At 35.8% G+C, this 68,016-nt stretch overlaps 2 protein-coding genes across 2 annotated transcripts; one reads left to right on the top strand and one right to left on the bottom strand.

Annotated features, from left to right (window-relative positions):
• The first annotated feature begins 21,832 nt into the window (after window positions 1–21,832).
• On the top strand, window positions 21,833–46,593 carry LOC135073488 (paired box protein Pax-6-like). The gene is made up of 6 exons (XM_063967672.1): window positions 21,833–21,842; window positions 22,539–22,736; window positions 30,312–30,452; window positions 42,931–43,212; window positions 44,829–45,013; window positions 45,206–46,593. The coding sequence occupies exons 1-6, from the start codon at window positions 21,833–21,835 to the stop codon at window positions 45,767–45,769; spliced, it is 1,380 nt and encodes a 459-aa protein (XP_063823742.1). The 3' UTR covers window positions 45,770–46,593.
• Window positions 46,594–53,281: 6,688 nt separating this feature from the next.
• Window positions 53,282–55,286, bottom strand: LOC135073615 (cilia- and flagella-associated protein 99-like). Its single transcript, XM_063967772.1, has one exon. It carries the CDS (start codon window positions 55,206–55,208, stop codon window positions 53,430–53,432), a length of 1,779 nt encoding a protein of 592 aa, XP_063823842.1. The 5' UTR covers window positions 55,209–55,286; the 3' UTR covers window positions 53,282–53,429.
• Window positions 55,287–68,016: the final 12,730 nt, after the last annotated feature.

Here is a 68,016-nt window from a genome sequence, read left to right as displayed (position 1 = left end):
AAAAAATTCATAGATTTTTTACACGTAGGTACTCGCTAGCGAGCTTTTTTTCAGACTTTCGATGTGATGTGATGTGATATAGAGAAATTATTTAAACTATATTATGTATAGGCACTGTTTACTCGTATTTCAACTAAAATATCTTTATTAGGTACCTACCTACTGAAATATATTTGTAAGGCCCCTCAAAGTTATTCAAAAGTGACAACCCTCGAAACATTTGTTACCGTTACTCCAAGCTTATCGATTTCAGTCTTCACTGTAGACTGCCAAGTTATCAGCAAATGAATGGCCTGGCTGCGATAGTCCGGGGCAGGCAGTCTAGCCAAGACTGCCTCGCGTCCTTCCTGACTGACTCGACATATGCCAGGGGCGGGCGGAACAAGGCTTGACTTTTTATGGAACAGGGCAAGTTCAAGATTACAAAGTAAGCTGTTCTTGCTGGTTCAAATCCTGCTGCAGGGGTTAATATTTGTGTGGTAAGCAAGAGCTTTCTGTATCGTAAGCGTTTTTAAGATTAGTAATACGAGTGTTCGAATTGGAAAAAGTATATGGTAAAAGAAGTCGTATACAATTTGGGTAAATAAAAAAGCTCCTCAAGGACAAGGACGATCAAAGCGCGATCGCCTTTTCATCGCTTTTTCGTTGCAACTCTTTTAACTTTGTAATACTAATGATAACTTAGATCACAAACAACTAACTACATATTTGTAAAGTTATGTATGCCTGCGTGTTCCACGTAAGACGTTCCTCCTCCGTCAATTAAGTTCCACGTAATTTAATTGACGGAGAATGTTTATTCGTACTTACGAGAGGTTTTGTGATGTCCAATGCAGAAAGGCATTTTTTTGATTTTATAAAGAGTAATTATTATTATTTTTTGTTTAGTGGCAACCAAACCTCTGGGAGGTTAATTTTTGCCAATATTGAGTGAAAAATTGACATAATATTATCACTAGGACGTGGGTGTTTCAGATGTATTGATTTTTCATGGATTCCGTTGAGTTAGGTATGCCCGGAAGCAGGTTTATAGACGCCATCGGGTCCAAAGCGGGTTGTTCATACAGGGTATTATTTAGTAAGGCTTTTTTGGCGAACCTTACCTCTATGTCAAAATTAACTAATATTCCGATCCCAATAGAGTTAAGATATCAGAGAAAATATAGGAAGGTACTACTTATCATGTCGTAGTTAAGGTTACTTTGCATGTCGTTGTTATTCGTCTAGTGCCTACATAAAACATTGCCATTTCATTTTAATTCGTGCCATAGTTTTGCATGATGCACGCAGGCTGTGGCCTTGTCACAAATTAAAAGGTTTTTGGGGACAAATTATTTTTATTGCTTCTTGGCATGATGTAGGTACACATTTAGGTGTAGAAATTAAGTGACCAATGTGGCTACAGAAAAGTTACGTCTTCGTACTCTTGTTACTTGGTTAGGGATCTAATTAAAATCGATTGGTAGTGTTTTATTAAATTAATTACCTACGATTGGAACAAAGTAAGCTGGGCATTATTGCGAAGAATAACCCCTTTGTTATTAAAACTAAAATGTACCTATTTATTAGTATTAGAGTATCTACCAATGAAATATTTAGGCGTGGGTATATTTTTGGAACAGGAGGCAAACGAGCAAATGGATCACTTGATAGTAAGTGGTTGATATTTATGTCTTTATTTATTATGAAAAAATAAATTACTAAATAAAATTGTTATTTTATCGATGCGAAATTAATAATTACGTACAGCTACAGTGAATAACAGCAAATCATATTGCTTTTAGGAAAAGAAAAGAAAAGTCCTTAAAATTATTTTTATTTCTTTTTAAATAGGGTAATTAAATTTCAGTTTTAACATTAGCTATTTAATCAGTATCTAAACCGCAATAACTAGCAATAGAACCCAGAACCAATCTAATCTGCGCATTTCATCTGCTGAACCTTCAGCGCGGCAGGGGGTGTGGCCTGAGAGGCGCCGCCCCCCGTGCAAGCGCGCCCATTGGCGCCGCGTCGCCGCGTGCGCGTGCAAACGATGGCCCGATCAATTAATCGTCTAATAATCGAATGAACTAATCGATTCGATCGCATTAAGGTGAATTGGTATGAGATGGTGCTTAAGTTTGTGAGTAAATCAGGTATTTCTTGAATGGATCAATATTGGATTTTATTAGATAGACACACTAATCCTTTACTTAATAAAAAAAAGAAATAGATAATGATAATTTTATGTAATCGCAAACTACTAATATTACGATTAAATGTTGTGAAATTTCAGATTGCTGAAAAAATTCAGTCGAATCAAACAGCGCTGACTCTCTCTGTAGAAACCCAATTTAACCTTGTCCTTACCTAATACTGATATAATATCATTTTTAATTAATTTTACGTCTAGAAAGACACGAGTGAAATACAGACGTTGGTCTGACTCTAGCTTAATAGTCCTCAATTGATTTAAAAACAATATTTACAGAAAAAACCGGATGCTAAATTAATAGGATTTTCTTTTTTAAGTTGTTATAAAAAACAGACGCTAAATAAGGTTTCTATTTGTTATTATTATACAGGAAAAACCTAAACACAATTTGGTAAACGAAAAACAAATTGAGACATGTTGAGGTTAACACCTTAACATCAAGTTAAGTGACGAATAAAATATAAAATTTACAGCATTTTACATATGGATTAGATGTTAAATTAAATCAAAAGTAAGAAAAAACCATTTAAGAAGTTAATATTATTGATTTGTTATTTTATTACTGTGTAAAATGTCACATTGAACATTTTGTAATAAATTATTATGTTAGGGAATTACCAAATTTAAATTGTTTTTAACTATCCTCCAATTTATTAACCAGTCAACAGTTTAACCCACAGCTTTGAAAAACCCAGAATCAAAAATGTTATTTTATTGATATTTTAAATTAGAACTGAAATGTTTTCTTGATTATTTATGTTTCATCATTGTGGATGGAGACTTTTTTTATAGAATTATTAAGAAAACGTAACAATATCCACATAATGAAAATAATATTATGTATATTTTTTAAATTAAAACTAGCAACAAAGTCTCCAAACAAAATTAAGGTCCCGTGAATCAATCGGGTCGAAATGGCCTCAATCTAAATAACAATGGATTGCGTCTTTGTTTATCAGGTAGCTGTCAGATCGTGTGTCGCCGCCTGGGTGGTCTTAGCACAAATATTTTGAGTACATTATCATGGAAATGGGCCCTGGCTGTGAAGCCGGCAGCCATTGTCGCTGTGACCACGACGAATGACGTGTGGCAGTTCATAATCCACCTGAAAAACAAAACAAAAGGTCCAATTTGAACTTTATGTCAAAGCAACAAGATTCCCAGAAAGATCAGGTTAGGTTGGCCGATGGTGGTGGTGAGCGATGTGTCGCATGGTGATTGCATAGCCACCAGTGGGCGAGTCTTGGCCCATTGTAGTGATGGGTGACACCTCACTCTATTGTCGTATTTTGTCTGCATAGGGGCTTGTGAAGTGGGTGTAAATGATTGGTGAATATACTATGTTATTGTTACCTACATCTTAAAAATCAATAAAATATGGTTAACTAATTATTTCTTTAAATACTACCTTCCAAGTATTACTCATATACGTAATGTTTTCATTGCTTGCTAGAGCTTTTTTTCAGTTTACCTTTTAACCTCGTAATTGCCATTGTAACTAAAGGGCACCGGCTTAGAGCAGGTTCTGAATACAGGTTTTGTCTCAATAAAGTGCTTAGTAATCTTAATGCGCCTTCAAATCGAGACCAAGTGATCACATAGTGGTAAAACCCATCGAGTCAAACAGACTAAAAAACAAAAACAATATCTAAGCGTAGAAAAGATTACATTGGAATTCAGGCATTACGTGCCTACATTCCTTTGCAATACCAAATATTTATTTGTACTGCAGCCTGTCAGGACAGGCGGAGCCAGGGGGCATCGTTCACGAGTATGACGCGTAGATTAGCTATTATTTCGCTCACTGGCATTGCCGGGGTGTAATTATTGTAATAAACGCGGTCCGGCTCCGGCTAATACAAATAGTTGCATGCGAGCATGACAAACTGTCTATATACAGGGTGAGCCAAAAGGGCTGAACGGAGAGTAGAGTTTAATTAGAGCGTATTGAACTCTTTCACTACAAAATGATCCTTATTAGTAGTTATTTAGTGACTTCTTAAAAAAGGCTTTGCAAAATTGTTAGAAGTTAACATATAAAATGTATAGAGTTGATCAATCATTGGTAAATCTTCAAAGGTAAAGTTAAAAATGACATGATGCAGACTCTATAAACTTGAGCCGGAGAGAGAGAATGCGTTGCTTTTCGTCGATTGAACTTCTAATAATGTTTATTTAACACAAACAAAAATAAGTTTTTATGATATAGAAACGTTGTTTGTTACTATTACTAAACTGATTAAAATAGAGAAATCTCATAATCTCGCTCAGTATAATGCAACGAGCGTATCTGCCGTAGAGTACTCAAAATCCAACCGTAAAGTTAAAAGTTTCATTACTAATCGTGAGTAAAAAGAAATGTAACGCCTCATTATGGATAAACGCTTAAAGATGTCTTCTCCAAACCAGCAAGGCCGAACATTATACCCAATTAATTTCTTATTCAGCAAGTATATAGCGCAGCGATAGGAACATGGCCGAGTCGGCGCGATAAAAGCGCCGGGCGTCGACACCGCACATAAATAAATATATTCATTAGGTGACACCCACGCCGTATCTCGACACTAAATCCTGCGTGTCTCAGCCCCTGTCTTCGGAGGCTGTACGACACAACGCCTTGCCGGACAAAAATGATTAAAAAACTTGCCAAGTACGAGTCGATTTTAAGCATCCAGGGTTTCTTTACCTATTAAATTGGTTTGTACGAGAACCCTCAGTATTTGGAAACTTTATGGAAATCCATACTCAACTATATTAAAATCGTAAATCTACTTATCATCATCAGTATCATTAATTAGACACTAAGGCTGAGTTGCACCACCTAACTTTAACGGGAACTATGACGATAACCAGTGCTTTTTGTATGGAGTTTGACACATTTTTGACGTTTGTCAAAGTTAAAATAATATGGTGCAACTCAGCCTAAGCGTTTTTGTTTGGTGACAGTTTATCCTACCGATTTTAAAAATTTAAAATTACTGAAGTTTACCTTACAAATTACGATGGCTACCTACTTTTCCTTATCAGTAAATCAGTGATCAGTAAATCAGGTAAATCAGTGATCATAACATATTAATCAAACGAACTCTACATTGAGTAAGCATTAAGTTACCATCCTGTATTTATTCCGTTTTTGATTGAATAATAGGAAAACTATTTAGTATCGTATCACCGTTTTTCCTTTTGTCGCACTGAACCCCGGGAAGTAACAGAGTGGGCAAAGCCGACAAAGATTAGCCTACAGTTTTATATCCGAGTGTGATAGCTATATCGATTTAAAATGTATCGATTGTTTGTTTGGCCTTTGATAACATTCTAATTAATATTTCTACTTCCTTGACTAATAACACAAGGCATTTAGACAAGATTATCACATATTTAGCTAATCAACTAATCATGTAATGTATTTTAATAGTCTCGTGCATTTTTTTTTGTCTTCGGCACTTTTTGAGTTTTTGGTTAAAGTACCTACTTACTAATGTGCTCACAGTTGATTGAACTTCGGAAGTTCTGAGCGCAGAGGGCGTTTGATTGCAGTCTGCTAATGGATACAGTCTGCTATCAAACGTGAAATGCGAGAGATCAAACAATACATTTGCATGCTATGTTTTGTTGATCCCCTTGAGTTGATGGATTATTGAGCTAATAAAGGCTATGAATGTGACTATTGGTTGGGATTTGGTTATGATTTCTTGTGGTTTATAAGGGTCAATCCGTAAATTGTTACATGTCATCTCGTGCTCATGCCGGAGTCTGCTAAATATTGGGCAGTCTCGCATGAGATGGTCAATATCATGTACACTGGAGTCATCGCAGGGGCATCTGGGCAGTAAGGATCGTCTATGATCTTGAAGCGGTGTAGGTAGAAAAACCATGGCCAGTAAAAATCTAACGAATATTACCAGTACAAATTTTTTACTATTAAATTAATAGGAGTAGCGGTTCAGTAATTTGGGTTAATTTTCAATGATAAACATTTCCACGAAAAAGGGAAATATGATATGGTAAGGTAGGTACTATGCTGAAAATATTCAAGAAATCCTTTATTTGAATTTTTATGTGTTTGTTTGTATTATGCAAGTTACTATTTTAGATAGCAAGATATTTAAATTGATAAAGGTTTACCAAAGATTTTTCAAGATTCAATTTAATAATTGAATAAAATTTTAAATCAATATTAGAAGTTAGAAGGTTAAAACCACACACGAAATACGATTGTTTGGGGAGATAACAATAATATAGGTATCCTAAAAAAATGTTAAAACTGTGATTCTGTTTATTATTTGACCTCGGCTGAAAAATTCGGTAGTCTTGATTACAAAAATCAAAACAATTTATATTGATAGCTCTTATTGTTATGTTATGATAGAAAGTAAAATAATATTTTATGTTTGTCTTTTTACTTTCGTATATAAAATCAATTTATTAATTTTCACCATACTATAGGCATAAATTGTACCTATTTTTTTATTATGAACGTAATAATTTTATACAATGAATATGAATGTCGAAGAGAAATAAAATTTTAATTTATATCAAATATTTCATTTGAAAATTAAAACGAATCATAAATGTTATGGCAATTTAATGTGTTACATAGTGTTTTTTTTTCAGTTTAGAGCACTCTACAATATTTAAAAACTATCACAACTACCTAAATAACTTTTGTGTTATAATTAGGAAGCTAGCGGCAAAAAAATAATAGTCTACAATTATTTAATCACATTAAGATATATTTCTCAGTGAAATAAAAAAAAGACTAAGTAACATTCTGTTGCCTGTAAGTTACAAAGAACACTTAAAAAATAAATAAGACTATCAAATTGCATGTCTGGCACAATAAAAAATCTTATTGTAAAAACGGGAAACCACAACATCAATCCCGATTACACGAGTAGTATAAAGAAAGTGAATTTTACCATCAAAAGAGTTTAAAGATAGTTGTTATACGACAGTTGCGTGCCGGCTGGCCTCCTAGTAATGCCTCCGCCGTAATTACAAAGCTTTGCAGTGATATTGACTCTACCTACTGTGGTGCCGATCAAAAGATTCGTACGCCGTAATTTACCGACCTCAGTCCCGATGGCAATTAATGCTAATTCAGATTTAATGTCTTCAGCAAAGGAATTGCGGTAATAGATGCCGGGTAATTTTATAATTAAACATATGGCGATGTTTCACATGCATTCTCCTTTCAATATGGCATTACATAAATCTTTAATATTGCCTATACAAATGGACAGCAATCAATTATTTACTAAATTTTATTCGTTTAAAAATACCTTTTCTTTAACACGGTCTATGTCACGTTACGTCCGTCAAGGGCCATCGGCTAATTCCCACAGTGAACCATCAATTTCAAATGAGCAACGCTCAAATAAAGTCTTCGAAGCGAGCAATAAAGTTTGTAATAATGATTCTAGTCTTCGAGTTAATTAGAATGGAACGCACCCGATCCTACTAACTATTAAAGCGGATGCTAAGCATGGTCAACTAGAACCATGTTTAATTAGAACGGTAGTCCACACCATGGCGTTGTCTCTGAGCATACACACAAACGCGCGCTGGCCAGAAAGAGAGGGGTATACATTAACACCTCCACTCTGAAGAAATGGTAAAAGATCACCTGTGCTCACTACCGTAATTCTACCGACCGGTAGAGCACCTGTCCCTTTCGTGCAGTTCAAGCTTAGGCCGAAGCGAACGAGTGCGAGTAGGAGTAGCTTCATCCGCTCTTGCGGCGGAAAAGTCGTAACCGCAACAACCGTGCCATTGCAATATAGCCTTTAAGTGTTGAACCACTGAGTTTTCCTTTTCGATCCGCGGTAGAGTTTTAAATCTAAGAATGGGACGGAAGTCTGCAATCGAATCGAGCGTTGCCGTAATTTTGACGCGTTCGGAAATCGAATTAAGAACGTTAGAGTGAGAGGTGCACGGAGGCTCTATTCAGAGGTAGTTTTTTGTTATTGTTTGGTGGCGGAGATTTTTTCCGAGGCGTGCGAATGGGAGTAGGCGCGCGAGTGGGCGCGCCGGTACACCAAGCGCGCTCTTCAGTGTTCTGGCTGAGCTTCGAGCGAGCGCGTGCGACGCTGCCGTCCGTCGGCTCTGATATCTGATAAGAGCGATAGTTGGACCCGTGGACTGTTGTGAACTTTTGGTGCCGCATGCTCTGGTTGCAAGCAGCTCGTGGTGTGACGGTGGCGCGACCATGTTGATATCGGCGGGCAGCGGCCCCACGCCCGACTTCTCCCCCGCGTCGTGCTGCGCATCCTGGAAGATGGAGCCGGCGCCGCCAGGGCCAGCTTCCATCACGCAACCGCTCAACATATCGCCCAATGGTGAGTTCGATTTGATATTTATCAAAACCCATCGCCAGCGTTAATTTTTAGCTAGAATAAAAATTCCAAAAGTTGCAACTGTTCCACTTTTTTGAAAAAAATATCTAAGTGTAAAAACAACAATTGGATATTTTTTTTTATAAAAACATTAAAAAAATATATAGTAAGATTGAATTTTTAACAGAGAGTATATTTTAAACAAAAAACAAAAACATTTAATTTTGCTAGTTTTAGCTATGATAAATTCCATAAAATTGGAACAATATAAATACATTTTGTTACTTGAAGGAATAAACGTTGCTTGTGTAAACACTATATTGTTGCTTATAGGAATAATATATTTCTCTGCTTAATTTTTTAATTGAAGTAGGTAATAAATAATAAACTGGCAGCAGTTAAACAATCTTATTGGAGACCTTGTGAAATTTTGTAAATGAGACTCATACAACATTTATTTAAAACCATATTATGGGCTTTTAGGCAGTTCCGATACGAATAAAAAATCTCTTTTAATAACAATGTGTCGAACAGTACGTACCTACATCTAAACCACACATTAATAATGTTTAAGCATTGTTTTATAAATAAACAATAATCGTAGAACAAATATTTCGTCTGACTAGACTCTCCACACTCTACTCCACATGTCACAAGAATTTTCCAGTACAATTTTCTTTTTTTGTATCCATGTTTATAAAACGTCCTATCGGATAAAACACAAGTAAATGTTAAAAACATTTATTTAGTTTTTAATAACAATAGTAAATAAAAAAGAAACCAAAACATAATTTTATAACGCATGTAGATATGTAACCAAATACAGTTATAATGTATTTTGGAAATTAACAATAGAAGTACACGACATAACACACCTTAAAACAAAGTAATCATGCCTTGCCGAACAGAATTGCAGTTTATTAATCATATAAAGAGGGATAGTATAATTGCATGTTATTAGAGGATGATCAGGAATTCAGCCCTCAACTACCGATTCAATCCTTTAATTAATACAATAGGCAAAAGGATTATGAGGAATTTGCGTTACTTTACAACTGCTATTATAGCTGGTGAATGGAATGATTAAAGAGTAGTTAGTCCATGTTTCTTTTTATTTTACTGATGACGGCATTTTATAAATAGTGTGGCATGAAATATTGACGCTACGCAAAAAAATAATTAATAATTAACTTTTAAAAAAAATAAAACCGACTTCAAATGCGTGAACACAAAAAAAAACTAAAAATTAAAAATATTGCGTATAAAAAAGTTCATCCCCAATTTTCCACCCTTGGGGGTGAAATATTTTCTTCAAATTCGCATGAAACCCCCCTTTTGATAATACCTATTCAACAAAAAAATAATCGTTCAAATTGATTTATAATCGGCGGAGATATTGCGTATAAAAAATTCATCCCCAATTTTCCACCCTTGGGGGTTGTTTTTTCTATTATTAAATTTAAATGGGACCACCCTTGAGGTATTACCTATACGCCGAAAAAAGATTTGTTCAAATCGGTTCATAATTGGCGGAGTTATCGCGTAACAAACATAGAAAAAAAAAAAAAAACATACGGGTCGAATTGAGAACCTCCTCCTTTTTTGAAGTCGGTTGAAAATGTAACCAAATCATGATTATCCTAGAGCTATTTTATTTTTCTTAATTTAATTTATTTAATTTTCTCTTTAGAACCCACTTAAAAAGTCTCTACATACAAACTATGAACAAACTCTACCTGAGTGGCTAATGGAAAGCTTTCAGAGTTATAAATTAAAGGAAATGAACATCATTGAAAAAAAAAAACTCTATTTAAAAAATAACTTTTTTTACACTCTTTATAACAAACAAAAAATTAGTGGTTGTGTTATTACATTAATAAAATGTTCCTATCACAAAACTTTGAAGCAGAAATTAAGATTTTTAGATATTCAAGAATGTATTGTTATAAATTATAACTTAATTACTATATTGTTGGATCAACCTCTCTGCTATAAAGTTCGATAGTTTTAGTTACATAAGTTTAGCCTAATTAATCGCCTTGACTCAATGCACTTAACATAGTTAGTACTAAAATCGGCTTTTAATGCCATAACCTATTTTTAGTCTAAAAATCCTTTATTCTTTGCATTTAGGCTTTTAAAAAGCGCTTTTGCGCGCGCGTAAATGCATTAGGTTGATATTAATGATGTACCTATTTATGCAAAACATAATTTAATGACAGACTTATCAGTATCATCATCAGGAGATCCAATGATATTGATCACTGCAATTAATTGATGAACTATTCCCACTTTCGAACATCATTATGTTCACATCGGACATCAAAGGCGGTTATTAGCATTAGCCAATATAAGAAAGTGACTAACTATCAGCTATTTAGTCGCCTAAGAAACCTCATAATTGTCAAACCAATCGTCAACTTTTGATAATTTTTTCGCTGGACTTTACTAGCGATCCACACTGTAAAGTAAGCCTAGGCGCAGACCACTGATTTTTAGTTGGCTGATAGTTGGGTCGGGCTGTTAATCAGTATAGAGATGTGTGAAAGTGCGCAAACTTCACTGATTTGTTATCGGCCGATTTTTCACAAATTGGTGGTTTGCGCCTAGACTTAGTCTCCCCACAGACTGACTTTTTGTCGGTCGGTAGTTTAGTCGGGCAGTTGATCAGTATGAACAAGTATGAAAGTGCCCATTCCTCATCCAAACTATCGGCGGATAAAAATTGTTCAGACCCCGAACAGACACTTGGTTGTGACTAGTTAGTGGACAGCGAAACAACAGTCTTCTATTTGATGTCATTCTACGTTTTTTGAGTGAAAATAGTAATAGACATTAATCGCTTTCTCGTCAATGCAAACGGTGAGGCAAATGCCTTAAGACACAGATTACTAATAAGTTACTCTTATCCTAGGCGTAGACCACCGATTTTTAGCTGACCGATAGTTGGATCGGGCTGTTGATCAGTATGGAGATGTATGAAAGTGCGCACATTACACCATGTGGTATCGGCCAATTCTTCATACAAATTAGAATCGGGCCCAACTATCGGCCCACTAAAAGTCGGTGGTCTGCGCCTAGGCTTAAGGTATACAGTCTTCATGTGAATACATACACCCATCCGTGGCTCAACTACATGTCTGGAAGAAAAGGAATCCTTTTGAGTCTTGTAAGATGTAGAATTCTAGACACTCGGTAAATCCAAGTTCGCAAAGCATTAGGATGACAATGCGACCCCTACATAATCTATGTTGGTACTGAATATTTATTGGTGCCTTTGATTGGTGGTAGTAGACAGAAGAATTTTACAATGACTTAATTTCAAAATTCTTCTTGTCTTAAATTCATATAAATATACTATGAAATTAAACGTTTATCTATTTATTTCACAATAAAATATATTTTTAGATTCACGTTTCAATGGTAATTACTTAAAAGTTACCCTGGTTACCCTAGTGCACGTATATGTGTACCGCGTGTATAATATTCCATGCATTATTAGTTCACTACACGGTTATACAGCACATAGAGTAGTATCTAGTTTATTGTAACATAAACATCTATGTTATATTTCTCTATTTTAATATTTGAGTGTAATAATTTGGCATCTTCTTGATGTGAATATTGTGTAAATTTATTGCAAGATTTTCTACAAACAGCGGTATACAGGGTGGATTTTTTTAATGCTAACTGAAATGAAATTACTCTTAACACTGTAAATAAAAATGTTTAAACATTCCTTTATTCTTGAAAAGAAAGTGCATTAGAAAATTTCCGAATTTCCGAACAAGCGAACTAAGTACTTTGCTTGTCACACCCGGGAACAGAACCGAATAAAATCTGTTAAAATTACACCTTGTACTTTTATTGCATCGATCGTTAGGGTCTTTTCATTCGGTGCAACAAAATATGGCAGTCACCTAAATATTCATTACATCAAATATTTATGATTCTGAAACTTTTTCGATTAAGTATTGTGAAAATAAATAAAAAATCTTCTATGCGTGCAATTAAGGCCAACTATTCTTACCTACACGGTACGGTTATAACATAATAATATAAATGTAGTTATAGTCATTTAATGTTTTGTTGCATCATATTGTGCATTTTTATCTGGTCACTGAATTTAAGGAAGTATTAGGTGTACTCGTAGAAAATGATATAATTACGAATGACAGCAATAAACAACATTGAAATTGGAGCTAAAATTGAATGAGCCTTCCAAACATTTCAATAGGTAGTAAAGTAGAAATCTTGTGGATCACAAAATAATATTTGAGTTATGATGTGTGCTGACTGCTGAGACTTGATACAAAACGATTACCTAATATACTTTATATAATATCGCCTAAAATATTTTTTCATAGTTATATTAGGCAGGGTAAATTGTACACTTTTGTTTGATTGCATAAGAATTTTATACATTAGCTTTATGGAATATGTACCTTTTATTAATTTATTCAAGTTCTTTTAAAAAAAATAAACTGAATTAATTGCATTGCAGAGTTCAGACCTGTACAATAATGACTGCATTGAATGCCAAACAATAGAAAAACTACAAGTTTAACCTGTGTCGGATGTATACATATTTAAGTTTGCAATCATTGCGAAAATGTTTGTTATAAAATTAAATAATTCAAAACGATTATTTTATGAGTAAAGCCAAAAAGTAAGACTCTCGGCGGCTTTTAGGTACCCGTTAGGTAGTACGACTAGAAGTTTGAATTTAAAAGTAGGTAGTTTCTGTTATTTGATAATAATAATTATCCAGAAGGCAGATGATGACTGATACATTTTATGTAGCCTAGGCATCTGGTCTCTACATCATTATCTAAGAAGCGGTTAAAATAACATTTGTTTATTCATTTTAATTGAGCCTTTCTAAGATTCACTGACGAATATCATAGCTACGTACATACTTACTACGTAGAGCTTATGCAGTTGTAATAAAAGCGAATTTGTAACAAAAATGGGTAGGTAGTCAGATTGCTGTCGTACGTACGTTGTTTCGGCGACTGTCATTTGTCATTGCCAGCTGTCCCGCGATGAGTGAGCGAAAAGTGCACCGCACATACCCCACATTGAACTATCGATCGGTCTAATTAATCGATCGATCGGTCGCTAGATTGCCCGGTAGCGTTTCCGGCGGTTGCTCAATTCGCCGATCGAAATTTGAAAAGTTTTGATCGGCGATAGCAAACAATTGGTCAATATGTTGGCTGCCGTTTCCTCCGGTTCTTGCAGGAAGACGCGTTATTAAATGCTAGATTTTCTCCGCGGCTTCACCCGCGTGAAATAGTTTGTCACAGATCGTCATATAGGTTATATGTTATTCTGGATTATAAACAATAATAGGTACTGTTAAGTTTCATCAAAATCAATTCAGTAGTTTTAGGGTGAAAGAGTAACAAATATGTTCACATCCACACATCCAGACATCCATACAAACTTTCGTATTTATAATATTAGTAGGACAATACTACTTCAGGCGTTATTGTGCTTTCAGTTGTTTCAGTCATATTATTATTTATTTATGAATTTCCAAGATCTCGAACTACTAGAGTTAATTTAACAAATAACAAGAACGTAAAATATGACTCTGATTGCATTGCACAGTAATTTGCACAGTAATCTTTTGAAATTGTAAATATGAAAGTAACTTTTTGTTGCGCTTTCACGAGGCTTTAATCGTAGAACCAATTCAAAATAATTTTGGTAAAGACATAAATTGAATTTTAGACAAGAGCAAGCTAACTTTTGTCACAAAAACTCTATGCAGGCAGAAGCAAACATTGCATATAAACAAACCATTATTCATGTTGGGTACTCGCTGACTATTGTCAGCAATATGGGCAATAGCCCAAAATCTGACTTACCTAGATCTTTTTATTTGTAGTTAATTTGTATGGTAGAGTGCTTATCTATTCGTTAATAACTTTAAAAATGCATCTAAGTCTGCATTTAGCAGAGACGATTTTAAAATTAGGCCCAAATACATAAATTGCGGTTACATTAGGTACAAACAATACAAATGGTACTTTTGCTCAAGTCAAAAAAGTTATTGATTGATGTTCGTGGTTCACTGAATGACTTGTGACAACTGACCTACCTGTAATAAACTTTATAAGCCTCTATAACATGTTTCAATTGATCCAACAACAATAAAGCATGGAAATATATTTTTCTTAGAACAATAATGTTAATTAAAACATATTAAATTCTCAGTTACAGTGATGACTGAACTGAGACATGAATCCAATCCTCCAATTTGAGAGTGCCCAAGTCACGTAGCAGGAAAATTGCCTCTGTATAATGGCTTTGGAGCACATACTTGAAGGATGGTCATTGTATCAGGAGAAAGGTCAAAAAGACACCTCAATGTAACTATTAATTGCCTTTGTTTTATACAAATACATCGCACCGTAATCAGACTCCTAAATTATGTATGTATGTATGAACCTAACATAAATCTAGTTTTATGTTTATGTATGTATCTTAACGACTTAATAAGACGTGATGAATCTCCTAATTATTAGGTATAGCACGCAAGTATTTAATGAAAAACACTTAATCATAATAAAATAATAATTTGTTTGTGCTGATAATAACGGCGCCATGTTTAGGTTGACTCACCATTCCTTTATAAATTCTCATTGAGTATAAATTCATATTACTGTTTCACGTCAACTTTTATACCGAACAGTTTGATCAGGTGCATTAATAAATCTAATTAACATTTAAATGGTGATCACGCATAATAATCAGGTGGCTTTGTATACTGAGACGATGCCCCTTAATTAGTAGACAACAGCGATAATGTATTAATGAGCCATAAAGTCGGCTAAAACATCCATAGGTATTAAGTACAGAGAACGGCACATGAATTTAACACTTGAGTATCTTATTGTGGTTGTAACAGGTGCTGTTTTGCGGCAAAAATGTGCCTGAAGTGCCGTGACTGTACAGTGAGACACACTTGTTCACACTCAGTGGGTGCGAGTGACGCAGGCGCAGAATACAGATGCGCAGGGATCCACAGGGCATACCTTTGAGCCATTATTCAAAGTTTTTGTGAATACTCTAATAGGGCAACAATTACGGTCATGAATATATTGAAGGTATTGCCAGTATTGCGCCTGGAATGCTGTAAAGTGCGGTTCTATTTCGGGAAGTTTTTTTGCAAATTGAATGCTTGTTTAAGCTTCGTATAGTTTCAATAATAAAATTGAGTTATTAAGCAGACAAAAAACAGACGGAGAATGTATTGAGTTTAATGGTTTTAGCTTTATTAATATGTAATTTATTTTATTAAAAATGTGTTAATAAATTTCATTATTGATAATGAAGCAATTATAGTTAACACTCAAAGAGCAGTTATTCTATAGTACGTTCTTTTAAATTATTTTTCATTGAACACACGTCTGTGATATCTCCTAGTGCTTATTTTCTGCAGATCTGTTTGCCAATCGGCAAATGCCTCCTCCAACCTTTTCCATTTACTATACTATTAGGCTTTAATAAATCTATGGTAATGAGCAATTTTTGGGTATCTGATATTTAGAACTTCAGTTTTAAAATTGGCATACTAAACTATACAGGATAGTAATTTTAATTGCAAGTTTCAGTTCTACTTCTCTGAACGAACTATTGTTATTAGGTATGGGATTAACGTTGACAAAGGTTAATAACATTAATTAGTGAAATTAACTAACATTAATTAAGTTAAAAACCTTATAATACCAAACAGCTCTCCTGCCTCAACGATTTTTAACAATTAATAATTTTCTGCATTATTTTCACGATTAATGTTTTTCCCATGATACTTTGGACTAATGGATGATTTTTTAAATCTAAATAAAATTGTGGTTCAAAAAATATTTAGTCTAAAAAGCAGATTATTTATGTTTACGCCATCTGATAGTACCCGTAGAATCCATAACTACTTAGTTACGTGTAGAATTAGCCTAGTGCGAGCGTAACGACTTTTTAGAATGGACAAAAAATGACAAAGAGCTCTCTTTATGTGAACAAAAAGTTCTTTTTACAGAAAATTGAAATGAAATTGATGATCGAAGCGATGCTAATGCACAAATTAGTGTCTTTGAACTGTACAATTGGTACAGCTAAAATCATATTAACGAATGTTATAAATACTAGCTTTTGCCCGCGGCTTCACCCGCATGAAATTCTATAAGTTTTTCTCATGTTGAAACAAAATAATGTAAAGTTTCATCAAAATCCGTACAGAAAGAGTATTTTTGCATGAAAGAGTAACAAACATACATCCATATAAACTTTCGTATTTAGGATTAGTAGGATTAGTTGGATGAATTATTTATTTATAAGATACTTATTAAATTAATATTATTACACCCCACTGCCGTCCACTGCTGGACAAACCCCCCAAGGATTACCTTAATGACATATTATAATTAAATGCGAATTAACCATTATCCAAGAAACGAGCAGATCTATGATATTTGGCATGTGCGATTGCAAAATTACTTATTGAGTGATGTTGCAAAATGACATTCAAAATCCTCTGAGCATGCGCCATCTGTAGCCAGCCAAGTGTTATTTAGCGATTTTAAAATTCTACTCTCGATATTGACACCACTTACAAACTACATATAAAGGGTTATTCCGTATTCGACCCATGACAACTCAACCCATTTCTTCACTCATCCCAAATTAGTATTCCTAGCTCAACCCATTACATAATTTCGTTTTTCTACCCAAATGCATTCCTTACTCAACCCAAAGTAAATATACCAAAAATAAGTACATATGGATAGCAAAACAAAGTTTACTGTTTTTTTTCAGAAATTTAATAATGATAAATACATATACTAGTATGTACATTGATTTATAATTAAATAAAAAAAAAAAACATCACCTACATGAAAATATGATAGATATGAATATGTTGATTAACTAAAATATATCAAAGATTTTATTTTATTTTAAGGTAAATACATAAACAAATTAAGAGGCTGAAAACTTTTACCGCGGGATTAGCTGTCCACATGAATACTTTTACTATTTTTCTTTTGTCATCTCATACCGCTTGAAAAAAATGATGAAATACATTGTATTATTTGAAATATTTGTACATTCATGAACAAGTGTCTAGGGAAAAAATTATACGCCATAGCTTGGTTATACTGATTCAATAAAAAATCACAGTCGTTTGATTTATAGTAGATTTATAGTGGATCTATAGTAGATTATAATTAGTCATTATTTGATTTGTGTCCTTTTGTGAAAAACGTTTTTCAGATATATTATTGAATCAGAATTCTTGCAGTTTTATGTAATAGAACGATCTTAACAAAAAAGTTAACTGAGCTTAAAGTAAAAAATATATTTTTATTCTGACCGTACATAAAAATCTTATATTTTTGAGTGGTTTTAAAATGGGTTGAGCTAGGAATGTTTTTAGGGTGAATAAGGAACATAAAATTAAAAATTTGTTGTGGGTAGAGTAAGGAACAAAACTGGGTTGAGTAAGGAAAAAATAATGAGTGGGTTGAGTTGTTGTGGGTCGAATACGGAATAACCCCATATAAAGTATCACATACCTATTTCTAAAATAGTTCTATATTTCATTCATTTTCTAAAATTACCTAGTATCAATAGTAACTCACCATTTCACGTATGATTGTAGTTAATATTACTAATTAGTGGCATGGTATACCTTCAGATTAGATTGTCATGATTATTAGTTAATTACTGCTACAGTTTACACAGTTGTGACCTTACGTATTCACAAAGAGTGCGCAATACATTAGTAAACGACATAATGCAGTGTATTCGTTACTGTATAAAAACGATGGAGCGCGGTAGGCAAGTTTATTTGATTTATTTATTTAAAGCTCACTTCCGCTGTGGGGCCAAACTGACTATTAAATCTTCGCGAATCGTACACGGCCCATTGAATATGCAATGCGGCTTAAGTTTAAGGACACAATGTTCTTCGGCTTAATCACGGAGACGTCACTCGAGGATGTCGCGCTGTCGGCTGAAGGCTTGCGACTTGCTTTTTGCGTAGTAAAAAGTAAAAACAGTTGCCTTCAACTTGCTTATTCATCGCTTTACAGTATATGTTACGTTAACCAAATGAATTTAAAAAAGATTGCATAATTTGGATGACATTGGTATAAAATCTTGGATCAAAATGGATCTAAAATCCCTAGGTACTCAAAGAGTCTCCCATTGCGTGTCTATTAGGGACATGAAAATTTTACGATCATCTGATATGCACGCGCGCAATTCCACGGGATGAAGCTAGTTAGTGAAAATAAATAAAATGGAGTTTGCCATCAAGTATCGATTGAGAAGGTCTATATTATTGGTATTGGTCTTTAAAGGTCTGTCGTTTCGTTACCAGCACAATCGTCAGACTATAGTTACATTTTCATTACAAAGTTGCATTCTATTACAACAATAAGAACCTACTTAAGACGTCACAGCCTTTAAGTCGCTATCGTTACTGTCGTCTTCAAACACACGCATGCAGATCGCCATCGCCGGCGTGATCACGGATCATCATAGGGAAATGACAGGTCGCGTGAACTGTCATGGGTCGCGCGACCTGTCATTGGCCTTTGGTGTGGTTGAAGCTTTACTAGTATTTTATTTTACAAAAATCTCATTTGAGGAGAGATGGAGACACTCTACTTTTTATTAAGACCGAATTTCCATACATCAAAACTCCTTGGCCGCGCGCCTGGCCACTAAGAAATTTTTTCTTTTGTTTCGGCAAATTGCTATTGTCTTTTGTTATTCATTCGAGATTTTCGCGCCCTCCAATTGTCACATTTTAATGCAGTATTGTTTTATTACTTTGTAATTGTTTTACCGTGTTTTTACTAATTAGATACTATGATTATCATCATCACGTCTTACTGGTACGTATTTACCTGAATTAAAATAGGTTTGTATCTATGTAATATTTTTAAAACCTCGCTAATCATCTGAAGTAAAGAAAATCTTTATTTGTATATGGTTAAAAAAAGTAAAATTTTTTTGTTTCTCGTCATTATTTAATTTTGTTCGTGAAGATATCATTCCAATAGTCAAAGTACATTGTATTCAAATAGTAATCAATAACTCACATTTATCGTGAAGGTTTTGACTCGAAGGGATGTACTGAATCACCTGTTACAACAGTTCTGTCTGTCAGAGTCACAACATCATAATATAATGTCCTTTTGGGACGCTTTCCCCTATCAATGGTGGAGCGAGGGTATAGGAAGCCTTATATTTGGTAACTTAATAATTTGTGTCAGATACAAAGCAATAACTAGTACTATGAAATGAGTATTATAACTGTATTTTGTAGAAATTTTTAGTGAAATGCACGATCAGAGCAGAAGATAAGGCAATAGTTATATATTTGACAGATTAGTGTTATCACTCTTGGATCAGTAATTAAAATAATGATTATACAAATAAGGCCAACGACCTCATCGATATTTAAATTAGTTGGCTGATCATTTTATTTAAATATGTACACCTCGAAATTGTAAGGAGAGCCGTTAATTTTTATTACTCTCTCAACTTTTAAACTAAATAAAGCTTTAAAAAGAAAATAATACTTATCGTTGAAAAGAAGCTTGACGTGTTTTACATTTCGGAAGTAGAGCTTGAAACAATTTCATACACAATTTAACTCAAACCACCGAAGTCTTAATTTTAATACAGAAGCGAGTAAGAACGGTCTTTAACCCGCCTGATATCCATAATACGCGAGTATTTTAAAAGGTTTCAAAAGAATTGCCGTTGAATATAATTTCTTGCAATCATAAAGGGGTATAGAGTGCACTTTCGATCTTGTATTGAAATTTACACGAAAGGTGTAATTTTCCGCCGTGTGATGACATTAATGGCGCGATGGCGCGGCGACTCCGGTAGAACAATATTTTTTGCATAAAACTGTTTCACATTCGGGCGATCTCAATGTTCTTGCGCTTCCCTTCGCATCACTTTGCATGTTTAAGCGCCCGCGCAGGTGTATCCGTGAACCACTTACGTTTGTTTGTATATTTTACCTCACAAATAATTATATTCCACTATATCACTTGAAACACGAAATTAATTAATTATGTATACTAATTAACAAACCCATTCCAATAACGATTATCATCTCAGACACAGACACTCACACGTAATTTAGCTATTTAATCGACAACAGTGACAACGGTTTTCAACGTTTCTAATGTTGTTGAAAAGTAGCCTCATCAAATTTATAAGAGGCGTGATAAGTGGAATAACATTAAAACCAAGCCTAATAAGCCGAGCAAACTATCCGGTTCATGTTATTAAACGTTAACAAATAACTTAAATAAAACCATAAAAGCTTTGAAACTATCGGTCAATAAATAAAAGGGACGAGCGCGCGGCGGAGTCAACGCCAGTCAATACAGTCTAATCAGTGATTTATTGCCACTAATCTTCAGCTCAGCACAAATAAGCTATCTTGTCGTTTTAATGTTGTATCAGCTCAGGCGTGAAACTCCCGCGCAACACTAAGTGGTCCTTCCAGTTTCCACTCGAAATATTTTAATAAGGCCTCACTGCTCACGCACCCAAATAAAAACACACACACGCACCCACTACACGAACGATCTGCTTTAAACCTCCATTCGTTCGACTCCAATTTATTTATAATAGTGGCGACACTAAGAATCTACATTTTTGCTCTAAACGGTGTTAATTTATTGACGGTGGGCAGATAATATCACTTTTTTTCTCCCATTATTAAAGCGATTACACGAGAAATTATACGTCGAAGTCCAGTCCTGAGCGCTCGATCGGATGCAACTCTACATTCTAATGTGCACCTTAAATGGCTTTAGGTAGGGTTAGTTCTGCCTCAACCACCTTGATTAAGCTCGATAATACTTTCGTTGACGAAATCGCCTTATTGACTCGCTAATAAAAAGTATAAAGTTATGGACAAGTTATGCCACTTGCATTAATTTCGATGCTTAACCTGATAAACAAATTATGGTATATTAAGTTAATAGCTTAATTTATAATTGAATCGGTTACGATGTGTTCATAAGAAAGCATTGTTACGATCGGCATTTAGCATAAACTTGCGCTTGTTAGTAACAAATTTCTTCGAAACTTAATACTTTTTATTTTAGCTATTAATCGACCATGTTTTTACGACTATAATTTTATTTGCAGAACACCTTTCCAACCAAACCTATAAACCGTATCTGATATAAAATGTAAATTATACTTTTGATAAAAGTTTATTTGAAGGTTTGAACGAATCGTGTCATCATGCGAAATGATTGCAGGTAACGACCAATAGAAAGCTCTATTTGTGTTGGCTGAGGTAACAATATCAGGTAGTAATCACGTCTAGCTTGTAATAAAGTCAGGTTCTTTTGCCTTGTTGTGGCAAGGTAATGACAAAGGGGGATAATGAGTGAGCACCCATTGAGCAGCCCTCTTCCACGGAACGAGAGAACTTTTCGCCAGAGGCGCACTCATTATGAAAACAATATAAAAAGTTTTAATGCTATTTCAACGACAACGCCGAGCTGGCCGCGACAAATGACGGCCGTAATTCGTCGGCTCATTGATGACTTAATTTAAGCTCTCCGATTTTATGAGATCATGACCCCGATGAATAAAATCACCCAAACTTTTTACGAGTCGCATTAAATATAAACAAATCTTGTCTCGGTCTGTTTGACGTAGGCGTTTTTGATGTCCAATAGCACACGCGTATTAAAACAGCGTCAAAATTTTATTTAAGCATTATTTATGTGATTCGCTTCCGTCGTAAAACCATATTCTAATAACCATTCAAAAGTTAACAGTTATGGATTAATTGGGCCAAAATTATGTGTGTTTATGAATTGAGTGCGAGATTTTACATCTTTAATTGCTGCATCATCTACAGCTGGTGTTTTGGGACTCTATTTATTGTGCCATTTCCTTTACATTTTTTTTTTGATAGAGGTTAACAATATTTTGTTTGATTTCAGTGCCCGTATCTCCTTCATCGTCCGGGGGCGGCGCCACCGGCGGGTCAGGCACCCCGCTGTATCCCGGCGCCACCTCGCACCCACTTTCGTCCCTGCTGTCCCAGCAGAGGCTCCTGGAGCTGTCCCGCTTCGGCCTCAGGCATTACGACATCGCGCATCACGTCCTCAGCCAGCAAGGTGCTGTTACCAAATTGCTTGGTAAGCAAGCTCTCTTTAACAGATGACGCAAACAGAATCACCACAATATCGAGAATCGCAAACCACTTACACCACGCGCTGCTGGATATTGACAGCTTCACCGACGTTTATCGCCACCAATAAAAAAGATACCGAGTAATCATATTGGAGTCAACAAAAGGGCGATTTCCCTCATCACGACAAACGATTAGTTTCGGCTTATTTATGAAAGCTTTGTAGTTGTGTAACGTTTAAAGAGTTGACAAGGATAAAGGTAATGACACTCTACCCTTTCGTGTTAAAACTGAAAATTAACGGGAATGTACAAATTAGACACGAGGGTCAGCCTCGAGGTAAGATAATTGATAGAATTAACGTGTACCTAGTAGGTATCGTTTTCTCTATAATTAATCTATGTATTATTTATAGAGAGTTTACTTGGGAGGCACTTTTCAGTGTTGTATTGATTTATACAACCGCTCTGTAGAGAATTAGCCTGGGGGCCCGTTATAGCCTGGAACTAAGTTATTTGCGATAATTACTTTGCCGCCTGCCTAGAATGATCAATACGTCAGTCGTATACGTAACGCGCGTAGTTGACCTAAAATGATGTTATCTGTGAGTCGGTAGCTTTTTCAAGAAGCAGCACTGAGTTAATTAGTTATCTCATTATTTTTACACAGCAACATATTTGAGATGGCTGTGACTAGTGAATGATAAGTATTTTTTGAGACGGCCTACTTTATTAGAACTCTGACAAGAGCGGACAAAGAATTTATGTGGAATAAATTCATGAATATTCTCGCTCGTTTGAATACTGATACGCAAGCAATCTGATTATCACGGGTATAAATAATTCCGGAGCGTACATTGACAACTCGGCAATTTGTCGAAAGCGACGCGGCTGGGGTCCGTGTTTAACTCTGCTCTAATAACACGGTTAGGGCAAAAATCTCAATTGCTATTAATCAATGATAAGGCATCGGTGGAGTTTGCCGCGACGAAAGCTGCTATTGACGAAAGCTTAGATCCTAATCGATTCATAAAAGTTGCAGCGTGTTAATTATAAGCCACCGCACTGCGGCGCCCGCGCATCGCCTCGCGGCCGACTATCACGCCATCGGTGATTCTTCACGGCCGCAACCCTTTATTTGACCAGCTCCTTTACAATTATCATAGCAGCGTTTTAACGCGGCCGATTATAAATTCGGAGTTTCAATGCAATAAAACAATCGAATAAAGATTTTAATCGATACGCTTTACTTGAATGATCACAGTAAATTCGAAAAGATTATATGGCTTTGAACAAGTTTCGAAGTATTAATAACGTTAAATTAAAGTGTTAACTCGCATAGAAGATTAGTGGTATACTATGACAGCATAAATACATACTTTTTATAACGCTCTTTTTGATAGCTCCTGAGTTGATAGTCACGTGTCTAAATGAGCACAAAATAGTGGTAAAAACATTACATTACTGTCAAGAAAATAAAAGTAAAATTATAGTACTGGCCAGTGAGTATTTTGTTTTTGTTTTTGTCAGCCAGTTCTTGTCTATCAGCATATTCAGTACTATTTTGTCGTAAAACCGCATCTACTTAGAACAACTACAGCTTGATGTGACATCATTAATTTAAAAATTATCAAAAAAATAAGTCTTTTCCTTTTTTTTTAGAATATACACTTCATTTTCTTGAACACCCTTTTTAAATAAAGGTAGGTTTGTCTGTACTTTTATGTTACTACTTTGCAATTGTAACATCAGTTGCCGCAATAAGCCTAGGTGTACAATTTCCCGGTATTTTAAACGTTCGTTAATTAAAGTTAGCATTGCATCGCAGCAGTGTCAATTAGTGCGTCATAATTCCACAGTTGGGTTGTAGCGAAGCGTGATCGCTGCGACCAGGGCCGTAGACACTTGGACACTTGGCTAATTCGAGCCATTCGATCTGCGGGTGTCATTAGGACACATGCTTACTTTGTGTTTGCGCAGGACTCGAGAACGGACAATTTTAAAATCACTCAACCATTCACTCAGTATCCTATATAATTTCACGCCGTTTGAACATAAGTTTTTATTGAAAGGCTAACGTCTTTAATATTCGGTGCCGTCAATCTTTTACCTGCTTATAGCAATTAGCCGCTACGAAACTGCAGGTTCTAATACAATTAATGTTAATAAAGGTTAAGTTTGTGTGAAGGTATACATTTAATTAAATATAATGGAAACTGACTTAATATGTATGCTTTAGGCCCAGTTTTTTGATTCATAGTTAAAATAACTAATTGTTAAATTTTGCTACTAATGGTTAAATATTAACAAAATGTAAACAAATAGTTAAAATATGTACTAAAAGTCAAGTTAGCCATTGTTCGAAAAACATTTTTTTCTGATATTTAACCACTTGTCATTTGACATCTGTCAAATTTGACTATTGGTTATTTTAACTACGAATCAAAAAACTGGGCCTTAGTCATAACTTGTTATTGTAATTAACAGTGAAAAATTTTCAGGTATTGATTGTCATACAGTAATAATTATAACACTTTTATCTTTTTATTGAAAGACGAAATTGAACCCTAGGGATAAAGTCTCTTTTATTAATTGTAAAAGTAAAGAAGTACTACGCTGCTAGAGCTGTAACGGTGTAATCTTCTAGAGTTTTCACCGAAAGCGATTGAATATGGCGCAGCAGAGTGGTGTCAATCAATTTTCGCCTGTGGTGATTTCGTAACGTCACGTGTTCCGTTCCCACGGAAGCCTCGCTACGATCCGCCCTGGGCCGTCATGTTCCACCACTTACGTATTTAACATAGGTACACAGCCTTAGCTCAAAACTTATTATCTAGCCTAAACAATTTCCAAGCTGACGGCATGGAAATGGGCACGCATAAATAACGTTCCATGGTCAAGTTTGAGTATTAAATTGTCGGTTGCATACGAAGCATTGATGGATAAATTACTTTGTGACTTCTCTGCGTTCTAGAGCCCTATAATGGTGAGGAGCGGAAACGTTAACAGTTAAGGAAAGAGGATGACAAAAACATACGCATAGAAAATACGGTCGCGTGTAGGGTCTAGTGATGCACAGATCCCGGGTAAACGCAGAAGCCTGATTACGGTCTGCTGGAGATTATCTTGAGATGGTTGATACTTATCGCGGAATTATCTGACGATCAACTGAAAAGTCATGTTGGTTAGTCAATTAACTTTTGAAGCAGTGGCCATTCCCTCGCTATTATAGTATCCATAGCACATACTTAACTATTGCAAAAAAGTGTGATGAATATATTAAATGAGTTAGAAGAGAAACTAATTGTACAATTAATTACTACGTTCACAACTTTTTTAATTGAGCAACGCATCAGTACTCGTGTGTATAATGATGAAGACTTAAAATGCCTAAGACTGTCGCCGTAATTAAATGAGCGATTCTGCCTAATTGCTTTGGATACATGAGAATTATGCTAATGGCGACACTGTTATTCACTGCATTTTAATTGTTGAACACTAGTTCATATAGGTCATAAAAATGATTTATAATATTGCACACTCAAAGTGGTGTTGTGTAAGACATTGGAATGATTCATGGGGTCTTGTATTTTATGACCTGTCATTATTTCAATTTGCTTGTTATGAGAATCTACTAAATCCAAACAATGTCTACAAAGCGAACGAAATCATCAGGCGAGTAATTTCGTATTAAACCGCTCATTTTATTTGGGTATTACTTAAAATTTGGTCGGTAGCTAATGATACCTACCCGGGAAGATTGTCCGCGGATCGCCGCTGCCGGTAATGAACCCATATTTAAGCTTTGGAGCTATAATCAAAATTGAATTACCCAGGTTGACAATCTTACTACATGAACGGGGCTTTTTCTTTTTGTGCTCCAATTCTCGTAGGTCAATTTGAATTTTTTATTGTCCACGTAGAGGCCGGTGTGTTATTTTTAGATTATAACGCCGTATAGCTCGATCGTAATTGATAGCAGCCGTTAATGATATGGCCGGTGATACTATTAAGCCTTTAACGTCGGTGTGACATACCAGTTCCGCGATAATTTCGCTGTTATAGCAAATACACCGTTGTAACTAGTAATTTTCTGGAACGGAGTAGGGCTAGATTAGAGCGATCGCAGATTTACGTATAAATTAATTCCTTATGTAAAGTAGGTACATTTGATTACGTTTGACGTAACTTGAATTCAGATTGAATTCCAGAGTTAAAGGAATAAATGTAGTTGGTTTTTATAATTTTGAATCTAGCAGCTAGTTATCTAGTTAGTAATGTTTGTTAAGTTTTGATTTACAAGATACCGTTAGATCGATTGCATCTCCAAGGCATAGTAGGCTTTATAAAAACAAAAATACGATGCACATAGTTAAGTTCTGTGTTTTTCATCTATTGTTCACAATGAAAGGAAGTGACTCTTGTAAATTTGCTGCTTGATAAATTTTACAAATTGCTTCTGAAGGAGCGAGCGCGAACTAATTTTTTCGATAAAAATCTATCAATCACTGAATCACTGCTCGTTAGCACACGCATTGCATTAACTCCTATAAATCAGAGTCGAAGGCACTTCGGTGAAGATTTTGATCTATTAGGTGCATGACTGGCAGTTGTCGGCGGCGGTTAGCGCCAGCTAATATAAAGAACTTTTAATACAAATTTAATTAACTGAATCCAAACCATTTTGTGCCGTTTACAAAGATCTGGCCCTTCTTTGAAGCACCGTGTAATGACTTTAAACGTCCATAAACGACTCTTGTCTGGAAATTTATTAACCGCGCTCTGAGTGCGTATTGTGCGCTTTATTAACTCTCACTTCCTCGTTTTGGTGATGATTAATGGACTTCAGGGCCTTATTCAAGTTAAGTAGGTGTACATTATGGAACAAATTAAATATTGTAATCAGAATTACATGCATATACAATGGAATATTACATGCGATTAACGCAAATAAAAATTATACAGTCAATTTTAAGCACTTATGCGGGACGGTAGATTGCTTTGACTTGGACGCCCGTGCGCGTTTCGCGTGCATATTGTGAAAACATTGTAATAACTAATAACGCATGATTTTTTGTTTACCAGCGTTACAACAGCCGCAGCGTTAGCGCAATCATTTTCTAAGGGAGCAAGAGCGCGCCGGGAGCGCGCGCGTGCGTTTCGCGCAAATAATAGACATTTAACAACAATTTCAGTGGTACCTCACACGATCCGCCTCTGCCTAGGCAACGGCGAGTAATTGGCTGCGGTCATGCGATTACGTTCCTAGCCGATTTAATTATCGCAAAATGATCAGTATGCTGGCCTCCCGCAATTTACCTATCAATCAAGGCGAGAGCGGCTCGCTTGGGCTCGCCACCGCACTTATACAGATTTTCAATCGTTCAACAAAACTTAACGACAGTGGAAGGCACTAAACTTTTGGTGAAAAGTGCCTGTATGGGATTAGTATTAGTTTGACTACTCGGTAACATATTATATTATTGATTTAATAAAAACGTTTAATGGTATTTCTTTTAACTACAACGGTACCTAACCTATTTAGCTAAAATTGTTGAGGCAAAAGTAGCCCAGTAATTTATTTTTCCCATAACTACCTTCGGGGCTTTATTTTGCTATTCCAGAAAATAGTGAGCCTTGATTCATTAACATACTAATAAACTTATGAATATAATCACGCTGTAAATCTATGCTGAAATAATTACACTAATATGTGTTCGCTTCTTACCGTTTCGTAACACGCGACCCAGCTAATGATACTGCCAAGAGCTCAGTAGACAACTTATAAAATCATAACTTGGTGAAATAAAGTTCTTATTCTACTTAAGTGGAAATAATATTATAATGAGCTTCACCTATTATGGCTTCGAGTAGCAGGCGACGTGTAAACTTGAAGCATTACTTTTTGCACGTCTGCGCCATTTTTGGCGTTGAGCTTTAGTTTTATCAAGACATAAAGACCCGTATGAATTTATCGTGAATGGCGTTGATAAAAATGTGAATATAATGTGATGAATTATTCAGCGTGTTATCGGTATGGAGGACGGTTGTCCGCGCGCCGCAAAAACGCTGCGCGAGCGCCGCGCCGGAATGCCGCGTCAGCATATACGTTTTTACGTAATTGTCCTGGGGCATGCACTCATCACTTACCTAACTGATTTAGGCATCGCGGCATCCATTATTTTTTACCAATATTTCTCGAGTTCATAAACCAATCGATGTCCTTTGAATCTTGAGTGAGTGCAACAATTGAATGCCTGAAATTCATTTCAAAGGCATCTGCGCTCGTAATTATAATTATGAAATTCTTTGTTCAGAAAAGCTTTCTTATTGCGTAGGTATAAGTAATATTATGAAAATGAATAATAACGATTAACTTTCATAAGATAAGTGAGACATTTAACAAATAAATTATTCCAAGTCCATATTTCATTTTAAGCCTTTGAACTTTCGTAGCGTAAAGTAGTAATTTTTAAAGTTCATTGCATTATTGCTCACATGTCAAAAAAGGAAAACAACAGCGATTCCCATGAGCTGATAGAATTTTCAATTGTCTCATCTAAAATTCACCTCTCGCATGGTCGTATGGATGATTCTGTAATTAATACTAATTTGAAGCTTTCATTGTTATTCTTATTGTAGTGCACGATTATCGTTTTTTGTGCGCACGCACAAACGCACATGCACCTTGCTAACAGCACAAATGGATATATTCGCTCGTAACAAATATATTGGCCTTTAAATCATTGTATTTAGAGTCATAACATAATAAGTGGTGATGTGCTGATTTTGAAGAATCGATTTAAGGCAAGTGGTACGTTTACTCACGTTTAGCACTCAATGAAATTGCATCCATCGGCTTCGTGGTGCTATTGTTGGCATTTTTATTCGAGCCTCCAATTTGATTTCGAATTCTAAGAAATTGAATGGTCAACAGGTGCCTGTTTTTATTTTACAAATAGAATTTATTTTATTTAATACAAGTAACTGCAATTTACAAAGTCGTAAAACACTGAAGCATGAAGGTACTATAATTATGTCGTTGTCATTTTTATGTGCAATTCATTAAAAAGGGATTAACATTTTATGATACTAATTGCGTTCTCGGATTTTTTTTATTAACATACCATAATATTAATACCCAGGGATGTTTATGAATATTGATTATATTACTGCAGTTGTATTGGTTGCAACTTTTACACTTATATGTATAAGCAGCCGTCAATAAAAATTACAGAAATACATTGTCGTTTGTATTAATTTTTCTGTGTTCTTCTTTAATCTCATTTACAAAGACTATTTGTTGGTGTTATAGACTTTTTGTTGCACAATTTTTAAGCATTATAAAATCAGCGTTTTTAACGAATTTTCTTTGCTCCAAGAAGCAAAACCAAAACTGAATAATTAGCCATTAATTTTGCTTAGTTTAGGGGAGTGGTTAGCGCTACTGTATGGTCCTGCCACTCGAGAGCGGTGATAAATGACATAACATATCGCTCATTATGCAGAATATGGTGGACCTTATACAAATATTATGTGAGATAACTCTTGAGCTTTTCTGACAAAAGTGCCTTTTGTTACAGGCACTTTACGGCCTCCAGGCCTCATCGGCGGAAGCAAACCTAAGGTGGCCACTCCTGCTGTGGTGTCGAAGATAGAGCAGTACAAGCGGGAGAACCCCACCATCTTCGCGTGGGAGATTCGAGAAAGACTGATTTCTGAAGGTAAGATTTTTTTTTTGTTTTATGTGATAGGAGGCAAACGAGCAGACGGATCACCTGATGGTAAGTGATTACCGTCGCCCATAGACACCCGCAGACCCAGGGGCGTTACAGGTGCGTTGCCAAAAGTATATTTAAAACCAGATTCAAATTAAAGAAAATGGGCGGCTCAAAGTCGTTTATTAGGATTATCAATTAAATGTTACATTAGTGTTACCCCCGTACTAATAAAACTAACACGCTCATTGAACAGTATTTTAAAGTGACGTTTAGTATGGAAATGTCATTTCAGAACAGTGTTCAACAACTGTGTAACTTTATATTAGTAAGGGGGTAATTTTATAAATATTTTCCTTTTGATATTTATTTCATAAATTATATCTATTAGGAATACAAAAAAATAAAATATCGAGTTGTTCTTAAAGCTAGTGAAAAAGACATCAACGACTTAGGTACCTACTGACCCGTTGGGTCGTTGAATTTGATTAGAGGCGTTTAATTTAACTAAAATGTCATTATTATTACTGTAACCAACAGTATGATTGACGAATATTTAACAATATGAAAAAGTAAATCTTCAATTAATAAAATATAACTTATTTGGCTTAGACTTTGCATAATAAGGCTGGGTTGCATCAACTTACGTTAGGGGGCGTCCATAAATTACGTGAGACAATTTTGGCTATTTTTCAACCCCCCCGCCCCCCTTGGTGAGATTTGGTGAGATTTTGCCTGACCCCCTCCCCCACCCCCAAATCTCACGTGATATTAAAAAAAATCCGAAATTTAATAGTTTTGGAGTAATATAACTGAGAAACATTTTTTTTGTGTGCCTTAACGTTGTCGCTAACGAGTGCATCAAAAAGATCTATAAAGTTGAAGATTTTAGTTCTTGAAAGTATCTGCTAGGGACGCTGTACAATCATCATACATTTAATGTATGTCATTTTTTACGCAGTCGCTAGCGGATGACGATTGATGTAAAGTCGCACTAAGCCCACTGATTACGATACGAATAGATCCAGAAAAACACGTGTAGTGACAGCGGTTAGTACTAGGGTCACATTGTTTTTTTACAGAAGTACCTAGTCTAATTGTTCCTTTCTACAACATCACAAATAATCTAGCAAAATCGATTTTGATAAAAAAAGAACTTGTTTTAATAATTTTCGTCATTTATTCTGCATTTTAGTATTCACACATGCAGACGGAAGCATTTTTAGTTTTATTTGTTTAGACTGTATAGAATAAAATGACATTATCATCATACAAATATCATTTTTCAGTCCTGACAAGGAACCCTTATAGTTTCGATATGTCTGGCTGTCTGTCTGTCCGAGGTTTTGCTTGGAAACTATTGGCACTAGGGAGCTGTAATTTTGTAGAGGTATGTATATTAATCACGCCGACAAAACGGTAGAATAAAATTTTGAAAAAAAATTTTTTTTAGGGTAGCTCCCCCACATGTAAAGTGGGGATGATTTTTTTTTCGTCTTCTACCCCATCGTGTGGGGTATCGTTGGATAGGTCTTTTAAAATGGCTTAGGGGTTTCTAAGACCATTTTTCGATTTAGGGATCCGTTTATTTTATACGGGCCTAAAGTTTTTTTACAACTGATCAAAGGTGATTGGGCCAGTACCTTTGTTTTAATTTCAATCATACGAGCAATTTAGGGTTGAGCAGAAGAATAACCTCGTAGCTGCCAAGGAACTTACAAAATTAGATTTAGGGATCCGTTTGCAAAATGTTAAAGTTTAAAGTGCCAATTTTTGTCCGAGTAGGGCGTCCCCCCCGCTAAAAACTAAACTGTTGGCTTGATAAATTCAAGATTCAAGATTATAGTGCTTTTTATGAACTTTCAAGGAAAACTATAGCGGTTAAGATAGATCAGTTACTTCAAGAGTAATAGTCGTTTTACTCGTGTATACATATTTATAACATTTCATACCTAATAAAAATTCCTTAGAAGAAAATATTAAAAGTGACTTTAGATGAAGTAATTGCTTACTTCTGAAATATATTGTGATAACGACGGACAACTACGGAACCCTACACTGCGCGTGGCACGACACCGACACGCACTTGGCCAATTTTTTTACTTAAGATTCAACCCAGTTTTCTGGCAAACTATTTCTCTATTTCTTGTGGAAAAAAATACGTGATATTTCCCGAGACCCCCCCTCTCCCCCACGTGAGATTTAGTGAGGTTTTTGTTGACCCCCTCCCCCCCCTAAAAGACTCACGTAATTTATGGACGCCCCCTTAGCTATAACAAATGTCAAAAATCTGTCAAACTCCATATAAAAAACACCGGTTATAGTTACAGTTACGGTTATATTTAGGTGGTGCAACTCAGCCTTAGTTTAATCATTTTAACTAAATTAACAAAGAGGTTAAAAACTAAACTCAGATTATTTTATCATTTTATCAATAATGAAATGTAAGTATTTCAAAGCAAGTATTGGTCCTATAAAAAGCAATAAATACAACTTTATTATAATGCATTTGTCAAAGTTGGCGAACTTTAATGTAGGGCTTGTTCTACACAATCAACTCTACATTTTACAGTTATCGATCGCGATTAATTCGTACTAGTATATGGATGTAGATTACAATAAATATAAGAACCAGAGTGAAAATTACTGTTAGATATTATCTGCCAGCCTATTTATAATATCAAAGGCTCTTAAAATGTCGGTGGGCGCGCCGCGTAATACCGGTGCGCGGCTCACGTTACGACGCAGTGCGTGTGCGCCGCTCTACGCTGGCTCGCTCGGTCTGTCAAATGTATAACGAAGATACAGGGTGTAATCGAAAACGCATGACTTAAAAAAACATGTCTGTGCTAATATAATTATAAAATTAGTGCATAAAATATCTAATTCAGTTCTGTAATGTCATGATCAAATTCTGAGCTACTTTATATTTTTTATATTAACCATCAATAATTAAATGAGCTAATAAAACATATCGTTTTTATTCCAGTTACAACTACAAAATACTATTTTATATACGGTCACAAAATAGACTTTATCGATAAATGATAGTTTGGTCTTGTTAAACCTCGATTCTTGCTTACACTCTGTATACTCGGTTCTCCGGTTCGGATATTATTCATGGATTTTCACCCTCAGACAATATTAGCTTACGTAGATTTGAAGTCTACTTATCTTTTGTTCACTATTAGGAAACACTAAACATACTCGTACCTACTAGGTGTAACTTTCTCCTATTTATGAAAACGGGCGTTACGGTGATAGGTGTAACTAATAAATATAAATAGCTAAAACTTATTTTGTTTATGTTGCAATACCTATGATGATATTATGTCTAAAATTAAGTAGTTCATAAATATGTTAATTTTATTCAATAGTTTGAAAAAGTGTCTAAAAAGTATATTAAATTATTTGAGAATACAGCCTGTACAGTGTACAGTGAAACTAATATTTCAAATATTACCAACATACATACCATACGTATAGCTTATCTCTCTAATAATTTGCGCTGTTGAATGTGTGTAAATATCGACCGAGCCTTCAGGTTACCGCTAAACTATGTCCGTTAATCCTGTAATTTGCTATTATTTTCAGTTGTTGTAAATCTGGGATTGTTTTTCCCGGTTTATAAGTAGTGAGACTATCGCGTTTTTCTGGAAACTCACATTGGCATTCCAAAAGTAATTGTAATCATCATTTTAGATATTTCCAGATATTTTTTTTTCTATTTTAGGATTAGAATCACCCCATAAGAGGATTAAAGGTAACTCAATTATTTATATCTCATCAACCTTGACCAATATCGCGTTCTCGAAATAGAATCACTTCTTCATACTGTTCCTTGGTTCGTTCTAAATTGGACTTGACTAGCATTGTCTTTTAAAATACCTTTTTTAACGTTAATGCCTTATCCAGTACTTATCCCAGTTTAACCTATACTGGTCAGATATAAAATATTTAAGCCCAAAAATATGAGCCAATTACCTAACACCGCGGCTGACCAAAACTAAAGCTGGCTTCACTAAGTAAATATATCCAATTATCGGATTTGACTTATTGAGTAATGAACTTTAGGTACGTGTCAAACATTTCGGGGGGGTCAATAGGTAAAGCCATGGAAATGCAACCCCGAATATGGTCTAATAGTTTCGTAAATGTCCGTCGGCTTACCGACAGCGGATACCCCGTAACATGAGAAGATGTATTGGATTTAGGAGCACGAAAAAAGAGTCGCCTTATGTAAACGTAAGTACGGTGGCTTGTGATCACGCCTATCCCACAGGGAGAAAGTGCCGCTAAGACTATGAGCGTACATGATTGCTTATGATGTTATAAGATACATCCAATCAATGTCGTGGTCGTGGGAGATTTCAAAGATTTTTTATTTTATTTATGCTCTGTCTAAAAGTGGCAAGTAGATACCACAAGAAATCCTGTATGCTTAGACCATTTTTAACATGAGTGTTATTTAGACATTAAAAATATTGCGGTTTTTAAGTTTTGTTCACATTCTTCTGTTGTATGGGTTTAGGTATCTGAGGTCACAACCCCGGTGTGAGCCATCTTTTTGAGCGACTTTTATATAAATTACTCGCAGATAAAATAAAAATTATAATTTGTGTTCTGTTTTCATGTTTGAAGTAATTAATAAAGTAATTTTATTTAAATACCGTGAAAGCAAAATAAATGCTAGCGTGTCTATCTTATTTAAAAGTGTGTTTTAGCAATAGGTTTGAAAAATAAACAAATGAATACACTTAAATGACCAACAAACCACAAACGGCAAACTTTGAAATTCTGTGAAACACAAATTATGTCGTGTGGCGAGTTTAACCGACGAAATGTGTTAAGCAGAAGCAATTTGTCTAATAATACGCTAATGAAATGCTTAGACCTTTTGCTAAATGTCGCTTTACGTTTTTCCACTACGACATACATAAATAGTTGAGAGCACGATGGGCGTCGTAGCTCTGAGGCCAACGAGCCAATTGCGGTAATTGCACCAAAGACACCTCTCGTGCCCATGCGTGACGTTAAACGCTGTTAATAAGTTATAAAAAGTCTTAAACGTTCATTAATCCAACAATCCATTTGGGATTCTCAGACATAAAACATAAGAATAAAAATCGTGTAACTACAGCATGTGTTATCACGTTCTGTCCCTAAGATCAATTCGCCTTCTTATTTTCTCTAGTGCAGAGCGGTAGGGTGCATGCGATCGCCTGTGAAACTGGTTTCGCTTAAGACCACTTCTGGTTTACGATATCACCGGGACCGGATTAGGAGACGATAACATTCTTGATGGGAAACACTGTGCTAAACTGAGTTGTTAAATTGGTTCACAGTCATTAAATCCACAGGGGGCGTCGTAACTTCAGAGCGCATGATCGGACAAACATCTATACTGAACACATTTTATTTATGTAGGGGAATCGCTTATTGGACGTATTTGGAGGATGCACTTAAAGTGCTAAACGAGTGTTTGTTTTAAATTCCAAAGGTGAGTTAATAACAATCCTACCTAATTACAAAACCTTCTGGCGACAAACCGTATTCTCATTTGAGTGCGTAATAAAGAGACCAGTTTCTGTGAACCAATCCATTCAAAGGGGGCCAAAGTTTCTACTCAGTAACACTGCATGTTCGCATCAAAATTGCTAACTAGGCAGAATAACTCTCGTAGTAAAGAAATAATGTAGTTTTTTTACATCCCGTTAATCAAAATTGATTAAGTCGCATTTTCAACGATTAAAATGTTCATTCAGATAATTACTACATGTACGAGTACTACTTAAAAATTTCAGTTTGTATATATAAATAAATTACTTTAAAATCTTAATTAACTTTTAAGCCGGGGCTTTGAAAGACTGAGTAGAGTGTTGATTGATTTTATTCGTATACTATCTGTTAAAATATAATTTCATCGAATATACCTAAGTTGCTCGAATACATTCTTTAGCGGAGGTCGGACAATTGCTCAGTGAATGCCTTTATTTTTTTATGTTTTTTGTTCTTATCTGCGCGGTCGACTGACATTATCGTCATTTGTTGAAATGTGTTTAAAATAATTGCTTGAGCGCAGTGCTCGCCCATGCCTGCGTTGTATGCGAAAATTGCACGCGATCCCATGCCAGTTGTTTTGCGTAAATGCTCACATATTTGTCGTAAATGCTGCAATATTTAAATTTCTGCGTATTTCGAACGTTTAAAATGTACAGTTAACCCCTGCGGTTTCGTGCTTCTCAAGGCAAAGCTTGAAAGTAGTGTTGTACCGATTGTTGATTACTGGAAAAAAGAAATTAGTGTTCATTAAGATAATGAATTGAGCGGTTCAATTAGGGACCTCGAATCTGTAATTGCTCAATTAATTAAAATAACAATCTGCACATGCATAATTAAGGGATTACATTAATTTTGAAGGAAATTTCTTAAGGACTGACTTTAAACAATTTTCCTGTATGTTCTGATATTTGATAAACTAATATCACTTGTTAACTTAATCGCGTTCTAAGCAACCCTGATTTTGACATTTGAACGTTATTCCCAAAGCTATTTAATTTTTATGTTTTAAGAAAAGGAACAGCAACAGAATTCTATTAATTACATACCTACATTTAGTATTTGTAACGGATTTATTTAAAATTGAAATAATTCTTGTTAAAACTGGGTACTTACTTTTCGTTTACTTATTAGTAAAATATAAAGTCACTGCTTATTATTTACAACAATAAAGGTGAGGGCACATCACTGTGAATCTTGGCTGGGCGCTCGGATGGCTGGCAGCCGGGATGTAGTTATGATTGATTCCATTAGATCGGGCGATGGTTTCGGTGAATCAAAGCGTGTTGACCGGGCCGGACCACCTGCTGATGAGGGAGCCTCGACCACAAGCCTTATGCTGACTAGAAGTGCCATCTTTGGGCAACAAAATAAGAAGTAAACAAAACAGGATCTCATAGATTTTTGTTTTATTCATGGACAAGGCAAACATTAGTTAAATATTAAAACTAATTGAAGTCGTGATTTAATTAATGTGTAATAATTATTAATCAAGAAGATTATAATTTACACATTAAATTAGTATTCAGTGTTATTTAACTTTCATTATAAATATTAAAATATAGGATGGCGCGGTATTACAAATAAACTAAATAAAGGTGATAATGAAAAAGTAACAAAAATTTGTGACTCTTCCACTCGTAACGGTTTAAATCTCTGTGGCGTTGGCAAGAGTCATAAGTAATAGAATTTTAATCAAATTTATAACGAAATGATCACGCGCACAATGCCGAGCCTTTGACACAACACGTGCCCGCTCAGTGCGCGCTTATTGAAACTGATCAAATTGATTAAATTTCATAAAGAACTCTAATAGCAGCACACTTTCGATATACACTTTTTTATTTTTACTTAGCAACCGTGACAACATCATAAAGCATTGCATTATTAATATTATAACTTGTCATTGAATACCATTCAACGGTCGAAAAATTTATGAAAGTGGCAACCTAAAAAATTATAAATAGATCATCGATCGACTGTTTATTATAATATGAATCAGCGGACTTTGAAAACTACCGACTACCCAATTTATCCCAACCCAATATTTACAAACGCGGAATACAATAAAAATCTGTCAAAAATTCGGCATCCACTTCAGCGTGTCAGCGCATAGGCTTCGGGGGCGCGGTTATCAAAACAGAGCGGCTCATCGGGAGAGGCTAAATTTTAATAAGGTGCCCACTACCGCCTTTGTTAGTCATGACGTGGCAGTTTCGGACAATGCCTTGCGCAACTTATCGACTAAATCGATATCAGTTTCCGAGGCGTTACGGGCGGCTCTAGCTACTGACCACATTTTGATTAATTGCATTCTTTCGGCCTCAAATCGTAAAGGCCTGGGATATTGACTGGCGCCGATTAATTAGCGAAACCGATGACGTGTGAGTTTACAAACGGGGTGTGAAATATTTTGAGATGGTGTGGAAACACCTTTAGAGGTGATTAGTTTTTGAGCAGTCATTTAGTGACGGGCAAAAAGTTTTCATAACTATAACAAATTTTGATGATTATGGATAATGATTACAGTGTTTTTACATAAGTTACGTTAAATAATTTCAAAATGAACACAATTTCAAAAGGTGTCGACTGATCTTTCCCACAATGTCTAAAGTAACACACTCGCACGACTACACCTAAGCTAATAAGAAGTTTTTATCTAACGTTTCTTGACATTTACTAACAAGGTCCCATCTTGTTTGCCGACATTGTATTGTCAAAATAAATCAAATCGATCTCCACACAGCTTCCAATAAACCGATACATTTATTAATTTGTTACAGCATTAAATTGCTTCCCAGCAGCGCATCGCCCAACACTGTTGCTCCTCAGAGGTTCATGGTCATCATTCTCAGTCCCATTTTAGTTTGATGGGGCCAACATGGTTCGACAAAAAAGTGTTTTGATGGCTTTTTGCCTCTCCATTGTCTCTTTGTCAAAAGGATTCAAACCTTAATATTTACTCAAATGCATTCTTCGTCTCAAAACTTATAAATCACATCTAAAGTTCGCAAATTTTTAAGGTTTTAACTTTTGGGAATAGGGGACATTGACAACGTACGGTACCTGTGTGTTTACAACTTGCGATATTGCAGTCTGAAAACTGGATCGTTGCAGATGAAATGTTATCATCTGTTATTTGTAACAGTTCTTTTGTGCACCTATTCATTGCTAATTGAAATGGGTAGAGCGTCGGGTGCGTGGAGTAGCGTTTAGTCGGGTGCCGGGCCCCCCGCCGGCCGCCACCTTTTTACTCGGCCTACGCCGCGGGTGCCGCCTGATTGCCTCCGATCTCATCGTTTTATGTTCCCCATAAAGCCAACAATAATTCATTTAGACGACGTGACGCCACTCACTCGTTAACTGGTTCTATGAGGACGTGATCTCCGAGCGATGCAGTTCCGGTAAACTGAAACGAAAGTGGATTCAGCAGGTACATCGAGTGTCTGCTGTAATTTAAAAAGCAATTTAACAGGACTCAAAGGCGAATAAGTAGATTTTTCACGCTAATTGTACCTACTATGCAAGTTTGGTAACAGCAAAAAATTTTACTTAACGTTCAAAGTACGTGCAATACTGATAAAGGAAATTGCTAGCAGTTTCCAAAATAACCAATTAGTTTTGCTTTATTAAACAAATGTCACAAAATTAACCATAGGTTTTGTTTTGTGTAAATGTGACGTAAAATTTTTTATTGAGTCAAAGGGATATTTTTTTAATTAGGACTTTAGTTATCAGTTTTAAGCAAAACCCAAAACCATAATAATAATCTTCCATAACTTTCTGTGTGTAGTGTGCCCAAGTTTGACTTTTTTTTGGCTCTTTAGTTATAGAGCTATTTTAAATTTGTTATAAAATTTACAAACTAACAACACCATGTTGAAGCCAAACTCAAATTGCAGCTAGGATTAGATTTAGGTAAAATGATGTAAAAACAATAAAATCGCAGAAGTATAGAAGTTCTAAAAGCTTCTAAACGGAACGAAGGAAGTATTTGTGACAAGTGAGTTTAATTTGCTTACAGTTAAACTGGTATTTACTAGTCAAGGCCAGACTACGTTTAAAGCTCATGTAAGAACTATAAAATGAAATTATTTTTAATTAGTAAAGGAAATCATAAACACGCTTGTGAATTAGTAAGTAAATATTAAATTACAAAATTATAAAAATTAGGAATTTGTTGCAAAAAATAAATAAATAAAAAATAATATGTGGTCAAGCGACAAACTAATTAGTTTTATTACTTCACCTCTAAGCGCTAATTAGTCCAACTCAATCGAATCACCGTCGATGGGACAAACGAAATCTATCGGAAAACCGGTATAAGTAAAATAAACAAACAAATTCATTCCGAACCATTAGGCACGAGATCCGACTGTTAATGTCTCAATTTAGAAACGAGCGTAAATCTTCAAAGGCGTGACAATTACTGTTACTTCCCGGCAATACAAACAAAAAGGTTTTCCGTCAATTATCGATAAATTAACCAGATTAAACAGTCCATAGCAGACGGCGCCGGAGCGGCTTATCTCCGGACATGCCACGCTTTTAGGCAGGTCACAACACTCACAGCAGAAACATTAACATTTTATATCAATTTGCCTTTTATTAGGAGCCATAGGAAGTTACAGTTATCTCCCAATATCTACCTACACCTAGCTTAAAATATAACATTAAGAGCACCCCGAGGTGCGGCTACCAATGTTCATTTGAATTGGAATCATACTACAAAAAAACTTAAAAGCTTAAAGCGATTGCAATAATGGTAGATAGGTGCTGTACATAACAAGCTCATTCCATTGAAAACATCTAACCTTTTAATAGAAGCGGAGCCTATTGTGACTAATCATGATTAAACGACTTTAGACAAATTGCATGACCGTGACTAAGCATGTAAGGACCCGAACTCGATCCCAAATCATTAAAGAACAATTATAGATATCGCGTTCCCACCTGCAACCTGTTGACGGATAATGATCTCTTTCTAAACAAATAGTCAGACTAACCATTGATCGCGCTCAACTGCTCGATCGGCGATTCAAATTAAAACGTAATTAATACAACACTAACATCGAAAACAACAAGATTGCTGCTGTTTTTGCGGCATCCGAAATTAGACTTGAGATATTTCACGAACTCAACGTAATCTCACCTCAATATCAATTCAACAAAAGTGAATTAAAAACACGACATTGAAAAATTGGGAGTCAAAGCACCTTATTGTCGATCAAACGGCCGATAGGTACTTCTTGTTACTAAACAAAAACCAATTTAACTGTTCTCTTAAAGATCATAGGAGTTTTTTGCCGTTTGAAAGAATAGTATGAACGAACTAGATTAACTAGCGGCGACGCGTCGTTGAGCTCCCACAAAACGTTAACAGATTTTCAACGGTTTTATTTCTTTTTAAGAAACGATCTCGATAGTCGTATAATTAAAGATCGGCCGGTAAGTGATGACTGGTCACCATTAGGGGTATTCTGTCTCGAGGCAGCGGCCGGTACAGAAGGCTATCGCCTCGTCTTAAAGCGCCGATTACGAAGCAAACAAATTGTGTGGAGGGCACCTTTTTGTACTTTAGACATGCTAACAATAAGCGAAGCCCCGCAACTGATCATTACCATTATACTGTATAAGGCTTTGTGTTTTGAGTAAATTATAACAGGTCCGTTTTATTTGATGCGCCAGCGCAGCTCACTGACAATGGAGCTTCATTACAAACGGTGACCACATTAAATCTACCAACGTAATCGCGATAGCATTATATACTAGTCATTATAATTATCTCATGTCTGGAACTCGTCAAATTGTTTCTGTATGACAAACAATTGAGGGCGGTTTATTTTGTCCGTAAAGGCGTAATTTTGTATAACAAGCTAGGCAAACGTCTTTGCTGGCATATGTAAAGAGCGTCCATTAAGCAATTACGTGGAATTATTGGTCCTACTAGGTATAATCGTCCAGTATAATTCAAATGATAGGTTTAATTGATAATGCAAGTAGATCTACTTTATGTAAATGCGGTTAAACAGCATTTGAAAATTGCCATGTCCTACTCAAGTATGTATACTTAAATGGTAGGTATTATCGTCTGTAGCTAAATGGTTTGTTATCTAAAACAATTTTGTTGTATTTCTACTTTCCGGATTACAAAAGAAATTGTGGTGCCTATCGTTTAATGTATAATACCATTTGGTGATATCTTCGTTCCTTCGGATCATCCATGTGACGTCCACTGCTGGACAAATGCCTCCCTCCCTCTGGATTAGGGATATTACCTTAAACAGTGCGGCTGGATCAAACTCAGTCCCAAAACAAGTAGAGCAAGGTTTGAATACAACTTGTTAGTGAGAGCTCGGACAAAAACAAACTTAAATGTGTGATCACGTAATGTCTGAATAGATAAGTTAACCCAATTCCAGCACTAGACAGAGCAATTCAGAAGCGAGTATAATAAGCGACCGCTCGCCGGCAGCTCGGTAGCTCGACAACGAATCCTACGACAATTACGCCCGGACAGGCTATGATTAAATTATGGCACTTACTCGGAGTATTTCCTGAAAATTACATGGGATGGCTCTCCAAGGCTGCGTCGGCACGCGATCCCGCCGCACGCATTAACTTTATAATTGCGAGCGATTTGAAACGCGACCAATGACGCATTGGTTTTAACGCGCACATCGGCCACTACTCGCTCACATTATGCACTTGCTGGTAATTAGCTGACGGGCAGAGATATGAATATTGCTGAATGAAACTGCACATTTATGAGTGTTTATCGTAAATGCCAAGCGAAAACTTGTTTTTAAGACAATCTCGTGACACGACTTCACGTTTTGTTTACGCTTTGAAAATTTAACTTTAGTTTGAGGAACTCGTTTAATAAACTTGTATAATGTAATTACTGAAATGTGTTTGTTCACAGGTGTATGTACAAATGCTACAGCGCCGAGTGTTTCATCAATCAATAGGATACTAAGAAATAGAGCAGCCGAAAGAGCGGCCGCGGAATTCGCCAGAGCCGCTGGCTATGGCCTCTATGCCGCGCCCTCGCCTTACGGGGCCTTCCCTTGGGCGGGCGGTGGCGGAGTCTGGCCTCCAGGCGGCCTGTCTCTCCCGCCAGGAGTCCCAGTCCCACCAAGCGGAGTACCACACCCTGACGCCGTGCAACAAGGATTCCTCTCCTCGTCCGGACGCGGCCTCATCGGTAAGCGAAATTCAATACTTGTGGTACCCACACTTAATGGTCGATCGTAAAATCTCTGAATTCGGATACCTATGCAAACTAATAAAATAATATTGAATGGACACGTTACGTACGGGACTTTTTTACTGTTACTTTTTATTAACCCAGATACTCCTGAAACATTTAACTATCTCCAAACTTAATAATCTTTGTATATGAGGCTTAAAAACTGACAAATAACATGGGAAAAATAAGAAAAAAAATATTTCCCTCGTGGAAATTCGGAAAAGCGGTGTCGTTTATAAACAACAGTAGTAAAATGCACTACTATGAGGTATGCATTGCATAAAGAAAACCATCCTTTATTTTATTTGGCTTTTGTGACAAAACTGAGTAATATTACTTTTGGTATTATATTTTGTTTCTTTAATTGTAAAAATGCATAACTGAAGATAGGTACCACGGTAATTCCCTGCATTACGCACCCTTTTGAGGGATAGCAAACTCGAGTCGATGTCTCTTCGACAGGATGTGCGATGCCAAAAGCAAGAGCGTCCGAGGAAGACCAGCTTCTTGACATGCCCTTACGAGAATGTCAGGATAAATGCTGAGCGGGGAGCCTATTGGGGGGTCATTCCACTTTGTTCACCTGGGTGAAGAAAGTGAAATAGAAATATTTATTTGTCTTTTTAGTGTCCTCATCTCACCTCGGAACCATTTCACCTAGCTTCATTTTACAGGTGGATTGCGTCGACTAAAACGTTCACCTAGAACCTTTGTTCACCTAGAAATTAATTCACCCTGGTAAACAAATGCGAAAACCTGGGTGAATTCATCCCTAAAAATAGATGAACAAAAGCGACTGCTTTAGTCAAATCAAGTCATATGGATAATATCATCTGGGTGAAATGGTTCTGAGGTGAAATGAGGACACGAAAAATAACACTTTCTTCACCCAGGTGATATCACCGAGGTGAACATAGTGGAATAATCCTATTGGGGCCACTGGACCACTGGACCACTGAGCCACTGCTCAGTGATTGTTTTTATTCTAGTTGTGTTGTTATTGTTTATAGGTATCTATGTATTAACTACTGTATCAATAATCATCAGACAATCTAGTACTGGAAAATTATCGTCATTTTCTAGCTCCTCGACGAAATCATGAAGCTCCAGAGCCTGATAATGTGTCCTACAGTAAAAAATAAAATAATAATGTCTTGAAAGATAAAGTAGTACATTTTACTGCTGGCGTTTATAAACAACACCAGTTATTTTTCGTTATAACTTCTTACCAAAGGTTCTGAATCAGTGTGATTTGATGTTTATATGTAGTTTATGATACTAACATCACGTTTTATATAAACTATCTCAATAAAGTGTGCAACTTATTATTATTACTTATCTTGAAAACTCATCGTTGAAAATGGCTAAATAAACTTGTAAATATTATGGAAAACCTAATGAATTATTAAGATTTGCCACATAGACTAAGTCGACAAAGCCTTCACCTGTCAAGTAACATAAATAAATAAAAACAAAAGTACCTACATATTCTCCAAATTTTTTTGTTTCTATGTGTTGTTTTAAAACGACGGTAGTATAAAGTGGGTTAAAAGCTTTTTTTTTTCATACAGATGTTGACGGCGATGATTCCGGATCTTTAGACGGCGAGCAACCCAAGTTCCGACGAAACCGCACCACGTTCAGCCCTGACCAGCTTGAAGAATTAGAAAAGGAATTCGAAAAGTCTCATTACCCGTGCGTTTCTACTAGAGAAAGGCTCGCATCGAAAACCTCGCTGTCGGAAGCACGGGTCCAGGTAACGACCGTCATAAAATTTTTAATATGATATTCGTAAACACACAGCCAATTATAATATTTTATTAGTACGTCTCTCGAGATGTCTTAATCAAATCAGAGCTATCATTTTCACACCAATTTACATTTTATGAATATTTGTTGACGCAGTGAGAACAGAATACTAATCACGTTTATTTACCGTTACTGACAGGTTTGGTTTTCCAACAGACGAGCCAAGTGGAGACGCCACCAGCGCATGAACCTCCTGAAAAGAGGTGGCGGCTCGCCCCCGCACCGCCTGCCCCACTCCCCCTCCCGCTCCCGTTCTCGTTCTTCGTCCCCCTCGCGTTTCCCCTATCACACCCCCCAAATGGGCGGCGAAAACAGCGCATTTAAGTCGCTCGCGCATCAAGACAGCAACGCACTGAAAGCACTGTCGCACCAGGCGCAGTTCGACACGAACGCACTGAAAGCACTCTCGCAGCAGCCGTTCGAAGGCGATGCGTTCAAGCACCACCCGGCTTTAGAGAATAGCGCTTTCAAGGCATTAGTTCCGCACTCCGCGGCCGCGGCCCTCCTGGCGGCTCAGTCCATACAACTGGCTCGTGGCTATGAATCCCATTCAGACTCTGACGAGGAGATAAACGTCCATGACGAAAGCGACGACGAGGGTGAGAAGCAGAAAAACAAGACTAGGTCCCGGACCCCGAGTCCCGCGCGCCAGCGGGCGGCCCCTAGCGACGTGCCCTTACAGCTCACAAAACACGACCGTTGATATCGTCATCGAATTTATTTATATTCACATAAAGTATTACGATCATTCCTATCGAATGTTGGATGTTCCGAATAATTATGTAAATTATAATCCTAGAGTGCTAATACTCCAGTTTGTTTGTAAATTAATGTAAATATGTAGGTTGTAAAGTTGTTAATTAATTCAAGAAAGATAAATGAGTAATAAATTCATGCACAAACATTTCTATTATTTATTAAATATTTCTTAACAGTAACAATGATGTGTTAAGTTTCAACTCAAATGTAAAGTTATCTTTTGTTTCCTTATAAAGAAAAGTGTAACCTGAGATTTTTATGTTATAAATCAATGTCACGATAAACAAAGTTTCCTTCAAACACTGTTTTTGATTGTAATTTGCAACGATACCTAAGTTAATAAAAATGTATCTAAATATATTTTTGTAAGTACAATTTGTGAAAGTCTAGAATGTAGAAAACCAAAGTATTATTTTCAATGTTGGACAGCACGGTTTATGGAAAATAAAAGTTCCTAATCCACTTAGTACCATTTCACACAAAAAGAGGATCTACGTGAGTGAAGTGTTCTGTCTGCAGTTGATATAGTCGAATGGTAATTAAGTATAAATGTTCGCTCCGTAATGTTTACGATAATTGGCACCATTAAGTAGGTTTGATTAAGACGGGCACTAAAGAATCTATTTAGAAGTCTAGCGTGTTATGTATATATCTGTTGAACTCGGCACTGTATACTATTTATTGCTTAGATAAATAATTTTATTGTAAAATATTGTAGACAATTTATGTAAATAATAACAATTTAAAAAACGTCAAATAAAAACACATTCACACAAAAATAAAAGGTGGTTTCATTTTCATCGAAATTCTTTTACTAATTATGGCCAAAAGTTAAAACAAAGGTAGGTAATTTACAAATAGTACGAGTAGTTTAGCGTAGAGCAGTGTAATTTTTTCTAATTATTTTGACAGAGTGATCATGATGTAGTAATAGGATTTAGGATATAGCGCAGGGGTTCTAGCGTACCGCAGCTGTGAACTGCTATGCAACGCTAAACTCGCTATTTAGCAGGAACTTTATAGTTGTCAATGACTCTACAATAAAAATAAGTAAATTATTCAAAAAATTAGATCGAATATTTGCTATGTACCTACCTACTAACTCCATGATGATCACGTAAATCTACATACTACTTACGAGTATATCTATAAAAGCGAAAGGTCACTCAATGACTCACTCACACGAAATCTCAGAAACTAGTGTTATGAGTCTCAAACTTTGCTTGCATGGGTTCCTTTTAGATCGTAGGTGCTTAATAAGACGGGATTTTGCAAAATTCAATCCCTAAGGGGGCTAAACAGAATCCACGCGTACGAAGTGGCGGGCGGCCGCTAGTTATAAAATTAATAATAATAATAATTTTCCTCAGCCTGTGACCCTGACCACCGGTAGCTTGGGCCCCGCTCCGCTGCCTGCGGATATACTAGTTTAAATTTTTTTTTATAATGTATTTTTATTTTATTATTTGTAATTTACATTGTAAAAAAAAATAAGAAGGAAATATGTATAAATAAGGGCATAATAATAATAAATATCCTTAGACATTTTACACTGCGCTTCTAGTCCCAAACTAAGCAAAGCTTGTACTATGGGTACCTACTAGACAACGAATATAAACATACCTACTTAAATACTTTTTTTTGTAAATACATACATAGTATATATAAAAAACACCCAGTCCAATACAAACAAATATGTTCATGCACACAAATGTTTGTACTGTGCGGGAATCGAACCCGCTACCTCCGGAATAGGTAGTCCGTTTCGAACCACTACACCAAACGGCAGACAATAAAGAATATTATAACAATGCAGAATCACGAGAGAAATCTTTCTCTTGTTACGTCTACAGTTATCTACGAGGAGATTGTGATAGGATAATTTTATCCCGTAAGTAAGTATGTTTATTAACTGAATTAAGTTCTACGCGACAATAAAGAATTTAATGCTCTACATGTAGAGCTTCACTATTTTAGTAGAATATACAATACAAAAGGTAAACCGAAGCCAAATGTAAGCTGAGATTTAATAATTAAATCCGTAGATTGAAAGGTGCTAGTTATACAAGAAATCTATTAATTTTGAGTAGACTTTAACTTAAAAATAATTTCAACCACAGTTGATTTAATAAAGTTGACGAATAGAAGTTTTGTTTGATACGAGGTGTGCAATAAGTTGATATCTACTGATGAAACTCAAATTTTGTCTACGGTTAGTGTACCTATTTATTCTATGGTTCAGATTAGGTATCGATAGTCTTAATTATACGATCAGGTGGTAGGATGTACCTACCTATCAATTTCTTCCGGCCACCACAAAACAAAATTTTATTGAAAATTTTAACCAGACCGTAACAAACAATTACCTATATTTAATTTTGATCGAAAAGATTAATCGAAAGGATGTGATTCCTGCAATTAACCCTTTCCTTTCTCGATAGTGTAAACTGTAAATCAGAGGATAATCATTTTCGAGTCTTTTGTACTGGTATGATACGAGACAATTATCCTTTTTTCCCATTGTTATTAAATAAAGTCCCGAATCGGTCCTTCCCGGATATCGGCAATCATTTCGGCGAAAGTCGATCGCCACAAAAACGCAAGCTTTGTTCCCGACAAAGCCTCATTAGCGGATCTTTAAGTTCTTTGTCATACCCAAGTGAAAACAAGAAATGTTCCAATAGGACAATTGCTTTTTTAAATTTAACAGTTAGGTATTTATAGCGTTTTCATCCATGAAGTTTTGTATTGTTTAAAATAACGGAATGAAACAAGATCGCAAATGTCACGGGAAATTTTATCAGAAAATAGGGTAATATGTATATAACTTGGGTTATTAGAAACTATTTAAAGGTTTGTACTACTTACCATTAGTTATAGTTCGGTATGCCAATTAATAAAAGTTGATGTTGTTTTAGTAAACAGTAAAATTTGACTTGAAATAAAAATTTCATGTTGCATAAGAGCTTTTTTCTAAACTTCGAGCTTTAGTTGAAGAACTATGAAAAACCTCAAAATACTAGCTTTATTACCATAAAGTAGTTTCCAGTTTTGGTGTAGTTTTTTATCTAAACTGAAAAATTCGCGAAGAAAACATAATTGCCATTACACAAATTTTCTCCAATCACCAGCAAGGTAATCCAAGTTCCTATCTTTACAATGTCGGATCGCCATAAATACTTTTAAGTCTTACAAATCAACCCAATAATTTACGGGTTGACAGTAAAAATCAGGTAACATGACATAAATAAAGAAGCGAAGCGAAGCAAAGTATGGCTCATCAGAATAGTTCGATAAAGTTGTTCGGTCGTGATAGGTGCGGAGTGGGGATGCGTGTACGCGCGCCGGCCCAATAACAATAAATTTTGTACGTCGTTTGAAGCGCCGTTCGGACACTGCCGCGTTACTACAAAACACAGTTCTGAAGTCGGTAAGGTATTATGGTCTCTTGATCTATGGGTACTTTGTAAACAAAATTTGGCAGTTACCGTAGTTAGACAAAGCATACTTTCACAATGAAGGAAGGAAAATTTTAATTTTTGTGACAGTTCTTTCAACAAAATCTTCCATGAAGACTTAACCTTAAAGTTTCAGGGTTTATAGCTCCATTTATGTTTCCTTTTGCTACGGTGGCAAACCCTCCTCTGAAGGAAAAATAATTTCACAACATTTAATGGCTTCGTAATAAAATTCTAGAAATAATCTTTGGTTGTTATTAAAGTTCAATATTTTAGCGATTGTAGAACTTTAGTAGAGTTTAAAAGAAAATAAAGGTTTGAGTTCTAACTATTACTAAAGATAAATAATTGTATTTCAGCCAAAATAAAATTAACACAGTTTAATTTTTATTTAGAAATGTTAAGTGTTTTGTAAATAAGCAACTTAGGTGCTCTGCTCCTGTCACAGAGGAGCAATACAGATTAAGAGGTTGGTGTGAACCGGTGCGCCCGCGCGCTATCGTTCCGTGCTTTAGTCGGAAAAAGCGCTAATAGCACCGAGCGCGATATATGAGCAACCGCTACTCAAAGCATCTGAGCTATTTATTTAGCTAAGCTAAAACGGATTTCCAAAGCTAAATCCCTAATTACCTAAAATATTATCAAGTTTACATAACATTTGTTCTTACTTACTTACATAAAATACTCGTATTTTTTATCGAGGCCCCTTCTTATCCGATAAATATTATGACAAAAAATTAAGATCAAGAATAATGCAGCAACTTAAATCCCTACCTCGTTATTGAGGTAAGCACTCAAACCGTTTTCATTTTCACACAAAATCAAGCAACAACGTTGTTATCCTCGATCACTTTTCACACATTTCTTTGCGAAACACTAAAGGATATGACATCATTCGCACATAAAATTCACATATTATTCATATGCAAATTGACTGAGCAATCATAACATACATTCTTTAATATGCCCACTCCGAACAAGCTTATAACGGAGGCCAATAAAATAATGTTCTCGCTCGTAACGACTGTATCGAAATTTTTCGGTTGTCATTTAAAATTAGCCTTCCAAGTCCTCTGCAGAAGCATATCGGTACGTTTCTTATATTGTCTTTTTATGACTTTATTTACAACGTTATTCCTCAAATATTACTTTGCATTAAATTATAAAGCGAAAGTTGAATCAATTCAAAACTGTAACGGGCATTATTCCAGCGGAGCTTCGCGGTATTCGGACGGCTGTGGGAATGTGAAACTACGATCAGAAAGCGATAAGGATAATTAATTAAAATTAGAATTTTAGCAAATTAAATTACACGCTAATTTCATAACTCAAAGTTAATGATATAAGCAGAGACGCCCAATCAATAGATAAGGCAATTAAGATTAGTAAAACGGGAAACGAAGCCCAAACATGCGTGTCATTAAGTCATACGAGGCGCGGACTCCGATACAGTATCGTCGTTTCCCATAAAATCATGAGCAGATTCGAAATGTAAGCACATTAAGTTATCGGTCGAATTATCTCGTCCCCGGCACCAATATTTATTTGTTTCTCACTCTCGAGGGGCTTAGGCGATTGCGGGTGAAGTGTTCTCTCCCAATTAGGTGGTTATTGACGTTTTACTGTTATCGCCTTAATCTTGGAACCGTGCCCCGTATTTATAGACGGACACCATTCGGGTTGCATTTGAGATTTTGAGAGGAATGCTTTGATGGTGCAATTGAATTGTAATGAATTACTAAATTAGTAAAATGGTCGGGTACCTACATTCTAAAGAATAATGCTCTGTCGTTGTTAAAACAAAATTCCAAAAGTTATTGGTTACTTTTGTAAGCTTCAAGTAAGTAAAGCTTACTTTGTCAAGTCACTATGTCGTCAATACTGTGCCAAGTTAGAATTCTTAAAGCTCATAAAAAATATTTCCCGTAGTTGTAAATTAATAATTTTCTCAAAGTTGATTCGTGTTGAATTGTGTGAAAATGCTGAACCTTATCTCAGCAACTTATTCATGAAAAAGCTTCTAAAAATGAATAAAATCATTATGTTGTAATTCATTCAACTTCAGTCAGTACCCATGATCAGGCCACGACTATAAATACGTGTAAACGATACAGCGCCCAAAATCGACATTTATCCCAAAAAGGGAAGCTGTTAATAGAGTCGTTCAACGTTACCGGCCGAATTATCTACAAAGAGAAGAGTCGGTCCGGTGTCCGTCCGACTCGGAAATATAAATTTATTTGGTGGTTGTCGCGCGGACACGGGCGCGGGCGCCGCGGTCTATCTCGCGCGTAATCTTGAACATTGGCGTTAAAGAATTTAAATTATACGCCGCTACAAATGAACGGGCGACCTCGCCTTATTTATTGCCTTAATCCAAATTATATCGACTAGCATTTCTCGACACATTGTCACGTGATTTGTTCCATTAACACCGACTCCGCTCGATTATTATAAGCCTGGATTATGGGCTGACGATGTTTTAACAACATGTAAGTTTATGCACTAATAAAAATAGTCGTTTTAATATTCGATATCGGCCTCTTGATGATCTCTTTGGGTCAATGGTTAACGTCACCGGTGGACGGCATTATAAATTAGGACTCTCTAATCTTATTAAATATTTCGACAGATTGAATACGTGAAGAGGTTTTTTAAAATATTTTGGATCATTTTGTTCTAAAAGTAGCTAAAAACTTATATTAAAGTCTAATATTCATTCATTGAAAAGTATTATAGGTACGCCTGATGGCAATTAACATAATCACGAGGAACTGTATGTTATAACTAAAAAGTGTTAAAAGCTTATTCTAGATGGGGCAGACATGAGTAGAAGAAGGTTACATTTTAGCATAATGTGTTATGAGGTTAAATAACGATCGATTCCTGAGACTGAGAGCTTACCTGAGCCGAACGGATCCAGGTTTTAATTTTAAGGCAACGTATTACGATGACGGTGGTTGATGACGACCAGCCGAATCCTAAATCGTTTCATCATCAACAGCCCTTTACAGCCCACTGCTGGACTATGAGCCTCCTCCACTATAGTGGAGGGATTTGCCATAATCTCCACGCTTGGCAGGCGGGTTGAAGATATCTCCTAAATCGTTTAGAAGTTTGTTATTTAGAAGATGAATAATGAAATGAAACTGATCTACAAAAAAAAATTACAATAATAATAGTCCAACTTTATCAATACCCTTGTGTTTGGAAGTACGAATTCTTGTTCTTACATCGGTGCCATTGCTCGCATTTATCAAGCGAGTTGTCAACTGCGCCCTATAAATTCCAATTACTAATATTTCTCCTCGCTTACCACTAATTAAGTGAAGCAACCAATTCACGCATGCGCATCGATCGAAGCTCGCCTGAAGACACCATTAGTCTTGCTACTATACCTTTCTTTATTACAAAGAATTTTGCATGACTAGAAGGGACATCAGTGGACTGAGTGTGAGTTTACATCAAACGCGCTCGCTAGTGAGTCCAGTTTCCAACTAGACATACTTCCTACTTTACTCAATTTTGAAAGATATTTTTACCACCAATTTATAGTCATGTCCTATCTTTGTATCTCTATTTGTCATAGTATAAACCGACTCCAAAAAACATGCACTAAAAAGTAGAAAAAGAATTACTAATTACTTATTATGAACAAAATTTTTGAGAGAAACATTGATTCGATTAACTCTATCTAACTACTTATATTCAATTGAAAAAAATGAAAAAGACCCATCTAGATATACATAACTCTACGCAGTCACGCAAATTTATTGCAAGACATATCCATTTCAAAGCCTATATGCTAATATGCACTCTGCAATCAACTTTATTAAGTCGATGGCTTCAGGTATCTCTATCTGTACTTTTGTAAATTGTTATCTTGTGAATTACATTATTGTAGGAACAACTTCAATTGGCAGGGGTAAACAAAAAAGGGTAAATTAATTTAGCTAGCTAGCTTCGTTGGAAAAATACATAGTCTTTTTGAAAAGAAATATATTGCGAATTATATATTATATTCACTAAACATTACACCAATGCAAAGAATAACGTCTATGCACTGAATATTTCATGCAAGTAACAACTGTAAAAACTTTTAAAAATATATTTAACACTACATAGCCCATACTTCAAAGCACATTTTCAACCGGTCAACTGAATTCTCAATTTCCTTTTCTCTTCTAAGATTTTCTTCAAATCACTAATTTCTTTTGATGGTGATGTTTCAAGAGTCATTTTAGATTTTTTATTTTGTTTTCGCATCACTGCACGCTCTGACATGTAATTTTTAATAGAATTCTTCGCTTGTTGCAATTCTTGTTTTGCAGCGATATTCTCTTCTTTAATCATTTGACGTTTCTTCTCCAGTTCTTCGTTTAAGCCAATTTTCAAAGCTGATAACCTTTCTTGCAATTCAGCAAAAGACATTTCACATAGTGAGCCAATACCAGAAGTTTCAGTTAAATCTATTATTCTTGGTATTTTAGCTTTCTTAGCTATCATTGCAAGTATTTTTATTTCCTTAATCATGATGACTCTACGGTCTAGCTCATCTTGTTTTTCTTTCATAGCTCTAGCCAACATAATTTCGGACTCTTTTTTTAATCTGTCTGCAATTTCTTTTTTCTTGGCAGTGACTCCATGTCTGGCTTGAAGTAAATTAAGTTCTATCAAAGATAATTTTTCTACCTGTTTTCTATTTTTATCCATTTCCAATTTTCTCCATTTTTCGATATCCTGATTCCAAATCTCCTTCTCTTTTATGAATTCTTCATACTTTTTCTTGTTTTCATCATGTAATTTCTTTTTGGAAAGAACAGCTTCTTCATAAGAAATTTGACCCATCAAATGTTTCCTTTCTATATCAAGTAATCTTTCTCTTTCCCTTTCTTGGCGATCATACTCTTCCATTTCATCAATTTTAGCTGTATTTCTACATGTTGTCATCAAAGTTTGCAGCCACTGCACTTCTTCTTCTTGTGCAATTTGAATTCTTTTATTAGTTCTTTTTAAATTTGCTACCGTTTCTTTGACTGGTGGCAAAGAAGTTTTCATAGCAAATGTTGGTTTCGGCTTAAACGGTTTTGTTGCTTCAATTTCCATTTCATCTTTAATACTGGACAGGCGTTTGAAGTACCTTTCTGATTTAACTTGGGCATAATGAAAGTTTTTCGTTTTGACGTCATTTAATAAATGTGAGGCTTTTTGTTGATTTTTTTCATGACTGTGTTTCAGCCTTTGATCAATCACATTTTTTGTAAGCATTCTTTTTTTCATACGCAATGAATTAGGTGGAGTTACTGGCAGAGATACTTGAGGTGGAGATACCGGTGCCTCTTTAGTTTTTCTATTTAAAACATTTAGTTGCACTGGTACCGTAGGAGGCTTCAGCTTTCGGCTTTCTATCTTTTTTACGTACTCTGCGTAGCTATGGGCCATTTCACTAATGTAAGGTTGCCAAGTAAATAGTGGACTTATTATTTTCTCTGTTGTGTAATTAGTGTCATAATAAGCTTGAGCTATTTGAGACACAAATGTTAGTACTTCATTGTTACTCAGAAACTTCGTAAATGTACTTAAAAGAGGCTTACTTAAATTGAAAAGGCATTTGTAAAGAAATTGCATGTCCTTTGGTGTGATCTGAAATGTTAGAGCGTGGAGGATAACCATGAAATAATCTTGATCCTCTTCGGTGAGCTCATCAGACATGTGCGAAGCAATTTCTTTCAAGAATTGTCCATGTTTCTGAATTCCTAAAAATGTCTCGGCAATCCAGGAAAGTTTCGAGTCCTCGATGGTATCGGGACATTTTTCGATATAAGTTTTCATATACTCGTACGGCGACACTTCGTTCGTAGCACCGTAATCAATAATGATATTCCTCAGCATTTTAACATTTCCTGAAGTGTGGTAGTAAACCATTTTTTAAAAATGGTTTACTATTTTCATGAAATTCAGAAACGAAATGAAAACATGACACAAAAACGGACACGACAAACAATTTTGTTGACAAGTACTGTCACTTGACAGCCATCATACTCTAAACGAGCTGTAAAGTAGTGACCAAAGAGATTTTATTATTGTTTTTGAGCAACATATTAAAACAATATTATTATTTATCCGCAATTTCAGGATTTTCAGGATCTACCTAAGTTCCCTAATTTTGGCGAATTTTTAGATAGTTTAAGGACTGGTTGAGTTTAATATGATAGTTCTACACAAATGATTCTCAGAACATTTTTAACATGCACTGAGATAGTCGAGTAATCCAGGGCAAGGTGTGCTAAACTGTCCTTGGACCCATATAATGAATCAGAACTTTTAAATGTATAATTTCCAGTTCCCACAATCAATTGACGATGTCATCTCGCTCAAGAAATCCGACACGTAATAGGCAATTGTTAACAAACCCTCTGTTCATCATACAGTCCTGTCACGGCAGGCGATGGGAGTAAGTATTTAATTAGACAGCAGTCTGTTTTCGCCGGCCCTGTCATTAATCAATCACTCCGACGCGAAGCTATTATTCGACACCTCGACACCTCCGGGGTAGCGAAGTGTTGAGCATCACTGAATTACGGTACAAAAGATTTTACATGAAGTTATTCGAGCACTATAATCACTCGGATTTCTCATGTTTCAGCTGCAGGTGCAATCGATTGTGAAAAGATCAGAAAACATGTTAGAGCAAAATTATTCTAAAAAAATATAACCAATTAAAAATATGCAGTTATCTTTTAAAGTAAATGTCATGCCTTACAATTTTTATTGGACACAAAGTATAAATAACACCATGGCAGATTATATGTCCATAATCTGGCGTTGTTTTACAGCCATAGGAAAAGCTTAATGAGCGATATGTCACGGTAGAGGCTTAGCATTTTATTAGCTGTGATATCGTATGGATTTTACATGTTAACACTTACTGAGCTACAATTTATTTCCCATAAAATCGAGCTTGTTGATTAGAGATTCGAACCTTAAGGTCGCAAGACTCGGCACATCACTAAAACGATTCCACTTTAAAGTGCAAGTCACAAGAGCCCTCTTAAAATATAATAATCGTGTTAAACACAATCATAAAAGCCATATCCGATTAGAGGAATTTTAAATAGGTTCCAGTCTTGTTATCTTGGGGCTATTGTCGAACTGCTAACTACATATCGGTGGTGTAAGTTTTTGTTCTCTGGTTTATAATTGCTGTTGCCCGTTGCCGGTATTGACTGATGAACTTATTATTGTTCGTTCTTGATGCTGCGCTTGGTGGAATGGAAACGGGGACTTTAATTGAGCGCATTGATGTATTGACGCGGACTGCTGACAGGTTCTGATGATAGCTCATAGCACAATTTAAAAAAAACTATGAAAGTACAGGTTAATGTCTTGGATATTAAATCTAAGCTTGTTTTAAAGTTCCTAACATGGCCGTAATTTAATAGGTAATTGTCCAACATTTATTACTGAAAAAGGTTTTTTATGGTTTAACTGTACGTTTTTTATTGTTATTAACTATCGTACTTACCTACATAGGTTCACTAAAAACTGTAAAAAGCTCTAATTGTGGGGTAATATATCTACATAAAGAAGAATTAATTCAAACAATTCTCACCCGTCATTGTAAGCCCTTGGAAGAAGGAGATTGATAGCGTACCTTTTCAATCGGACTAATAATTGCTCACGCGTTGTTATTATCACCTCCGAGACAGCGGTGGCTTATTGACTCTGTCAAAATTAATTCAACTTTGAACACAAATCAATTTCAATATAATATTAGCTGTCGGAGCATGTCAAGTTACCGTCCTAATGAACGGCCCGGCGTTCCTTTCTCACGTCCAATAAACGTCCAAAACTTTTTTCTTTTGTTTTATTTGAACAATTATTATTTCCTAGTTTTTTCCACGACCTCATGCTCAATAAAAAGATACACAAATTGTTTTGTATACCTACCTAGAGGTAAATAATTCATAGATAGATAATGATACACATTAATGTAGTCTATTTTCTTATGAAAAGGAAGTCATAATTTTGGAAACGTTTTCACAGTTCACTTGCATTGTACTAACATGTTTTTCAGTGCCGAATAAAAAGAGAAGCAAAAAAATGCACATTACCTACTGTTGTACACCTAAATAAAATACCAACTTAGCTTATACAAAAGACATGTGCTTCCATCTTTAATTCGGATCTGATTTTTCATCGAAACCACGAAACCCTAAAAGGATATATGATCCATTTATTTCCTGGCAATATCCTTCATTCCCGAACGTTCACTAACTGCCCTCGGTCGGAAATAATTAGCAAGGTGAGATGTAAATACTCAATAGCAGCGATTTTTCCTTACAAAGATGGCGGCCACCTTGTTTTCGCAGGTGTCCCTCTACAATGGCGGAGTACCTAAATCGAGCGTCTTGTAGTATGTCGCAGAGATCGCCTCCTGCATAACAATGCATACCTATTGAAGCTTTGTACTCATCACGCACACACAGCTTGCCAGGTCACAATTTGTTTGTACCTATATTACGACATAGTAATACATAATATACAGTGTTGTAAGGCTGTCATTTTTAAGATACTTCTATACATTAACTGAGAGGATTTTTCTTTAATTTAATACATGAGTACCTACTCTTACATCAACCTTTTGCCTGGATAGAACCTTTCTAGAAAAGTATACAAGTTAACAGCAGCTGTTATTTATTTATTTATTGAGATTTATAATTTCCTACATCGTTGAAAAATGAAAACATATCCAATAGCTAATAATATTGTATCTTATCTAATAATCATTTAATTTAAGATCCATCTATTTTTCAAATCTCATTTGAATCTATAAAGGTTAAAGTTACAAGTAGGTATATTCTTCATATTTCATATTTAAAGTAAGTTTAAAGTGAATACTGGGTCACATTTACGGTTGCTTAAATCAAAAAGTGAAGCTCTACATTTTCAAAATGATGATGATTAAGATTAAAGTTCAATTTTTTGTTCGCCAAAGGCCAAAAATAAAAGGAATCGGTTAGCAGCTTCTAGCCATTGCTACCGTTCTATTGCTCAGAATCTGGCTACGTGATCATAATAAGTTTAGCAACCTGTCATTAGTTCTAGACCTGTAAAAAATGAAATAGGCCAGGCCAGTGAAACAAAGGCAAATATCGTAAGTGATGAGCGCGGTCGTCACGAAAGGTTACGGGGTTATTTATCGAGCTGGAATCACGACTCGGACGAATCTGCCGGCTCCATTAAGGTGTGTGTGCTAGCAAAACACAAGTATGCTTCTTACTTAAAAATATGAGACATAGAATCCTTGAATAATATAAAAATAGGAAGGCAATTAAATAATTGTTTACTGGCATGGATCTTATAAAGATGATCGAAACTCGGTTCAAATCAAGCTAAAAGCCTGCCTAAACGATGTTATTACGCACTTCATGATTAACGCCCATATTCACAACGATGCTTGCTTAAGTGAAGCAGCAAATCAAACGCACACTGTTGAATAGAGATCTGTGATTGGTTCATGTGTGACCCTGTGCGTCTGCGCACACTGTGAGACCTCATAGTAATGTTTGTGAATACGGGCGTTATTTTGTTTAAACTTCAGCTTCTGACACAGCGTGATTTAAACAGGCTGTGCGTGAAGTAACGGCTGTCAAACTGTGTGCCAGAGACCTTACAGGTATATCATACTACACAACTTATAACCTTCGAAATAATTGTTTCCGAGCTATAAGATTTATGTTGCAGACTCTTAGCAGAGAGCAGCAACGGAAAGGCAATGTCTAATCAAGAGGCTGATCATTAAAGTGAAGTAATAACTCTTACATAGTAGCGAGCACACATAAAGCCGTAATTCTTTGTTAGTCCTTTGTGCCTGGAGATTGATGGCGGAGCGCCTTAGGTGGCCCTTGTTAATAACGTTTCGATAATTCCAACTCAACTTATACCCGGCGACTGTCGAATTCAATTTGGTACTGCTTTTGTATTTTATTACAATCATGAGCAAGTTCATTTGAAATTGAATTTTTTTGGCTTCAGTTTTATAAAGTAGATTAGTAACTACCTTCTCCCAATAACTACGCACTGTAAGCCGTTTTGCCATCACTGAGAAAATCGTAGCCTTGTGTAAGGCTACAAAAGCTGGCTAGCAAAAGCTCAAAAGCTTGCTAACGAAATCAAAAACATTTGTCTTTTGTTTGTGAGGAAAACGACTACTTATTCAGGATAATGATCCAAATTGTTTATTTATTTCCTTAGCCAATTAGATCCATAAAGCACAATCCGTCCACAATTCCAATCTACTGAACCTAAATAAGTTTTATGCTATATGTAGGTACAGCAAGTCTAATCAAGCAACTACGTGCATCGTTAAAAGGTATTGTTAAAATTTGATGCGAGTGAAGCTCCGAGATAAAGTTTGATAGCCAACAATGTTATTTATTTGTTTAGTAATTTATATAAGGTTAGTTACTGTTTTATTGGCCGCATTAAATCAAGCCCCAATAAGGCAGCCATTCATGTTTATTTTTACGAAGTTTCTGCTTGGTATGCCCAATAAATTATTAACTTGGTCACTTTTATCACAGGCCCATGGTAACATTTATCGGACGATGTATCAACGTGGATAATCTTTTGAAATTCACTTATCAATCTCTGACCGAACGAACGAAAGATAAGAAAGAGTCGAAAAAGAGGGACGCAGGTATGTTTTTACATAAAATAATGCGACAGTTAAAACTATGAAAGGACATTTTTTTTTGTGTAACAATATTTTAATAGGTATATTTTGTAAACTATAGCCACAGATATAATACTAGTAGAAAATGTTGGCTCCATTAAAAGCAAAGATTATCAAAATTATGTATTTTGGAACAACCGCGTCAATGCAGTTTGATAAGAAAAGAGGCATAGGTATTTGAAATCATTAAACTACAGTCGTTCGAAAACACAATTAATGGAACATTTTCATGCAAAATCGCACTTACTATAACTAGGTACATAAGAGGTTACAGTCTTTAGCTTTATGTCTTGTTATTCGTACATGAAATAAACTATGTATAACAAAAGACCCGTCTTATCCATACTAATCGAGCTCTCCTCACAAAGCGCCCATACTCGTTCGGGTTTATTGATTGACAAGCGAACAGTTCGGTTTAATTCCCGCGGGCCGGCGTTCACAACACCGACTAACCTTATCTACTCCCAATTGCATCTACGTTTCTTACTTACGAATTAATTAATGTTGCAAATTAATTTTGTGTGTACACTTAATGACGCTATTAGTTCAGTATCTACCTGCTTTGTAATGCTGCTTGTGAAGGTTAGAATACTCTAGTTAAAACAACGAAATGTTTATTAAGATTGTGAGACTTCATTCAGAATTACTTAGTCAGCAAAGCTTTTAATTTGCCCTTTCAACACGGTCGACCAGAATGTATCTAAAAAGCTGACAATATTTGTTAGAAGCTAAAAAAGTTAATTATCGCCAAATCAAATCGATCGGTAGGTGCGGATCGCTTAATTAGTGATTCATTAACAACTTGCCACACTAATAAGGCTTATTAGGATATCCCCGGTTGCCTAGTAGGGGCATAAATCAGGTGGAACTTTTTATTGGCCCCAAAATCTTTGATCATGACGAACCATTCATGTGTAATTGGGTTCAGTGGATCCTCGTAAAATATGAGTTCTTGCCTGGAATGTTTTATAGACAACATAAACACTTACTTGGGTTCTTGTTAGGATACTTCATACACGGTGTACATTGGACAGATCTGTGTAACTGGAATATGAAAAAGTTATTTTTCCAAAGCTTTCACAACAAAATTGTTAAAGAATTTTAAAATATACGTGTTTTTAGCTTACTGGGCACAGTCTTAAAATTTAATGTGAGCTAAAAGATTCTTAATTTCGCAAGTGAGTCGAAGGTGCCGCTTAACATGCTGCAGTCAAACAATGTCGGTCAAAAGAATTCGATGATTTGTAAAGCCTTTTGAAAGTTCAGGATTCGCAAGCTATTACAAACCGTGTTTGAGACGGTGTCTTTTTTCATTCAAATCAGCAGATGACAGAGGAAAGTGGTTACGCTCCTGTTGTTATATAAAGCATAACTGCAATTCGAGCCAAAAACAAAGGTGTGAGACAGGCAACACCGAAATTGCCATTCAAAATTTTCCGAGCGAGTTCCACTTCAGGTGAGGTTCATTTGAGCATAAAATTACATTGTCTCACCGACATTGTCGGGTGGCAATGAACTGCACTTTGACATAAAATCGCTTTGGACGCTATAAATCCATTTCATTACCTTAATAAAGGAAGAGTAAGGAATTCGATAGGAGAGCCATCATTCTCCTCGCCCATCTTTCATAGGTCATAGTCGTTAATTGGGTACTCGCCAGGAACGTAACGACAGCTATAATACTTCATATAAGACTTGATAAGCTAATTTGTTGCTTTTGTATCGGTACCTAAGTGCTTAAGGTAATGGACCTTAAGTAATACACCCGTTTATAAATAAAAGCCGGGCATTGGCGCTAATTTTTAAAATTATTCTTTTCACGTCAATTTGGGCATATTAGGTAATTGCGAATAAATTAGATGCTAACAATCGCTAACAAGGTGAAAATACTATGAGAACGTCTTGAGAAACTTGTTTTACATAATCCTTTATTATATTCGGTTCTGCCTTTGTCAATCAGAAGCGGTTAAATCCACATTTTGTGGTTGAAATAATAACCCTCGTTAGCTTCAACAAAGAGTTGGGAGATATGTAAATTCGAGAAAGGCCCAACCACAAAAAATCCACGCTCAGGCTTGTAACAGGTGTGTTCCTGATTTCTAATAGTGGCATTCGAAATGTAATTATTGACTGGAATCGGGCATTAAATTTACTTTTTACATAACTTTTCCTGTCTCTGAACAGCCGTAGACTTTCGATTTTTGGTCATTTCAGAAGACATGCGCTGCATTTGTGTCCCATATGATTATAACGTCACGCACATCCGTTCATCAGATAATTCACTATCTGAAAAGAACCAAAGCAGTTTCAATTACTTTTAGTTTTTGTGTGTTTAGATTGATAAACAGATAAAACGTTTTTAATATAAGATTTACTATTTTAGATAAAACGTTTATTTTCATTGCAGAATTGCAATTACAAAACAACATAATTCCAAGTAGGTACCTAGCTAGTTAACTCGTTTCAGTAATTCCCTAAAATGGCTCAGGTAATTAATTTTCTAGTAACTAGGAATTGCAACTAATTGTACTGCAACAATGATGAAACATAATGGGCTAATTAAATCAGCGTTTACTTCCAGCGGTGTTATTACTTCGTTTTATTTGCACGCAAACAGTGCTGAGTATCGCGCGCGTGAGTTATAGAGGCTTACCATTCATAATAAAGAAATGCAGTATCTATTGAGTTCGCAGCGGCTTCTGAAATGCGCGGCGTAGGCGCTATCTGCCCATATTTACGACCGCCTCGCCACTTCGCGCCTGCGCTACATACATCCTGGTGCAGCAGGGCTTAGCAACATTGGCATGCAAATACTTTAATAACAATAAAATACGCTTAATATTGCCATAACCTTGACATTTGTTGAACCGATACCAGCCCGTGACACCCATGTTTGCTTACACAATTTAACTAGGTTTATTTAATTCATAGATTTTCCTTCTAAGTATAAACGGGTGTAATTTTAAAAGCTCCGCGTCACTCTCAAGAAAGTTTATAAAGTAAAAGAAAGAAGTTGCGAGAAGAGCCTGGGTGCGAGCAGCGCAGGACCGTTCATTGCGGAAAACCTTGTCGGAGGCCTTTGTCCAGCAGTGGACGTCATTTGACTGAAACGAACGAAAAGAAAAATACTGAGTTGCTCAATTATGTAAATTATGATCGCGATTACCTGCTACGAGATTTTGTCCGAATTGTTGTCAACTTCTGCAAAGAAGTTATGCCTTATTACACTTTTATTGCCGTATAACTTCCTCCCAGTGCACCAGATTACAGAGATATTGTGCTACAGAAGTAGGTACATAATGGACGTTATTTGATCATTTCATTACATTCATTTATGGCAGTAGATAATATTCCTTTATCTGTGACAAACTGTTACTGCTACACCCCGGATTAGGTGGGTAACTAATTGTAGGTAAATACGGGTATTATTCGTAAAGTATTTAAAACATATGTCCTAATGCTAATTATACAGCTTACCCGTATAAAGCTGGGTTGGTTAAACCTGTAAGCAGCTTAGAGTTTATAGGCAGTAATAATTATCCACTTAAATAGCTCTTATTTACGTTATGTAGAGAAGCTTAATAATAACAGTAGAGTCCCCTTAGAGAACTTTGTCTCAAATTATTATTATCTTTACATGCAAGCTGCATGCATGTGCTGCGTATTGTGCATCTGAGAGTCGTCGCTACCGTCTCATCACATCAATATTGTCAAGCGTATTGCTCTCAAAATTTGTAAAAACGTCGTTTTCATGGGACCTAAAGGACATGTTCACGGTGGAGAGACTATTTTTGTGTTTCACAGTCAATTTTTAGATCTTTGCACAAAAGACAAAAACAGTGCAATGAGGTAAAAGCTTCATCCCATAACTTCTCCAGCAACATACATAAATCCTCAAGCATTTCCTTTCGCTTTAAATCCGTCGAACCGTTAATCAGTTACGAACAGTAGCCGCTGTAGGCTTGCATGATTCTTGTTATAAGCCCCATAAGCCGATGCCATGCGCAGGAGTCGATACGACCCTCGTATTTTACTCCCCAGTGCGATTGATGATTTATTTGCACGGCCATCGTTACAGCTCATTCAGTATGTAGGTATTATAGTAATAGAATTGAGTTCGCAGACCTGTTGAATGAAAGTGGTTTCAGTTGTAGAGGTTTATTATGACTTACTACTTATGGACTCTAGATAGAGGTGCTAGTTTTATGCACCGTATTAATGTATTATAATGTTGTTATTATGAGCAAGGCAAAAAGTAGCAATGTAGGAAATCACGGACCTGTACCTACTGCAAACAGTTCTCGCTAACAGGAGTTTGAATCCGAGACAGAGAGCATGATAGTTCTTCTTCTTTATACATCTGTATTATCTTTTTGTTATCTGTTATTATGAGCAAGGCAAAAAGTAGCAATGTAGGAAATCACTGACCTGTACCTACTGCTAACAGTTCTCGCTAACAGGAGTTTGAATCCGAGACAGACAGCATGATAGTTCTTCTTCTTATACACCTGTATTATCTTTTTGTTATCACTTAAGTATATTATTATGATATCGAATTGTACTTGTAATACCTACCTACTAATAAAGCTCCTCGAACGCGGACCAAAAAATTAAATAATATTAGGTTTAATAAGTATGTCAACTTTTTGATATTTGTATTGTTATTCAACCATACACAATTTATGGGAAATAAAGGTAAACTACACATGCACACCTATTTCGGAGTCTCAGTAACCTTTCTGCAGACCCTCGGAGTACGGTGTGCGGTCGAATCGCGGGACTGAATGACGAGCACCGATTGATCGATGATTATGTCTTTATCCCGGGCCGGGAACTATGCGCGGGACGCGGCCGATCTCGCTCCCGTGTGGGTGGATCAAATGAGTTTGATACTTGAAGAAACATTTTGAGTTGCAGTTAAAAACACTCTTTATGCACAGCTTATGGAGAAAAAAATTGTTATCTAACACTACCTATACTACACTAACGGGAACACTGCTAATTTGTTATTGATTTAAACCCTAAATAAAATGACACTTTTTTAACAATTCAACAAAAAACTACAAACTGTATCATTCATATCATTCGACAAAATTAAATGAAACGTAGGTAAACGTAGCAAAAATTACCATATTTTTATAATTTATTTAGTTTATCAAGCTTGCAAAAAGTAGTTTTTACGTTGTATTTTTGGGCTATTAAAAATTTACAAACTTTGTTGTGTATAAATTGTCATCAAAAACCAAAGTATCAAAACTTTACCATCCGCTCATAATGTGCCTATATTTTAGTTCTACCTGTGTCATTCACCGTGTCGTTACAGGTTGCGCTCCAGAAAAAAACCCTTTTCAAATGTAAATCAGCAGAAACCGACAAAGCAAATTGTCACAAATAAACACTGATACATTTAGTTTTTTAGGATAGTCCATAAAAACATGGTCGCATCAGTAAAGGGTCAGACTGAACCAATCAATCTAAGATAAAGGCGACTTTTTCACTGAGTTTTTGCTGTCGCCCATTTTAAATTATCCCAGCTTTTAACTTTGAACTCGATTGTTATCCGTGAGAGTTTTCGATCAAATACAAATGTTTCCTTTTTACAGTTCTGATATCTCGAGATGTGACACTTACTTTTATTTTGTTTTAGGCCCTTAGATAATGTTGTCAAATAAAGATCAGGTTTTTGCACATGAAACAAACTAATAACTTTGATTAAGTTAATTTCAAACGGCATTTAAAACAATCCCAATAATTTGGTTTCAAACTTCAAAGATACCACTGAAGTAAGTAGACAAGTAATTTTAATTGCTTACAAAGGCTACGATAGCTAGAATGTATTGGTATAGCCATTATGTCCTAAGTGCCGTTTTAACTTTTTTGATCAGAGTAGGTAGTAGGTAGAGACAAATATTTGTCATTAATTTTGAGCCCTGAATAAACCTATTCGTATTTAATTTTACTATTTCATTTATATTTATTATATTATGTACATCTTCTTATCAAATCGGTCGTAACTGCATTCGTCCTGTCTTCTTCACTATGAAAATATCCTCAATCACGGTGTTACCTTAATAAGTCAAATATGTACTTAATTCTACGTTAGACAACCGATTATTCTAATGCAATAGCTATTTACATTAATGTAGCCACTCTCCGATCCCTAATCAAAGAGCAAAAAGACAAAAGATTTGAATACGTTAGTCCAAATATTGACTTAACCCTATCAGCGACGGAAGCAGGTGCGGTGCGCACGCGCTGCGCTCACAATCAATAAGCGTTTCCTAACTATGAAATTAAATGATAATCACAACTTTTTATGATGTACGTACGAAGTCTAATAAGTACATTTCGACTGGGGTGCAGGGGTTCCGAACCATTTCGGTCGAGGAGTAAGTACAAATTTTACTAAGTCGGTCAGTTGAAACATTAAATATATTTTTTTCTAAAGAAATGCCTTGAATGATTTCAAAAATTGTTATTGTGTTGGATAGTCCATTTATCCAGGTATGACATAACACCACACTTCGACCAATAGGAAAGAAGCATCAATGAAAATTTTCCGAAAACAGGAAAAATATTATAACTATTTTTAAACGTACATACATACAAAGTCGCGGGCACAACTAGTTTTAAATAAGTGATCAAAATAAATATTTAACGGAATTCAAAGTTTGTATGCTACATTATCCTGATAGAGCAAAAAGGAGGAGTACCTACTGTTCAAATATTTTCTACGCCAATAAAATCTAGAGCGGCCATAAATTATTAAAATTGGGTTAAACGAGTGAAAAGGTTGTTAAACTCTGCGTTAACCCCCATTATTCATTTTAACGGTTCGCCGGCACCCAAGGGTTGAGGCGAGCGTCATGGTCCGATGTTACGGATAGATACTGGATGACGTAGAAAAGGCTTTTCGAGGCAGATGTGTTAACCCTTAATTGGACCGTATCAGACATTAGCAGAGACCGTGTTGACCATTTTTAACGCGGACGTGGAAAGGTGGATTAATGCTCAAGGATGTGGAACAAAAAATTAACGTCTCAAAATATGTACATGCTACGCGTTCAGGTTTCACACGCGTACGATTATTTCTGGTTTTCTCCAAGTCTTAAAACATTTCAATAAAGGTATACTTACGTATTTAAAACCAGTATCAATAAGATTTGATAGAGTTTGTTAGTTAGTAGCCTGAAAAATAACATTAGATAGCCATTTTCTGAAATGAAACGAAAATTTCAAGTAATAACTACTTTAAGTAACCTAAATAAATTAACGCCCGTATTCACAAACGATGCTTGCTTAAGTGAAGCAGCAAATTGAACGCACAGCGTCAATTAGAGCTCTGTGATTGGTTCGTGTGTCACCCTGTGCGTCCACATGCACTGTGAGAACACATAGTAATGTTAGTGAATACGGGCGTTAGTCATGGAAAAGAAAACTATGAAAAATTAAAAATGGAAGAGCTTGCTGAAATAAAAAGAAACGGCGATTAAATTACTTTTGGCAGAGTTTCAAACCTTGTAACTTCCTTTTTGATTATAATGTCTAACTCTACATTTTAGTAAATCTGTATTTACCTTTGTGTTATGAAATTACCATCTATTAAGTCGGAATGGGAGGCTCCATTAAAAGCGTTTTAATTTTCTCCCATTAAGTTTTTTTTAACACAAGGCCAAAGCAGTCCTCGCAATAACAATACCTACTTTTTATTATAAATCTGATATCTACATTTAACAATATTATGCTAAATTTATGGGCTCACGCGGTAAACATTAGAAGTCCCTATCATTCTCTTCAAGTCAGAAATAATAGGGCAATTTGTCAAGAGGAGTATTTTGCATGTGAAATCGCTTCGCTAGGCGATTGACGCCTGCTAAGCACACGTTCGCCTGATATGTCGCCGATAGACGTGAGCTGCGATGATATGAGTCGGATTTGCGTTTCATAACTCATTTTACACGTTAAGCAGATTTCAGAAATTATCTTCCAAAAAGC

Source organism: Ostrinia nubilalis, chromosome 7 (assembly GCF_963855985.1).
Source record: "Ostrinia nubilalis chromosome 7, ilOstNubi1.1, whole genome shotgun sequence".
In the NCBI taxonomy this organism is placed as follows: domain Eukaryota; kingdom Metazoa; phylum Arthropoda; class Insecta; order Lepidoptera; family Crambidae; genus Ostrinia; species Ostrinia nubilalis.
This window is presented reverse-complemented; position numbering and strand designations above follow the sequence as displayed.

What these genes read in the sequence shown, in the direction of transcription:
- LOC135073488 (XM_063967672.1), top strand. An exon ending in AGAAAGACTGATTTCTGAAG is followed by an intron (nt 30,453 to 42,930) that starts GTAAGATTTTTT and finishes GTTTGTTCACAG; the next exon opens with GTGTATGTACAAATGCTACA. An exon ending in GTCCGGACGCGGCCTCATCG is followed by an intron (nt 43,213 to 44,828) that starts GTAAGCGAAATT and finishes TTTTTCATACAG; the next exon opens with ATGTTGACGGCGATGATTCC.
- LOC135073615 (XM_063967772.1), bottom strand. Translation starts at nt 55,208, where the DNA reads ATGGTTTACTACCACACTTCAGGAAATGTTAAAATGCTGAGGAATATC.